Here is a 72,089-nt window from a genome sequence, read left to right as displayed (position 1 = left end):
ATTCAGGAAGCTCCAATTTGTATGCCATTGTACCAATCTTTCGTAAGACCTTGTATGGACCATAATACTTTGGTGATAATTCAATATCCTTATTAGCTTGCTTTAGGGACATTTGTTTGTATGGTTGTAGTCGTAGAAATACCTAGTCACCTACATCAAAACTTCTTTCGCTGCGATGTTGATCTGCCTGTTGTTTCATTCTATTCTGCACCAAAGTGACGTTATCCTTTAAGAGTTTGAGAACTTGTTGTTGATGCTCGATGTGATCTTCCACTGCTTGAACCTTATAATTTTCTTTTAAATGTGATGTGGTGGACGGTGGATGATATCCATAAAGTGCCATAAATGGGGTCATTTTTGTTGCAGTATGGAAGGAAGTGTTACACCACCATTTAGCCAGAGGCAACTACTTGACCCATTGTGTCTGTTTATCATAAAAAAATCCACGAAGATATCCTTCCAAATATTTGTTCACTATCTCAATTTTCCCATCAGATTGAGGATGATAAGATGAGTTATGAGCTAATTGGGTACCCAAATATTCCACCTCTTGTACTCCAAAGAAACATTTGGAGCTTGTTGCATATAATTTTTTCTCCTCCAATAGTTTGGGCACCCTGTCAACATGTTGAACATGATCCTTCCAAGAATTTCTATAGATTAGTATATCATCAAAAAATACTAACACAAATTTTCTAAGGAAGGGTTTGAAAATGGAATTCATCAAACCCTGAAATGTAGAAGGTGCATTGGTAAGGCCAAAAGGCATGACCAAAAATTCATAATGACCCTAATGAGTTCTAAATTTTGTTTTTGGAATGTCTTCAGTCTTCATTCTAATTTGATGATATCCTGAATGAAGATCCAACTTGGTGAAGTAAATTTCTCCATGTAATTCATCCCATAATTCATCAATGACAGGAATGGGAAATTTATCTTTAATCGTAAGCTTGTTGAGATCCCTATAATCCAGACACATGCACCATGATCCATCCTTATTGTGTACCAATACCACTCGAGTAGAGAAATAACTTTGACTTGGTTGAATTATACTAACCTCTAACATTTCTGCAACCATACATTCAATTTCACTCTGTTGGGCATATGGATATCTGTAAGGCCTGATGTTTGGGGGAACACTTCTTGGAATCAAATGAATAACATGATCATGATCATGAATAGGTGGGAGGCCTTTGAGAATCTCAAATACTTTGGAATGATTGTCCAAAACGTTTTGGAGATCTGGAGAAATAGATGATTTCGATGTGGGGCCTCTAGTGAACATAATTGTGTAATTACACCCCGTTGTTATTTCTTTAGAAGCTTTGTCATGCTGTTAGAGCTAATTATCTTTCCATGTTTCCCTACAATACCCCTTAATTCAACTTCCTTTCCTTCCCAAAAAAAATTCAATAAAAGTTTTTGAAAATTAAAAGCTATCGTACCCAAAGATTGTAGCCATTGGACTCTTAGTACAACATGTGCACCACCCATTGAAATGGAAAGCATTGGACTATTCAAGACATATTCTCCCATGGATAGCTTAATATTATGGCACTTTCCAGAGAAATTTATGGTTCCTCCATTTGCAACCATTACTTGACACTTTGGTGGTGGATATAGGAAGAAATTCAATTCCTTGGCTATCTTAGAATGAATAAAATTATGGGTACTACACGAATTAATAAACACTATTACCTTTTTCTTCTTGATATGCCCTTATATCTTGAGAGTTTGAGGAGTAGTAATTCCTGTCAATGCATTACAATATATGGTAAGATTCATTTCTTCTTCCTATGGGATTGGTTCCTGGTCTATATCCTCTTCTTTTGACGTTTCTTGTTCCTTTTCTTGCTCCTCTTCCCCATCTATGTAAATTAATTTCTTCTCAGCACACTTATGACCTTTAGTGTATTTTCTATCACAATTGTAACAAATCCCTTTTGCTCTTTTTTCTTCCAATTGTTGTGGTGTCAACCTTGTAGTGGTGAAAGGCTAGGAGCAACAACACTTTCATCTTTATAGTTATGAGTGGTAGGCTTTCTTGTTGCCATAATTTTTCTTTCCAACCTGTATTCCTTCTCCAATGAATCAGCTTCCCAAAGGCGAACCTCATGTTAGATGTTATCATTTAAAGTCCCTATGAAGACTTCAATCCTATGCTTCTCTAGAATATCATTTACCCTTATATTCAATTTTTGGAATTCCTCAATGTGCTCTGCCATTGAACCCTTTTGTTTGAGATTTATCAATTGGCTAAAGAAGGTGTTGCTCTTTGTATCCTCATAATGTGCTATCATTTCCTCCGTGAAAATTGACCAGGTGACTAGTTGTTTAAGAGAGAAAATCCCTCTATACCATACAAAGTGATTCGGTTCTAAATATAAAGATGCAATACGTACCTTTTGTGGCGGTTGCACATCATGTAGATCAAAATATTGCTCCATCTGTAGTATCCAAGTTACCAGATCCTTGCCATCAAATTTACTCATATATATATTTGGAATATGGTGGGTCTTCAATCCAAAGTTAGAGTCTATGAAATCATGATTAACATTTCTTGTGTTCTCATTTCCTCTACTACCTTTTCAGCATTAGGAAGCCTTTCTTGTAGTGACTTTGTCCCACCTTCCTTCAAACCTTCCATGTATTTCTTCAAATCTTCCAGGTTTCCATTCAATTTTTCTTCTATACCATTTATCTTATTGATCATATCTTCGATCACATTCTTCAAATCATCCCTCCAATTTTGCTTACTAGGTGTTTCTATTTTCTTGATTCGAGTCATTCTTTTTCTTGCTTTTAGCAGCTTGATCTTGAATCTGTTGTATCTCTGAAATTTTGGATCTCCAAGGTCTGAAATTGTGTCTTTCGATAACCCTATGCGTCCTCTTTCTAATTCCACCAATCTGATCGAAATGGGATTCTCCAAGAAAGAGTTATGCCCAACCTCCCAAGATGACCTGATTATATACTTTTTCAGTAGGACAAATTTGTACAAAGTGCCATGTGGCACTGTTTCGACCTTCAGACATGAAAACAATACAAAGAAAAGTAAAGACTGTCCTATTTTTATAACGCCTTACGAAACTTCAATCTGAGGCCAGGGAGAAAGTTATGACGATTTTTCCAAGGTCTCCTATTTGGGATGTAATTTGGGAGCCTACAAAACCATAAATTCCTTGGACTGTATCTTCGAAAATATAGCGAAATAAGATCTTAAATTCGGTCTCGAGCTTTACCAAAATTTATGCTCAAATGGGTTTTAATTTCAGAGTTTGAACCTTAGTAGAAACAAATTTATAGCGAAAATGCCACGATGACCTATTTGAGATGGAATTCTAGAACTTGCAAAAACCCTAAATTCTTTAGATGATATCTCCGAAATATAGTGAGACAAGATCTTAAATTCAAACCCGAGGTTCAGAATGATTTTGGCTCAAATGGTTTTTTTTTTAGTTTCTGAAACTTTGTAGAGAAAAAGTTATAGTGAAAATTACACGATGACTTGTTTGGAGCAGTGAAACCCTAGAATCCAAAGCTCTGATACCAAATGTTGTGAAACCAACTCACAAAAAGATAGAAAATATAGATCAATGACTTCAAAATCAACCTGTTCAAGGGGGAAACCTCCTTTACATTACATAAATGAACAATCCTTGGATGATACAAATGACAAGGTCTCCTTTCTATATATAGGAGTCTAAGGGGTCCCAATACAACCAGAGCCTACATAACAATAATATTGTATGGGCACAACAATAACAATAGTGGGCTTCTATGGGGCATAATAATAACAATATGGGGACTATATGGGCACAATAATACAATAAGGGTGTTGCACTAATAACAACAAGGGGTTACACTAGTAGTATAGGGACCTAACAATAAATATAGTTGATATACACCCATAAGTCCATATCAACAATGACATGCACAACCACATTAGTAAATGCGGTTGAAATAGGCCTTCATGATATAAATTTAATATTAATATTAAAATTCATATTGATAAATATATAACAATAACCATAATAACATTATTAAAAAAACTATTATATTAAAAATTATTATTATTATTATAATAAAAATAATTATATTTTACCATAATACTTATACTTATACTTATACTTATAATTATTACTACACATAATAATTATATTAAATAATATTATAATAACAATTATATTATAACAATAATTATTATTATATTATAAAATATTATTATCATTATAAATACGATAATACTTATTATAAATATGATAATAATTATTATAAATAAAATAAAAATTTATATTAATATGAAAATATCATTCATATTCTTAATATTATAATAAATCCTTATATTATTAACAAACAATTATAATAAATATATAATTAAAATAATAATGCAATAATAATAATAAGTATGACAATTATGATGACAATTTATTATAATATCAATTTATTAATATTATAAACCCAAGACATTGATATAAAAAACCTGAGGGATTAATACTGAAAACCCAAGAGATTAATATTATAAACCCTTGGGATTAATATTATAAACGTAAGGGATTTTTATTATTATAAACCTAAAGGATTAATAAACCAAAGGATTTATATAATAAACCCAATGGATTATAAACCTAAGGGATTTATATTAAACCTTAGGATTAATATTCTAAACCCTATCAATAATATTATACCCTATTAATAATAATCACAATAATAAACTCAATAATAATAATATTATACCCTATCAAAAGTATTAATATTAAACCCAAGACGCTAATAAATCCAAGGGATTAATACTAAAAACCCAAGGGAATAAAATTAAAGCCATGGGATTAATATTCTAAATCCAAGGTATATAAACCCAAAGATAAATATTATAATCCCTAAAACAAACATGATTGACCATAGTTGATTTTCATATTGAGACAATCTTTGTCACAATGCGAGGTTGGACCATGGTTGACCATGATTGGTTTTCATATTGAGAGAATCTTTGTCATAATGGGACGTTGGACCATGGTTGACCATGACTGACCATGGTTGCTTTTCATATTGAGACAATCTTCGTCACAATGTGAAGTTGGACCGTGGTTGACCATATATGACTATTGTTGTCACAATGTGACCATGGTTGACCATAATAGATCATGTTTGACAATGGTTGATTTTCATATAGAGACAATATTAAACCCTAGGATTAATATTATAAAGCCTAATATTACACCCTAGAAATATGAACCTTTAGATTAATAAACCCAAGGGATTAATAATAAAAATCCAAGGGTATATTATTAAACCCAAGGGATTATTATTGTAAACACAAGGTATATAAACCCTAGATAAATATTATAAACCCTAAAATAAACATGGTTGATTTTCATTTTGACACAATCTTTATCACAATGTGATGTTGGACCATGGTTGACCATGATTAATTTTCATATCGAGACAATCTTTGTCACAATGCGACGTTAGACCATGGTTATTTTTCATATTGAGACAATCTTTGTCACAATCTGATGTTGGACCATGGTTGACCATGGGTTTATAATTTATAAAACCAAGGAATTATTCATATTAAAATCCAAACAGATTCAAACCCAAGAGATTAATATTAAAAACCAAAGTGATTAATAAACCCAAGGGATTAATATTACAAACCTAAGGAATTATTAATATTATAAATCTAAGGGATTAAAATTATAAACCCAAGAGATTTATATTAAACCCTATGATTAATATTATAAAACTTGTCAATAATATTATACACTAGGAATATGAACCCTTAGATTATTAAACTCAAGGGATTGATATTATAAACCCAAGAAATTAATAAACCAAAGGGATCAATACTAAAAACCCAAGGGATTAATAATTTAACCCCAAGGTATATAAACCCTAAGATAGATATTATAAACCCTAAAATAAACATGGTTGACCATAGTTGGTTTTCATATTAAGACAATATTTGTCACGTTGGACAATGGCTGACCATGGATGAACATGGTTGATCATGACTAATTTTCATATTGAGAGAATCTTTGTCACAATACGACGTTGGACCATGGTTGATTTTCATATTGAGACAATCTTTGTAAGTGATATATTAAATCATATATCATTTAAACTCTTTTTTGTAAATTATTTTTTCTTTCATGTAAATAATTATTGTTGTTATTATTTCTGTAAACATTTTTAATATTATTATCACCTTTATTTTTTTTGTAAATTATTATTTTTATTTATTTCTTTTATGTAAAATAATATTTCACATTTGATCACAATGCTTTTGTTTCTATGCCGCATTATGGTAACGTTTTCATCTGTATATTTCACCACAGATTTTATAAATCACTTATATTCTTCTATGTATACAATTTATTTATATTTTTCCACAATGTTTTTTTTTTTTGAAAATACTAAAATGTCTACATATATAAATTATTCATTTATCTTTATTTATTTTTTCTACATAATTTATTTACGTATAAACACAATGTTTTGTTTCTCTATCAAATTATGTAAATGTTTTAACTGAAATTTTATATATATATATATATATATATATATATATATATATATAGTAAGCATGGCTAAATTATATTATCTAAGCCAAATTTATAGTATTTATAGTCATGAGTTTCGTCTCTGCCTCAAAGCGAGGAAACTAGAGAGATAAGGCAAGAGTACTTTGCCTCTCAAGGGGGCAACTAGAGCTTACATTTTTTTCAAAAAGATGGAACCATATGAGTTCCATAGGAGGGCAAGGCCTCGAGATGTCTGGACAGTGGACTGATGAAAGATGATAGTTTCAGGTTGAGGCAGAGAAAAAATATCTTCCATCTCCGAATTGACACTCTTAGGCTGAGCTGCAACGGTGTTATCACATTGGAAATTTCCAAAGAAAAAATATCTTTTGCGAGCGAGTTACCAAAAGGAGAAAACAACAGACCTCGAGTTGCTCAGGATGCCGTGAGGTGACGTGAACTGCTATGATGCGAGACAAAAGTCAATTTGGAGTCACCATGTGCCTAAGAGATTCCACGAGCCTGCATCGAACTGGTCTTTGCAATCGTCCACTGGTCACCCGAATATGAAAAATATATAAATATATTTCATTTCATTTCTTCATATAAATTTTGTACATTTTACTTAATATATATATATATATATATATATATATATATATATATATATATATATAAGTAATCTATATCTATATCTATATAGATATAGATATAGATATAGATATAGCTATATATATATATATATATATATATAAATACACGTTTCATTTACAATGTACACAATGACCTACATTTCTTTTATAATTTACATTACATTTTATTTCATTTCACTTTAATATTATTTTACATTTCATTTTTCATATAAATAATGTTCATTTTACTTTAATAAATATATATAAATAATGTACAAATATATATTGTACATTTCATTTATATATAAATATGGATATATATTTCATTTACAATGCACACAATAATCTACATTTCCTTTATAATTTACATTTAATTTCAGTTCAATATTTAATATATGTAAATCATCTACATTTCATTTATATTTATAAATAATGTACATTTTTTAATAAATAGCGAACAAATAAATAATGCACAAATTATAATAAATAATGTAAAAATAAAAATTGTACATTTCACTTTAATGTGCATTTTGGTTTATACAAATCTCTTTTTCAAATAGGGGAGAGATGTCTAATGTTGTGCAGGGACTAGTAAATGATATAGTACTGGTCCCACCAAACCACCAGAAATTGAGACTTTTGCAACCAATATTTAAACAAAGATAAATAACATTAAGTATAAATAAGTATTAATTGATGTCCAAAATTTCCCAGTACATTGACTGGGCCCACAACTGTCCATAAATAGTATCTTAGTACTTAAGAGTGCAAACCATATTGACCCAACTAGAAGACAAATAAAATCATAAATTCTTCCAAAATGGTCTATTCCATAAGTACAAAGTAGCAGTCACTTCAACCCCCACTCATCAGAACTGAAGCTTTGTATCCCAAATAAATATCCATACCTGCACATAATAAAAGTGAATGTATGTCAACCATAACTGTTGTGTTGTTCAACAACTAAACCCCCTATGTTCAATAAATGACACCCAACCCAATAACATTTAAACCCACTTTGTTCAATAAATGACACCCAACCCAATAACTGCAATAAATGACACCCAACTCATTCTATTTCTCATTAAAACAAATCAAAGCACATGGATAAAAAAATAACAAATTCCCAACCATTATATCACATCAAATTAAATCCAGACCACACATGAAGCCATTGCAATCCATGTCCATACATGTCCACCAATTAAATTCAAGTGCCAAAAACTATAAAAGAAGTTCAACCACTGTTGAAGTTGCATGTTATGCTTTCAAACTATTGAGCAACCTTGAAGACAAAACATCACAAAACAGTTGCCAGTATATCCAGGTTATTTATATCAATTACAGGACATTTTTCTTACAATTCTGTTTTCATTTATCAGAGTTCTTGCAGTTTCAGTTCTTACAGATTTAGTTTCACTTTCATGAAAATCAACACACAGCCTACAGTTCGATTTCACAATTCACCTTCTTACAGATTCAGTTTCACTTTCATGAAAATCAACACACAGCATACAATTCTATTTCACAATTCACCTATTTCTATGTTCAGACTTATAGACGTATTGATGTGCCCGACAAGATTTTATTTGCTTGGTGTGCCCGGAAAGAAAATATAGACATCATGCAAAAATATGTAGGAACATGATGATCAACTCAATTGAAATTTGATGGACTAATTCTGTGAGCTACTATCCAAAGATAGATAGGTTAGAAGACTTGCGAATAATGGATCCCTGCCACAATTTAATGCAGTGCTTCAGTAACATCGACTCTGTTCAAACGACCTGCTGTTATATCCTATGTTACTATAACCTGCAGTTACATTCTCTGTTCCTAAAACCTAGAGTTACCAGGGTTTAAGTTAGTGAGTGAAATTCATTAACAGGTAGGTTAATACTGAAATCTACTTTAACATGACCTGTGAACAGGAACCAAAAATGCAACCCATGGACCATCATTTTACAAAAGACTGCAGTTACCGCCATCATCTCAGCTCGCAATTCCACTTAAAAGTCTACCATATGCTAACCCCCAATTAATGGGTCAAAATGTAAGTCTAAAATTTCGTTACAGCCGCCATGAGAACTAATGCCTAAGAGAGATTACTTCAAAAGCATAATCAAATTACTACTACTTAGCGAGATCCCATAAATCTGTCGATCAGGAAAATAAAATTGAAGTTACCAGGCAAATCCCAGGGCTCGTTTCTGTAACCGAAAACCTTGTATGAGGCCAGCAATAAACATCATCAAGACTAATGGTAGCATAAACAAGACCTGCAAAATAAATTGAAGAAAAATTTGAAAGGAGAAAAGGAAAAGGGGGTTTAGATCATTCTTGAAATATGATCAGAAAGTAAACAAAACAATGTAAAAGGAAGAAAATAACATAAACAAATGAACAAGAAGCAGTGGAAGGGCCCTTTTAGAAGGTTGTTGTACACAAGGGGAAACCTATCAGAATGAAGGACCACAAATAAGGCACAACCAGCCTCAAACTATTGCAAATTTGGCAAACTGCACCCTTTTTTTTTTTTTTTTTTTTGAATCAGACTAAGCTATTATATTACAAAAAAGGAAAAATTTACATCATCAGTGTTACAACAGAGCCGTAGCCCTGTGATTCCTGTCGAAGGACTGACAGAATGCTCAGGAATAATCATCTCCAAAATTACATAAGACCGACACTGAACCATATCGACAGTACATGAGACCGACACTGAACATACATGATTAGCCGAAACTGAAACACATAAAGACTGGAACAAATATGGATATCCGTCACTGTAACAGATAAGGACAGAAATACATAAGGACAAAGACCTGACACATATAAGATAGCGGTGAGAGCAGACAGTGAAAAAATTCCTTTCTCAGAGACCTGAGGCGAACTGCAGAGCGAGCTAGTCATCATCAGTGGTGTGCGGATCTTCCTCCGTTTTGCATCTGGATTGCTTGTGGATGTCCGGTTCGGGGAGAGTGTTTCGCTGTGCAGGTTCACTTGGGCCTGCCCCAGGATCTGGGGAGAAGCTTTCTTGGACGGGGCGCAGCATATCTACGGCAGGAACTTGCATGTCTACTGTGGGAGCCGACCCAGGAATCCGCGGAGGGCTGGCCTGTAGAGCATCTTCTTGACCGCCAGGATTGCTGCAATGCTCCACCGAAACCGTAACAAAAAAAGTAGAATTTGACAGAGTACATGGAATACGATATCTCACCATGGGATGCGCAGAGTGCCCACAGTCCATAATTTCTCGGTGTTCCGCTGCTCTACCTCGGCCAACTGCCCGTCCCCTGGAGCGTCTGCGGTCGGAAGAAACCTCGATTGAGGAGGAGGGGGAAGGGGCTTGCCTCTGAGACGAAGCCCGACCTCTGGAGCTTCCGCGCCTACTTATCATCCTTTGGCGCTCACGCTGCATCCCTGAATTGTTCAAAGAGCAGGTATACCCCCTCGCAACCTCCCTCAGAACCAGAGAGTGAGCCAACACAACCTCCGAGCACCCAAACCTTATGCCAGACTGCGGGAGAATGACAGAGATGCCATACATCCCCGAATTGTTCAAAGAGCAGGAATACCCCCTCGCAACCTCCCTCAGAACCAGAGAGTGAGCCACCACAACCTCCCTCAGAACCAGAGCGTGAGCCAACACAAACTGCGGGAGAATGACAGAGATGCCATGGCTTTGTAACGCCATTTTCCCGTTACCAAGAAGAGCAGTAAATGCCGAAAGGACTCGACTGCAATAAACCATCGCCTCCGTTCTTAAATGAATCGCACAGATAAACCATACGTGAATCGTCCTGGCATACGTGGCTCGTCCGGGCTGACACATGCCCTTGTGACGAGCCACTGACCTGTTATGCATTAAAACCACCCGCATCCGGGAAAACTACACCCTCATTACTCCTATTCACTTTATCTAATTTGATATATGAGGTCAATAATTACTCAAAACTTTACAAATTGATCATATGCTTTCCTGAATTAAGAAAAAGGCATGGCCTCTCTTATATATGTAGACAAGATGCAAATAAGAGTTATAGTTGAAATGAATGTTTACATGACTAGAAACTTCAACTGTAAGTGACCTGGGGAAAAAATTACTACTACTTAGCGAGAACCCATAAATCTGTTGATCAGGAAAATAAAATTGAAGTTACCAGGCAAATCCCAGGGCTCATTTCTGTAACCGAAAACCTTGTATGAGGCCAACAATAAACATCATCAAGACTAATGGTAGCATAAACAAGACCTGTAAAATAAATTGAAGAAAAAGTTGAAAGGAGAAAAGGAAAAGGGGGTTTAGATCATTCTTGAAATATGATCAGAAAGTAAACAAAACAATGTAAAAGGAAGAAAATAGCATAAACAAATGAACAAGAAGCAGTGGAAGGGCCCTATTGGAAGGTTGTTGTACACAAGGGGAAACCTATCAGAATGAAGGACCACAAAGAAGGCAAAACTAGCCTCAAACTATTGCAAATATGGCAAAATGCACCCTCATTACGCCTATTCACTTTATCTAATTTGATATATGAGGTCAATAATTACTCAAAACTTTACAAATTGATAATATGATTTCCTGATTTAAGAAAAAGGCATGGCTTCTCTTATATATGTAGACAAGATGCAAATAAGAGTTGTAGTTGAAATGAATGTTTACATGACTAGAAACTTCAACTGTAAGTGACCTGAGGAAAAAATTTGTTATGGTGGTAAAGTTGTGATCAAGAGTGCTTCAGGGGGTCTCAAGTTGGAGCCTTGGTAAAATTAAATACCATGCTTGGTTTGGCCAATGATAACTCCTTAATAGCCAGAGATCCATTTATGGAGAAGTGCATCCTTATAGAAAACAAAAAAACAATATTTTAAGTAGTCAAACCGAACAAGAGCTCTGTTGGGAAATGCATAACAAAACCAATCAATACAATCATGGTATTTTAAGTGTAAAGACAAGTGATCAAAATAACAATCACTGATAATTTTGAAGACATACAACAAAATGATTCTGTATATTTGTTTTTTCAAAGATACTAACATACATGTTGATAATTTCCTGTAATAAAGTAGAAGTATTTTTGCCTTGTACGAAAGCATAATTTACAAATATTCTAATGTCTAAATGCATGCAATAATTTTACAGGTTGTTGCATCTATGGCAAAAGGTAGTTATGTTGCTCGTACAAGGAGAAGTGGCAGGAGAGTGACAAGGGGTGCACAACTACGATGCACATCGTTTGATGAGGACAGGACAGCTGATGTCAATGTCAACAATGCCCCAAGGAACATTGTTGAGGATGACCATGCGACTGAAGCTGATGTTAACACACCATCAGCCACAGAACCACTGTCAACAACAGTCCAAGGGGCAAGTTCAACTAAAAAGATCAGTGCTATAAGAGGATGGACAAAAGAAGAAATGTTAGTTGCAATTGACGACATAGAGTTTAATGGATACTCAGTTCGGGCATCTGCAAAAAAACATGGTATTCCTCCCTCATCAATACATTATTAGATAAATGGACTGACTCATACAAAACGTAGAGGGCCTCTTACAGTTATGACTAAGGAGGAGGAGGCCGAGGTGGTTGAGTGGTGTAAAGAGATGGCCCAATTGGGACATGGGCTAGAGTTGATACAACTCAAATCCACGGTTGCTCAAATCTGTCAAGGGAGGCCAAACCCATTCAAAGATGGGTTTCCTGGTAAATCATGGTGGTTTGGGTTTAAAGAAAGGCATCCAGAACTTGTATTGCGTATTGTTGAGGGCCTTTACAGAGACAGATCATTAAATTTGCGCCCTACAGTTGTGCAAAAGTTCTATGATACACTTTCTAGTGCTTACGATAAACATTCTTATGGAGCAGACCATATATGGAACTGTGATGAAATAGGTTTACAGGCAAGGAGGAATTATGGTATGTGGGTAATTGCCAAGAGAGGGAGCCGAAATGTGCCAAAGATTTTGCCTAAGAGTAGGGAGTGGATAGCTATTTTATGTTGTGTCAATGCAATTGGTACTTCAATCCCAGGATTTTATCTATTCAAAGGTAAAAATCAACTGAAAAACTATATACAGATCTGTGAACCAGGTGCATGCATGGCTGCACATCCCTATGCATGGATGACTAAAGAACTGTTTTTAAGTTGGCTTTTTCACTTCGCTGCATCGGTACCAGGTGGTGTCTCGCCTAATAACAGACACCTATTGATATTAGATGGCCATGGGAGCCACATGGTTGTACAAACAATTGAGGAAGCAAATAATTTAGGCATCAACCTGTTGACATTGCCCGCTCATACCACTCACAGACTGCAACCCCTTGATGTTAGTGTGTTTGGCCCTTTCAAGAACTATTTTAGGTCGGAGCGCGCTGCAAGGATGGCAAAGAATCCAAGGGTTGAGGTGAAAAGGTTCGAGTTAGCAGAGCTTGCAAGTAAAGCTTTTAAAAGGGCTTTGACACCATCAAATATTAGGGCTGGCTTTAGGAGGACAGGAATCTGGCCACTGAACTATGATGCTCTTATGCATGATACTGGTTGTAGCCAAGCGTTTCATGTGGATGGTCAGGAAGAAGGGAATGCCCAAACAGGTGTTGAAGTGCAAGAAGTAGATGACCAAGATGTTGTTGTTGTAGCTGGTAATATGATTTCCCTCTCTCAAGGACACTTATATGATGAAGATGATGAAACTATATGTGAAACACAGTATAACCATGAACAAATTCACAATAACATGGAGATCGTTCCACCAACTCAAGAACATGAAACTCCTGTTGCTGATATTGTTAATGACATTGTTGAACATGCAGTTGACAATGACCAATTGGCATTGCCAAGCCAAGTAACCCCACCTTCATGGCTAGCAGAAGCAATGATTAATATGAATGCACATAGTGTCTCAGCAACCAATGAACAAAGCATGAACATGCCCTCACAACCAGCAGAATTGAACAGTGAAATTATTCATTTTTTTGTGGACAATAGATCAATGGAAGAAGATGAAGCACATAATCAGGCATCAAATGAAGATAATGATATAGTTCAATTAGTTTTGTCAGATACTGAAAGGGAAGTACCAAGCAATGACATGCATGTGGGAGGGGTGGAGAAGATACTTGGCCGGTTCCTAAAGCTACTAGTAGAGAGAGTATCAATGAAAAAAAGCAAGGTGCACTGGGTAGTCTTCGTTTGGGCCGAAGCTCACAGTTACTCACCTCAGAGGACTATATAAACCTGTTAGTTGAGTCTGAAAAAAAAAAAATAAAAAAAATTGAAATGCAAGAATTAAAACAGAAAAAGAAGGATCTAGTCAAGGAGAAGAAGGTAGCAAGGATTGTTGCAATGCAACGTCGAGCAGATGAAAGGATTGAAAGAGATAAAGCAAGGCAAGTTAAGGACCAACAAAAAAAAATGGCAATACAGGAAAAGGAATCAAGAAAGGCACAACAAATGCTTGAAAAGGAACAAGGGATGATCAATACGGTTGACAATGATACAAGAATAGCTGATGAAACCAGGATTATTTCAAACTCATTAGACTCCATTGCAAATAATACACCATTATTCCAAGATCTCATAAACATTCAAGTGCCTCACTATCAAACTGAGGGTTTACCCACTTGCCTTATTTCTACCAGAGTTGGTGTCAATTCTATGTATGCTCATTACACACCTCCACTAAATGCAGGGGTCAGTAGTGCAAATGTGAGGTATGGGTACTCAATACCTCCATGGTTGGAAGCTGCAAATTGAACTCAATCATATGGCAACAATCAACCATTTCCTAATCAACCCTTGACAGGTAGGCCAACCTACCTGGCTGAAGAAGGTAACTCGGGGAGTTTTGGCACTCAAGATTCTTAGGGCCATAAAGAATAGGGGTGTCATATGTTTTTGGTTGTAACCACATTTTGATGTGGATTTTGGATGGATTGTATCTTTTTCTTGTCACAGAAACATTTTGGCTTACAACCTAGGCTGTTTTTATTTCATAATGTGTGCGACATTGTAGCCAAAATCCATTTTAGAAGGAACATCTATAGTCTATTATAATGTAGAAATATTACAAGATTCTCAGGGCCATAAAGAATAGGGGTGTCATATGTTTTTGGTTGTAACCACATTATGATGTGGATTTTGGATGGATTGTATCTTTTTCTTGTCACAGAAACATTTTGGCTTACAACCTAGGTTGTTTTATTGCTTTGAAACACTAACAACATTATGGTTCTATGCATTCACTACATTGAAAAGCCAACAACAGCTTGGTTGGTTGTAAAGCAGTTTTGTTTGCGAGCTAAGCACAAATGTTTATAAAAAATTGATTAATAACACTGAAAGACTATTTATTATAGTGGAAGAAATATAGTTTGTCCTGGTTAAAAATCTAAACAAGGATCAAGTCCTGACCTGCCTATCTATTGCAGTGGAAGAAATATAATTTGGGCTGGTTAAAAAACCAAACAAGGATCAAGTCCTAACCTGCCTTTCATTATTGGACTACTCTCCTACTGAGATACATGGCTTCTTGATCATGCCTGTGCCATGTTCAAGTGTGGATTGACAGTCAAACACCTCCCCTCACTCAATATTCATAGTTAAGATTTAGCTATAAGAAACTCATAGCATGCAACCATGGTTTCCATAACATGAATAAATTTAAAATTCCAAGATCAAGCAAATAATATTCATCTAGTGATGTGCAATAGTACCTAATCACAAATGTTTATAAAAAATTGATTAATAATAATGAAAGACTATTTATTACAATGGAAGAAATATAGTTTTTCCTGGTTAAAAATCTAAACAAGGATCAAGTCCTGACCTGCCTATCTATTGCAGTGGAAGAAATATAATTTGGGCTGGTTAAAAAACCAAACAAGGATCAAGTCCTAACCTGCCTTTCGTTATTGGACTGCTCTCCTATTGAGATACATGGCTTCTTGATCAGGCCTATGCCATGTTCAGGTGTGGATTGACAGTCAAACACCTCCCCTCACTCAATATTCATAGTTAAGATTTAGCTATAAGAAACTCATAGCATGCAACCATGGTTTCCATAACATGAATAAATTTAAAATTCCAAGATCAAGCAAGTAATATTCATCTAGTGATGTGCAATAGTACCTAATCACAAATGTTTATAAAAAATTGATTAATAACACTGAAAGACTATTTATTACAGTGGAAGAAATATAGTTTGTCCTGGTTAAAAATCTAAACAAGGATCAAGTCCTGACCTGCCTATCTATTGCAGTGGAACAAATATAATTTGGGCTGGTTAAAAAACCAAACAAGGATCAAGTCCTAACCTGCCTTTCGTTATTGGACTGCTCTCCTATTGAGATACATGGCTTCTTGATCAGGCCTGTGCCATGTTCAGGTGTGGATTGACAGTCAAACACCTCCCCTCACTCAATATTCATAGTTAAGATTTAGCTATAAGAAACTTTGGCCTATGAACTCTAAATGCAATGGCTACATGGTACTCTCAATATTTTTCTATTCAGTGATCTTAGGCAGGAAAAACAACAACTCAATAATTCACGTGCACAGATTAAAATGGGGAAAACAACAACTTAATGGCAGCTTGGATTCAAAATGATGGATCCTGCATTCTGTAGTACCACATCCCTATTCTAATTTGCATTTCCACCAACCTCTCAGCTTTTCTTAACCTAGAGAATTCAGCCAGATGAGATATAAAGTTTGTCAGCTTGCTTGACAGTGGAGTCTTAATATCAAAGACTTATACTAAATATTAATCCATATAACGCCAATGAAACGTGCTAAGTTGCTAGTTCAAGTCAGTTTTAATATCAAAGAGTTGCACTAATATTAATTCGCATAATGTTAAATAAACTGAGTTTTCCAGGCTACCACCCAATCAGAAGGACTACTGCACTATGAGAAGTATTTATAGCCAAAGTTTCTTCATGAAATTTAGAGCCAGTACTCCTCTACCTCACTATTGATATGATATGGCTAGCTTGTGGGCTGTCCAGACAAACTACAAAACCCACAGGCTACTCACTGTGGATAATGACAAAGAAACTGAGTTTATTATATACTACTACCCTACCAGAAGTACTGCTCCAAAGTACTTATAGCCAAAGTTTCTTCATGAAAGTTAGAGTGAGTACTCCCCTGATATGATATTGCTATCAGCCTGGATTCAAAATGATGGATCCTGCATTCTGTAGTACCACATCCCTATTCTAATTTGCATTTCCACCAACCTCTCAGCTTTTCTTAACCTAGAGAATTCAGCCAGATGAGATATAAAGTTTGTCAGCTTGCTTGACAGTGGAGTCTTAATATCAAAGACTTATACTAAATATTAATCCATATAACGCCAATGAAACGTGCTAAGTTGCTAGTTCAGGAAAAACAACAGCTCAATAATTCACGTGCACAGATTAAAATGGGGAAAACAACAACTTTTGTGGTATCAAAATCAATCATAACCTGCTAGTTTGTGTCTTTGTTAATTTCTGATTCAATCAAACAATATTACAATGACTATCAACCAGTGGTAAACTTGCAGATAAACTTGAAAGAATGAGAAAGGTCTTCCACATCAAAACAATATTTATAAATGATTTAATATTTTACAAAATAGTTTCAACTCCAATGATGTACACATGGAAAGGAAATTATTTATTAAAAAAAACTGACTTTGCAACACATGCACCCCTTGGGATCTAGTGCTACGCAAATGTGTTTGGATGATCCGTAAAGAACATGGAGTAAAAGTGAGACGAGGAAAATTTACCAATTTCTGACATTCTGACATTCAAAGAGGAGGTAAAAAAAGATCTGAAAGAAAAGAAATCAACCATAAACCTTGTTCTCAGAATGCATTACCCTTGAAAGAACTGAAAAATAAATTATTGGCAAAGGAAAATCCATATATATCGAGTACATGAATTAGAAAGGAGAAAAGAAAACTGAACAGGTAGTGTCTAACTTGCAAAACCCTAAACCCTCAAAACCCCTAACCTGCAAAACCCTAAACCTGCCTGAAACTCCAAGTGCAAATTTAACAAAAATTCCAATAGGAAGGTGAGGTGTTGAAAAACACAGTGGCAATGGCTAGTAGGATTTTTCCTACTGGATAGAAGCCATGTCCAAGCGTCTTCCATGTCCAGAGCTCACCAGACCTTCTCCAGAGCTCGCCAGACCTGCAACAAGTTGGAAATTAGCAAATGCAGAAACCAAAAAACCAAAAAAACCAAACAAAAACCAAAAAAACCTGCAATTACCTGTAAATGCAACCTTCGACCTCAAACTGGCTGAAATTGGTATTGGCTCCTCCCCAAACAACAGGTCGTGCGAATGAAACAACCACCAAGGAAACCCTAAACCTCCGGCGGTCCAAAATGAACAACAATTGTAGGCGGAATGAAACAAGAACAACAGAAACCCTATTCCAACCATGGACACGTGCAAGCAAACAATGGCGGACAACAACTCAACAATGGCGGACGATGCGCACAGGTAATGGAGCCGTCCCGCGCCATTGTCGGTGGAAGGCTTCGCCCAAACACCGTGTTAGAGTTGGTCATGTAGCCCTCCATCAGCGATCAAAGCTATTTGCATTTGCATAAGTAGGTGTCTCATCAGTGTCAATTTTTGCATCCCATTAGGCATGCCATAAACCTGATGGAGGAGCTGGTGTCTTTGTCCCCCTCTTGGCATTGCTGGATCAAGTTATTTCAGTCCTTAGTCACTTTTGAGCTTGTCTTGTCTTGTCTTGAGGTCAAATTCCTAGGTCTAGGGTTTTGGTCAAGTTTATTTACAAAGTCATGTCTCTGAAGGTCAATAAGTGCTCAGCAAACCAGAGGGGTCATTTTAAAGGTGTTTCTTCGCAAATTTCTATCTTGTACCGTAATTTTTCACCTTGGATTTAAAAACTCTGTTTTTAAAGCCAAGGTCATTTTTCAAATTTTGTAAAAAGTGATGAAATTTCAAAAACTTCCAGAGACAGGATGTAACCCTGGCTCCCTTGCCAAGATCCCTCAGATGATATCCCTGCAAAAAATATCGAGCAAAAGCATTTAATAAGTCAATTTCAGGACAAAGGAAACCAAGAAAAGTCAATTTTATAAAGTGTCAAAGAAAAACATTATAAAGTGGGTTTGGGCATGAAATTATTTCAAATCAAAGATATAAAGGCCCAATCTCCCTCCATCGACCCTCATTGTGCATCCAAGCTACTTGCAAGAGTGATTGAGTGAAAGTTTGAGCGAATTTGGGAGCTGGACAGGCGCGCGACCCGTCAGACCAGGTGCGCGACCCGTCAGAGGCGCGCGACCCGTCAAGCGCGTTCCGGCAGTGCAATTTTTCAACGGGCGCGACCCGTCAGTGGCGCGCGACCCGTCAGCGCCATCCTTACAAAACCGCCTGCAAATTCATCCAAGGAGCCAACAAATCGCTAAATTGCCTGAGGTAGGCCCTCCAAACTTATAAATTGCTGCTTGTTATGATTAAAGACATCATGAGTTCATTTTTAAAGATCTCCATGTGCAAGAGAAAAGCTCCTTGTTGGTGTAGTTTGAACTTGTAAAAATGCCTAGGGTTTTATGCTGTTTTAAGAGTATTCCCTTGTAATCATTTTTTCCCCATTCCCATTTCTTTTTCCTTGATATTCCATGTAAATTTCCCTTGCTAAATTGTAAAGAAAATCCAAACCCTTCCCTTCTTCCCTAAAGAATTAAAAAATCAAGTCCTAACCCTACCTCTCATTACCCATGTAAACAATGTATATAATGATGCATATGCAATGATTTTTGCAATGTTTTTTCCCTTGAATCCCTGTTTTATATATTTATTCCCATTTTCCCTTTAAAAGTGTCCCTCCCCTAACATTTCCCCCGTGCTCCTTGTCCCCTTGAAACAACATATAAATCAGCATTTTATAAGGCAGAAACAACAGTACATTTGGGCCACTCTGCTCCTTAAACAATGTCAGAAACCGAAACCTATGAGCAGAGTGATGACCAGGCATCGGCTTCATAGATTGAGATACAGAGGAGGCCTCATAAGGGTGGAAAGGGTGGTCACCATAGGCGAGAGGAGCCCACTTCTTTGGCAGATTTACAGGCTTGTCCCATGGCAGTCTCATGTTTCCAGTACATGTCTTGCTATGAGTTTTGTGAGAGGATCTCTCGAATTCAGCACCACAGAGAGTTGGCTCGCCTATTTGTTTTACACTTGCATGATGGACATGTCAACCTTGCCGGGGTGGACTTTACATTGACACCCGAGGTGATTTCATAGGCCACAGGGATACCTAATGTCGGAGAGGTATGGAATAAGCGCAAGGTGCTGGACAGTGTTCATTTTGAGCCTTCCGTTAGACCAGCACTCATGAGACACTTGACAGGAGTGTTTCCCTTCAGATTTCTCAGGAGTGAGTATGCTCCCATGATGAGGCTCATCATGCTCTATTTTACCTGTGAGGGCAGATTTTCACAGGTATATTCATACCATATTCACCTCTTGATGCACTTCACACGGGTACGGATGATGAACATCCCTGTTTTCTTCTATCAGAACATTGAGAGGATGGTGTCCATGATGCAGAGGAAGAGCCCGGCACAACAGTATAGGAGCCTTTACCATTATGGTTTGATTCAGCTTGTAGTATTACATCAGTTGGCTCAGCAGGGCATCTCATGGGAGGAGTTCATTTCTCGCGAGCTTTTCACAGTACCACCACCGCCACATCCTGAGGTTATTCACGAGGAGGGAGGACCATCACAACAGCATGACATCCCCGTCACTAGACATGTCAGCTCCTCACCTTTGGTTAATTATCAGAGAGGCCAGAGGGCCTTATTTGCAGCAGCTCGGTGAGTACTTTCTCCACAGCATGTGGAAGGGGTCTCACCTTCTTTATCGACTCAGCGAGTGTTATCTCCACATCAGGTGGAAGGGGCCTCGCTTTCTTCAGCAGCACAGGTACCAGGGAGGGGCAAAGAGCCCAAGATTGATGAGGGACCATTAGGTGTTCCAGATATAGAGTTTATTGATCTTGATGTCAGTTCTCCTAGCCGAGAGTCAAAGGAGATCATTCAGCACCTTAGAGCTGAAAATGATGCCTTGCAGAGGAGATTAGAGGGGGCACAATGGACAATCTCATACCTGGAGCAGCGCAACAAACAGTTGGAGGATGAACAAGCTCTTGATGAGTTGTGGAGGATTCGTAGTGACCGCAATTTGAACCGGAGAAGACCCGGTGATCTATTGCCCGCTGAGCGAGAGACCATGCTCATCCAGGTAAATGCACACTTGGAGAGGCTGTTGGCTAAGGCCAACCAAGAGAAGAAATTGCTGAGGAACATGAAGAACCATTATTGGGCAAGAATGCATGTGTTTAAGGCAAAGATGAAGATGTTCCAAAGACGGTTGGCCAAGGCACAAAAAAGGAGAAAGAGGCCCGATCCCCTCCATATCTTGGCCGAGGCTTCACTGAAGGAACAAGGCACTAAATAGCCCAGCCACAGCACAAATCCCAAGAAATTTTGAACATTTTGGGTCAATTTTGATTTTTCAGGCAATTTACAGGTTTTTGTCCATTAACGGGTCTCACCCCCCGCGCAACCCTTCATCCTGGCAACTCCATTTTGAAAAAACTCAGCATTTCCAGATTTTTCATGAGAAGTTACATATGCTCATCAATGGACTTGAGATTTTATGAAGTTTTGGGCCTCCAGAAAGTCAAAAAAGGAGTAAAAAATGACTTTCTGCCACATTTTTGAGACACAGAAAGCAGTCTTGGGAGATTGCAATTTTGGAGGGGCAAATGACCACCAAATTCAGAAATTCTGGTTGGGTTGGAAAGTAGACTCACAGACCTTTCCAACAAGCCTACTCTTGCTCAATTTGGACACCTGGAAGTGCCCCAAATGTGGTCCCAAAGACGCGCGACCCGTCAGACAGAGGCGTGCGACCCGTCAGGCAAACTTTTCCAAATTTCACTGTACAGCTCATAGAAACGCAGTTTGACCCTGTTTGACTTTTTGGGATGGATTATTATGCTCTTTGATGTAATTAATGTAATTTTATGACACTTTTACTCTTATGTACCTCTTCTAGAAGATTCATTCATGAAATAGGTGAAAATTAAATGAATGAATTGGTTTCCTAGCTTATAGAGGCAAGTTGTTTTGACTGCCTAGTTTTCAGTGCTTAGTTTAGAAGTGGTTGAAACAGCTCCTAGGATAGTGAGCTCGACCCATGGAGGCAGGGAAAGAGGTTAGATGATCTATATTATGTACTTTCTTGCTCATTTTCATGGTTGGACTCTTGAGGAAAAAGCTATCATTGTATTATTCACTGTATCTCTGCAAATTTTGGCTAAGGAAGACCAGGGTTTTGCAGTCCTTTTTGGGATTCTTGTGGTTACATGTATTGATGGTGTGTTTCTCTATGTACTTGTAAGTGTGTTATGTGAATCATTTCCTTACTTTTCCTTCTGCACATTAAACAAATGAAGTGTTAAAGTAGAATTCATGACTGTCATGCTCTGCTTTTAAGTTTGTTTAATTTCAATGTTTTCTACTGTTTAAGGAGAATTCAAAGTTATTGTTTGCTCTCCTTAGCTCCTCACCTATCTTTCTCATCCATTCACCTCAATCTAAGGCATCAATACTGTATCCTATCTCGCCCCAAAGAACCCCCTGCAGAAACTGTGTCCTATCCCCGCACCCAAAATTGCCACTCCTCAATTTGCCACCAAAAACCCTAAAAATCCCAAATCAAACCTTTGATCAGTTTACTAGCCTAAAATCAGTGTTACCCTATTGGTTATCTCGCCCATTGAAGATCTTTATCGAGATAGACCGGAGAGAGCCCTCTCCCGCCCCGTAGGGCTAGCTACGAGGCTAAGTGGTTTGATGTTGCCTTGAGGTTTACCTTTCTAAGCCTGAGGTGAAATTTCAAGCGCTAACACACCGGACCTGAACAGAAAAACAGGGACTAGAGCACACATCGCGGCAAACAGGTTTTGAAGGGCTGACACGCACCACATCACGTGGCAGTCCACATCGGGCACGTGTCGTACATGCGAATGTGTTGTCCACGTGGGTGTAGGTGAGGTGGAGGGGAGGGCACACAGGTAATGGCGTCCCTCCCCTAATGCACGTCTTACTTTTTACAAATATTTTCATCCATGTACGTCTAATTTTGGCTTTGTTGTCATGGATCACATTTCCAACACACGATAATGTCCATTGTGTAAAATAATTAATAGTTAGACTACATCATTAATTAATCATCAAATATATAATATTAAAATAATTTACTAATTTAATTAATTATCCAATTATAATATTAAAATAATTAAATAATTAGAAAATTTTAATACATTGAAATAATTAAATAATTTAATTAATTATCCAATTATAATATTAAAATAATTATAAAATTTTAATACATTGTTAATGAATGTAACATTTACAAAGTCTTTGATGTGATCGATGTTTGGTATTCCATCGAAATTATCACATGTTCTGAAGTTTCCAAGTCAACTAGTGCAACGAGTGACAGCATGTTCATCCCAAGGTATGTGACAAGCAATCAAAGCAATTATAAAGGCCTCCACATCCTTGATTGCTTCCCACATGATGATTGATAACTATGTCGGAATTGCTCTCACATTGTTGTTTTGCATGGTGGCGAGTAAGGTTTTCAATTTTATTTTTGAACCATATGCAGAGTTGAGAGAATACATGTTTAGGAGTTTATTTATGAATTTATAGTTATTGTTTTGAGCATAGCAATGGTTACCAATTTATTGTAAATAGAATTTGAAGAGAACTAATTTCAAGAATTGAATCCCATCCATGGAAGGACAGAAGAGCTTTCTTCTCCACTTAATTTCTGATTCATTGAACCCACTATTATTAATTCGTTAAATCTATATTCCTTCTCAAATCAAATTTCATTTAACTTCATACATTTATATTCAAAATTTCTCAATCCTCCTTTTAGAATTGAGATATGAATTACTTTTCTAAATTTTTTATTCTCATCATTATATAACTCACAAATATAGGGCTCAAATGATTTTATTCACAATAACATGAGTCCCTTCTAAAACCTAATATCTCCATCCCATAAAGTTAAAATCATTACATGTATATTTCAAAAATAACAACATAACTAAAAAGTTTACCCCTGCCCTACATTCTTGAGCTTCAATCATCTGATGAGGACCCCGACCCTACATTCTTGAGCTTCAAGCATCTTGATGACTCACCCCAAAAGCTGAGGTGGGTGCCTTCGTGGCAACTGGCCCACGTGATCCCTTCCTGCACTCATATGCAACTGGGATTTTTGGTGAGGTTTTAATGGAGCATTAACTCCGCCACCTTTTCGAGGTTGTCTTGGTCACCGTGTTATGGTTCTATGGTGCGGGTTTTGGTTGTAGCTTGGGTTATTGTTGCTGCTGGTTTCGCTCTGCTCCTCTATGCCCTTACTTGGTTCCTTCCGCCCAATGGTAATGGCTCTCTGCCTCCCACTGTCTATTGGTTCCGGCCTCAGCTCTGGTTCTATGTTACTGGGTAATGTTAAGATGTTGTATTGACGAGTTTGGTGGCTGCTTCTTGCATGGTTTTTCGAAACAATGCTGGGCTTTGTGGCCGTCCTGGGTATGCGGTGATTTCTCTGTAATTTTAGTTGGTTTTTTGCACTTTTGGTTTGTCTCTGTTGCGTTTGACTGTGTTTATGGTGCACATTCTTATCAGGTCCTCAGCCCGTCTTCCCTGGCAACAGTTCGGCTCTAACACAAGGTAACCTCTCTTCTCCGATTTCAGGCCCCCTCTTTGCTTTTCTTCTGCTAACAATTCCACTCCTTGTGAGCAGCCGGGGTTTCGTGGCTTTGTGGCCGTGGTTCGAACGTTGTTGGTCTTGGTGGTGGTTGGCCCTCTGGCCGTGGGTTACGTTCTCTTGTGACCAACCCTCATTGCTGGTCCTCTGGTCGTGGGTTGCAGTTTCTGGTGGTTCGGCTCACCTTAAGGGCCGTCACTGTTTGGTGTGTTGTTGGTCCTGGGTTCGACTATGGAACCTGCTCTCCACTTCAGGTAACCTTCAGGGTACTCATCTTTACCCTTCTCTCGGTTTATTCTCCATATAACTGGTTATGTTGCCTCTCTAATCGTTGTCTCTTGACTGTGCAGGTAATTCGCTCCTCTGTGGTGGTGGCAAGGGTTTGGTCCTTGACGGTTACTGTTTCTTCACTCTTCCGTTCCGGTCTCCACTTGAACCGGGTAGGGTCCTTCCTGTTTATCTTATACAGTCCTGTAGGTTGTTTTTGTAGAGACAAAGTCTCATTTTTGTTGGTCCTCAGTTCTGTCTGTCCGTCGAAAGTTCTGGGTCATTAGTTGGTCGTTGGTGACCGTGGCTCTGCTGAGATTTTGGTTGTGAATTTGAATGCAATTTTTGTACAATTCGGCTCTGGTTGTTGAGTGTGGTCCCGTCTCTATTTGTTTAGTTGGTCCTGGGTCACAGGAACCCTTCTTGGTCTGTAATGAAAATATCTGAGCACTGTTTGGCAATTGTATATTTTTTTTGGAAGGCACTATGCCTTATGCTCTAAACCTGTGTTGGGTTACATGATGTTGTCTCTGAACTATATATATTTATAGAAATGATAAATCTTCTACTTGTAAGAATTTCAATGATTTACTTTCGTGAAGTACCTGAATGAATTCTCTTGAAGTGTTTAGTTGCTTCTATGTGATGCACAGTCTCGTAACAGTCCCTCAATCATGTAGTTAATTTCGTGCACAATACCAGATTATAGTCATTCATAATAATCGCTGTTTGATGCCTGAAATGCTTCTCTTTATTGTTTTAAAATATTTTGTCACGGTTTACATTCTCTGGTTTCTATTCTCCTTTGTTGGCAGCAACCCTTTGTTCATCTTTTGATTGTGTATTTAAGCTACTGATAGCCTCATTCAGTTGAGGAACTGCCTACAGTTGCAATTTGCAGTTACATTCCCTTTTGTTGTTATTCAAGTATTAATTTATTAAGACTATTCCCTAATCTATTTACTTTCAAAAAAAAAAAAGTAACGACATTCGCTGTGACAGCCTTCTTGAAAAGAAATAACAATAAAAGTAAACTGAAAAGTACATTTAAAAAAATTCTTAAAACAGCATGTCCAGCTGTCGCCTCCCTAATTGGATGCTCATGCATCAGGCTCCTGGGGTGAATGAAACTCATGGCTCCTATCCATGAGCTCTTCAATCGAATACCCAGCGTGTTGAATCTGTCCGGCATCCAACCAGGAACTGTCCTCAATTGGACGATCCTTCCACTTAACCAAGTACTGCAAGTACTCCTTTCGGCGTGTCTGCCTAGCTACCTGAGTATCCAGTATTTGGTCAATCTCCAAAGGCTTGGTTGGGGGCATCTGTCTGATCCATGTCCCTGTCTCTTCGTCTCCCTGGGTGTCTCGTGTGTGTCCTGTTGAACTGTCCTCTGTATTAGCAGAAATATAAGGGTATAGGTCTGCTACATTGAAAATGGGTGAGATCCCAATACCCGGGGGTAATTGCAGTTCATATGCGTTGGCAGAGAATTTCCGCAGTATCTGGCAAGGCCCTATCTTTTTCAATTTGAGCTTGTTATATTCTCCTCTAGGAAACCTCTCCTTTCGTAGGTGTGCCAGTACCAGGTCTCCTACATTAAATTGCACTTCCCGTCGTTTTAAATCTGCCTTCTACTTATATCTTTGGTTGTTGTTCTGCAATTTAGCTTTCACCTATTTGTGAAGATCGTTAATCATTTTGGCGAAATCTTCTCCGTCAGCACTCCTCCATTCCAACCGACCCAAATCTCGTAACTCGTGCACTCCACAGGGGTGCATGTCATATAGGATCTGGAAAGGGATTCTTCCTGTACTCCTGTTGGGTGAATTGTTATAAGCGAACTCCGCTTGTGTGAGTACGCGATCCCACTGTCGTGAATTCTCTCCAACTAGACTACGTAGAAGATTTCCCAGACTTTGGTTTACTACCTCAGTTTTCCCATCGGTCTGTGGATGAGAAGCTGAGCTGAAGTTCAGTTTAGTATCTAATTTCTTCCACAAAGTCCGCCACAAATGGCCCGTAAACTTCACGTCCCTATCCGAAATAATAGACTTTGGTAAGCCATGCAGTCTAACAATTTTTGTGAAGAATAAATGGGCTACATGCATGGCATCGTTGGTCTTTTTACAAGGAACAAAATGTGCCATCTTAGTAAAGAGATCCACTACTACCATGATTGAATCATATCCTTTCTGTGTCCTCGACAAACCCAAGACAAAGTATAAACTGACTGAGTCCCATGGCCTGTGCGGAACAGGTAGGGGCGTATACAATCCTGTATTTTGACTGTGTCCCTTTGCTAGCTGACACATCTTACATCTAGCCACATACCGTTGTACGTCTCACTGCATCTTTGGCCAATAATAGAAATGACTTACCTGGTCCAAAGTCTTGTCTATGCCAAAATGTCCAGCTAGACCACCACTATGTTTCTCTTGAATTAAGTTCTCCCTCATTGAACATTCTAGAATACACAATTGTCCTCCCATGAACAACAATCCTTCCTGTATGTTATAATCCAACCACAAACTATTGTCTCTCAAAAGCGAATTCTGGCAAGCTTCATATGCTTCTCGAAAATCTGCATCTATCTCATATAGATCTTTGAGATGTTCAAAGCCCAACACCTATTCTCTGCTTTACTGTAAAATCAAACTTCTTCTACTTAACGCATCTGCCACTTTATTGGCTTGTCCACTGATGTGTTTCAACACAAACGTGAAACTCTGGAGATATTCCACCCACTTCGCATGTTTATGATTTAGCTTATGCTGTTGCATGACATATTGCAAAGCAGAATTGTCCAAAAATAGAACAAATTCATTTCCCAGCAAGTAGTGTCTCCAATGTTTCAGTGCTTGCACCACTGCATAGAATTCCTTGTCATAGGACGTATATTTCTGTCTACTCTCATTTAATTTCTCGCTGAAATAGGCCACCGGTTTATCCTCTTGACTTAGTACCGCTCCAATGGTTGTCCCACTGGCATCGCAACGAACTTGAAAAAGTTTGTTGAAATCTGGTAACCTCAAAATGGGTCTTTCGATGATCTTCTTTTTCAACAGCTGAAATCTCTTTTCAACCGACTTAGTCCAATGAAAAGGTTGATTTTCTTTTTTGACGGTGTCCACCATGGGTGCACAAATCCCACTAATTTTTTTTATATACTTCCGGTAAAAATTTGTTAGCCCATGAAAACTCCGTACTTCAAATAAACTTTTTGGGGACGGCCAGCTAACTATGGCTACAACCTTTTTCGGATCCATCTTTAACTCATTCTCTGAAATCACGAATCCCAAATAAACCAACTCCTTAAAAAACGTACATTTCTTCAAATTTAACAACAATTTATTATGTTGTAATTTTTCCAAGACACACATGACGTGTCGGAAATGTTCTTCCCTAGTCTTACTGAAAATAAGGATATCATCCAAATACACAATAACAAACTTCCCGATATATTCTTTCAGCATCTCGTTCATTAAGCGCATGAATGTGCTGGGTGCATTGCTCAATCCAAATGGCATGACCAGCCATTCATACAGGCCCTCATTGGTTTTGAAAGCAGTCTTCCACTCATCTCCTTCTCGAATCCGTATCTGATGATAACCGCTTTTTAAATCAATCTTTGAAAAATACGCTGCTCCACTCAAGCAGTCCATCATATCATCCATTCGTGGTAAAGGGAACCTGTATCTAATGGTAATCTTATTGATTGCTCGAGAGTCGGTACACATCCGCCACTCTCCTCCTTTCTTGGGAGCTAAGACTGTTGGAACTGCACACGGACTTAAACTTTCCCGAATCAGCGCTTTGTCCAACAACTCCTGTACCTGTTTCCTAATCTCCTCATTGTCCTTTGGACGCATTCGGTAAGCAGCTTTGTTGGATAAACTACCTCCTGGGATGAAATCAATATGGTGGCTGATACTCCATTTTGGGGGTAACTTATCTGGCAAATCATCTACTACTATATCGCTGAATTCCTGTAACATATCTTGAATTTCCTCCGGCAAATCCTTAATTTCAGTATGAATTAACACTATCCTCGCCCTCTGCACAATTGCAAACTTTATTTCATCATCTCCAATCTGCTGTAGGAACTCTTTTCCCCTAATAATAATGTCTTTGTCCCACTGCTCTCTGTTGTGTCCTCTTCCTTCATGGGTACCAACGTATGCTTGATCCCATCTTTCGCAAACTTATAACAGTTTTTCTTCCCATCGTGCACTACCTTCCTGTCATATTGCCATGGTCTGCCTAGTAGTATATGGCACACATCCATCAACATAATGTCACATGCCACCTTATCCTTATACTTGCCAATAGAAATTTCACTTCACATTGCTCATAAAAAAACAGTTGATGCCCTTTTTGTAACCAAGACACCCGGTATGGGGTTGGGTGTTTCAGTCTTTTTAAACCCAGTTTCTCTACCATCTCTGTGGCTACCAGGTTATCAGTGCTTCCACTGTCAATAATCAGTTTACAACACTTCCCATGTGACTTACACACAGTCCAGAACAGGGCTTTCCGTTGTGTCTGATCAGCTAACTCTTTAGCTGGCTTCAACAAGACTTTGTTCAACACCAAGGCCTCTCCTGTTTCAGGCATGTTCTCCACTTCTTGAGGTGGGGCCTCAGCTTCCTCTGGTTGAGCAACATATGCTCCTCTTTGTCCTGCTTGATCACTTTCAGGACATTCAAAAGACCGGTGTCCCCATTTGTGACACTTGTAACACTGATAGGCATTCCCTCTGCCTCTGTCGTTACCTCTCCCTCGCTGGTAAGGCCTTCCCCCTCTAGTGTTACCTTCTTTATCAGTTGACCCTGTAGTTTTTGAACTGTTGCCTTCCTCACTGCTGCTGGCAGTTCTGCCTCTGCCAAAGGACTGTCCCCTTCCTCGGTCGGATCCACGTCCTCTCCTGGCATTTTGTTTCCTGGTGATCTTCTCCTCTGCTTTTAAAGCACTTTGATATGCTTCTTCTATAGATTTGGGAGAGAGAATACTGATCTCATCCAGTATCTCCATCCATAATCCATTCACGAACCTTGCTGTCTTTTCTGGGGTATCTTCAACATAACCTGCTCGCAGATTCACTCTATAAAATTCTTATGTATATTCTTTCACAATCATTACTCTTTGTTTCAGGTTTTGTACCTGTCTATATAGAGCAATCTGAGAGTCTTTAGGTAAAAACTTACCTTTCATCTTGGCGATCATTCTAGTCCACTTTTTAATTGGTGGCTTATTTGATCTCCTTCGCTCTGCCTGCACACTGTCCCACCACAGTGTTGCATGCCCCTTCAGTTTTGTAGCTGCAAATTTGACCCTCCTATCCTCACTGATTTCCTCACATTCGAATTATTTATCCAACTCGCTAATCAAGTCTAATAATACTTCAGTGGATAAACTGCCATCATAGTTTGATAGTTCAGGTTTCGGTTTGCTGCTTGCTAATAGAACAGATTTCAACAATTTTATCTCTAACCCTTCCTCATCAGACCCATCTGTCGTAGCTGTAGCTTCTTCTTCACTATTGTCACCACCTTCTGGATCCCTGCGCCTCCCTGCTTCTACTGCTGCTAATCTGGCACTTAGGATCCTGATTTCCTCGCGCAGTCCTTCATTGGCTACCCTCCAAATAGCTCTAACTCTACCCCTTCTTCCTACCTCCATAATTTTTTTTCTTCCCTAAGGAAAGAACTGCTATGATACCAAAATTTGATGACTCACCCCAAAAGCTGAGGTGCGTGCCTTTGTGGCAACTGGCCCACGTGATCTCTTCCCGCGCTTGTATGCAACTGGGATTTTTGGTGAGGTTTTAATGGAGCATTAACTTCGCCACCTTTTCTAGGTTGTCTTGGTCTTCGTGTTATGGTTCTATGGCGCGGGTTTTGGTTGTAGCTTGGGTTATTGTTGCTGCAAGTTTCGCTTGCTCCTCTGTGCCCTTATCTAGTTCCTTCCGCCCGATGGTAATGGCTCTCTGCCTCCCACTCTCTGTTGGTTCCGATCTCGACTCTGGTTCTATGTTACTGGGTAATGTTAAGATGTTTTATCGAAGAGTTTGGTGGCTGCTTCTTGTGTGGTTTTTCAAAACAATGCTAAGCTTTGTGGTCGTCCTGGGTATGCGGTGATTTCTCTGTAATTTTAGTTGGTTTGCTGCACTTCTGGTTTGTCTCTGCTGCGTTTGACTATGTTTATGGTGCGCATTCTTGTCAGGTCCTCAACCCGACTTCCTTGGCGATAGTTCGGCTCTAACACAAGGTAACCTCTCTGCTCCGATTTCAGGCTCCCTCTTTGCTTTTCTTCTGCTAACAATTCCGCTCCTTGTGAGCAGTTGGGGTTTCGTGGCTTTGTGGTCGTGGCTCGAATGTTGTTGGTCTTGGTGGTGGTTGGCCCTCTGGTTGTGGGTTACGTTCTCTTGTGACCAACCCTCGTTGTTGGTCCTCTGGTCGTGGGTTGTAGTTTCTGGTGGTTCGGCTCACCTTAAGGGTTGTCGTTGTTTGGTGTGCTGTTGGTCCTGGGTTCGACTATGGAACCTACTCTCCACTTCAGGTAACCTTCAGGGTACTCATCTTTACCCTTCTCTCAGTTTATTCTCCATATAACTGGTTATGCTACCTCTCTAATCATTGTCTCTTGACTGTGCAGGTAATTCGCTCCTCTGTGGTGGTGGCAAGGGTTTGGTCCTTGACGATTACTGTTTCTTCGCTCTTCCGTTCCGGTCTCCACTTGAACCGGGTAGGGTCCTTCCTGTTTATCTTATACAGTCATGTAGGTTGTTTTTGTAGAGACAAAGTCTCGTTTTTGTTGGTCCTCAATTCTGTCTGTCCATCAAAAGTTCTGGGTCGTTAGTTGGTCGTTGGTGACCGTGGCTCTGCTGAGATTTTGGTTGTGAATTTGAATGCAATTTTTGTACAGTTCGGCTCTGGTTGTTGAGCGTGGTCCCGTCTTTGTTTGTTTAGTTGGTCCTGGGTCACAGGAACCCTTCTTGGTTTGTAATGAAAATATCTGAGGACTGTTTGGCAATTGTATATTTTTTTTGGAAGGCACTATGCCTTATGCTCTGAACTTGTGTTGGGTTACAGGATGTTGTCTCTGAACTATAACAAATATTTATGCAATGTATGTATATATATTTATAGAAATGATAAATCTTCTACTTGTAAGAATTTCAATGATTTGCTTTCGTGAAGTACCTGAATGAATTCTCTTGCAGTGTTTAGTTGCTTCGATGTGATGCACAGTCTCGTTAACAGTCCCTCAATCATGTAGTTAATTTCGTGCACAGTACCAGATTATAGTCATTCATAATAACAACTGTTTGATACCTGAAATGCTTCTCTTTACTGTTTTAAAATATTCTGTCAGAGTTTACATTCTTTGGTTTCTATTCTCCTTTGTTGGCAACAACCCTTTGTTCATCTTTTGATTGTGTATTTAAGCTGCTGGTAGCCTCATTCAGTTGAGGAACTACCTGCAATTGCAATTTGCAGTTACATTCCCTTTTGCTGTTATTCAAGTATTAATTTATTTAAGACTATTCTCTAATCTATTTACTCTCAAAAAATAAAAAGTAACAACATTGGCTGTGACAGCCTTCTTGAAAAGAAATAACAATAAAAGTAAACTGAAAAGTAAATTTAAAAAAATTCTTAAAACAGCATGTCCAGCTGTCGCCTCCCTAATTGGATGCTCCTGCATCACATCTGATGAGGCTTTATTGCCATGCATAAATAAAAACACAGGCTCAATGACAGTTGTCATGACCAAATTCTTTGTTTCATAGTTCGCAACGTTGAAGCCATCTCGGTATTTGTAGAGATGGTAGAAAGCTCTCAGAATGTCAAATGCATGTTTCTTGGAAGTGAGGAACATTGCTATTAGGGCTCAGATATTCCCAATTTAGTTCCTTGAGTAATTTGTTGACCATGGAGTTGATATGATTAATCGCATCTTCCTCTGTTGACTCGGGATTCTCTTCCATATAACATGATATACACGAAGATTTTTCTCCACGGCTCCTCTCAGCCTGCACTTTCCGTGCCAGTAAATCGTTTATCCAACTCTAAATTAGAACCAATCATGAAATGCAAAGAAAAACTAACCAATCATGCAATCCAAAAAACAATTCCTTCCATTGGATTTAATAGAGAGGGTCACAGGAGATACCTGGTAGGTATGAATGTCACCTTTTAGTCGGAGAATGGAACATGCCACATCATTGAGCCTGGAAGGAAAGTCTATTTCTTGTAGGATGTGTTGAGGAAAGGGAATGCCTAACGTCAGAATGGGTTGCAATGTGCCAATGCGATAACCGAAACTAACTTTCCCATTATCCAGGTACTCCTCAAATGTTGGCAAAAAACCACTCAAAATCCACTTCGCTTCTTTCATATAAGCATCAATATAAGCCTCCAACTGCATAGGCAACAGCACAAACAAAGCAAATGAACTAATAATCACATTACGTTCTCACAAAGAAATAGTTGTGTATGTATGCTTTATTACTGTACATACAGCCTTTCGGGCATAGTTGAGCGTGTCTCGGCCTTGAGACTTTTCTGCTTCTCCTGCCATTTCGTTAACGGTTTCGTAAAGCACCATATATACTCCTTTCATATATTCTGGAAGCCACTCCGTCGCAGACGGATGCCATCTGATCATATAAACACAAATTTTGGTCAAGTAAATTAGCTCCTAAAGATTAATGGAGTGATGAAGCTTACATTCTTCTAAAATTCTTTGAATTGGTATCGCCAGACCACCTCTTAACTGCCGTTGTGAAGAGTTCAAGCTCGTCCATTGTTCCAAAGGTGTCGTAAATATCGTCAAGAATGTTGGGAATTTTTTGGTAAAATTCCAAAAACAAAATAACTGAACACAGAGACAATGCTCGGTTTCTGCCACAGGATCTTTTAACACAGGGACGCTGTTTTTGACTCAGAGAAACAAAGTTTTTCTACACCCCAAAAAAAAACTTTGCATTCATCAATATGACTGCCTGTTACAAAACAAAATTCTTCCTCTCAACAGAGGGATTACAAAACTGCTGTTACAAAAGAGTCTTCCCTTAACAGAGGGATTCACCAGAGATTATGCTGAAGAGCATCTTCCTCTTGACAAAGGGATTCACCAAAAGACTGTGCTGAAAAGCACCTTCCTCTTTAACGGAGGGATTACAACCAGACACTGCTTTAGATGCAGTGCCAAAACAACAAAAATTATTAATCTGTCTCCTCCTGAGATTTTACACTGTTGTGTGTAAAAATCTCATTTACATTTACTGCCGTAAAAACAAAGTCTTACATTTACTGCTGTAAAGAAAAATAATTTCATCATACGCTCATGCGTATTACAAAAAACCTCCAACACAAAAACAAAGGATTACATGCTCTGTAAAACCTCTAGCATAAAAAAAATTTACATACACTGTTCTTGTTTCATTTCGCACATTTTCTTGGCACTACTGTGCATTCTCCATTTGCTTTCAAAAACAAAATTTCACGCTGCTTCACACATTACACATTCGCACTGCTGTGGATAAATTTTTCTTCACGCTGCTGCGTCTCATGCCATCTCACATTACTCTGTTCTGGTTTTTCATTTCACACTGCTGTGCCCTTACCCTCACTCATTACACTGCTCTGTTCTGGTTTTTTTTTTGATCCGCACTGCTGTGCGTTTCATTGCCAATACATATGCAATGAACAACCCTCATTTCCTTATGCACTGCTGTGCATGCCTCCTTTCTTTTTTTGGTTCACAGTGCTGCGCTCCTCTTGAATTTCTCCATGGCCAACACCACAAAAACAGGGCAATAGTATCTTACTTGCCATACTCCCATAGACAAATACAAAACATTAAAATTAAATCTTCACCAACCATTTACGAATGCCATTTAATTCTTAGCATGGCGGTCAATTAATTTAGTCAGCCTTGCATACAGTTTTAACTGTGATACAGAGGTCAAACAAGGAACTTTCACTTCACGCAAGTCATGGTGCAGACCTGTACGCAGCCCTGGTTCAATCGGACGGTGGACAACACTCATCTCAATCGAACGGTTGCAATCAATATCGGGCGGACTTTTCTGACTGACCTTTATGCTCCGATGAAGCGTTGTTTTGGAACAGTAGCTCCGGGCACGTGTCAGCAGCTGATTGTATCGGAGGCATTTGTACGAAAACCACAATTGCAAGAAAGGTGGTCCAATGGAATCATGACAGTTTTCCAGAACGAAATCCTGTTTGCAGTCGCCGTTTTGATGGCGGATTCCGGCAGATGACCGGGCTGCCGTTGCTGTCCCTGCACGGCAGTTGGAATTAATATTCCAACACTCCCCTTTAATTTCAACTGCTGGGCGTTCAGTCATACCCAAACACTTCATAAAAATTCAAAGCTTTTCTGCCTATTCATATCAGCTTTCCTTTCATCGCTTGATTAGGCACTCCAATCATGTAATATCCTCTTTCTCTCTGCCTTAGGCAAGATTTCCAATCTTTGCATCTCCAATCTATCCTGCAACCTTTTCTTCTCTGCTCTTATGGCAGATTTAATTCCGTATCTTTCCCTTATAAGAAGATCTTCAAGGGACTTCAATTCCTTTCTCCCATTCATGGGAAGAATGACTGTTAATATAGTTCAGCAATAATGATCAAGAATTACAGGCTCCCCCTAAGTGTATGCATTGTCTCCTTTTGGCAAAGTCTTCTCAAAAGAAACTTAGATTGGCTGGGGAGCTCAAAGGACTTTCGGACTGTATTTCCTTCCTTCTCCATACTTGTGTAACTTTCTTCTTTTGCATGGGTCTAGCTTGTGTAAGAGCCCATGTTAAGTTACAATCACGTGCCATATGCCCAATGTTATGACACTTGAAACATTCTACATTGTTCATGAATAAGATTTCATGATTTCTTCTTGTAAAATTGTTTCTTGGAGGTTGTCGGAAACCATAACATTTATCTCTATGAAATGCTCTACAGTCTTTTGCCATATGGCCAAAGTTTGAACAAGAATAACAATAACCAAAAAATGAACTTTGGTACCTGGGAGATGGTGATTTCCTTGATGTACTTCTGAAGCCTTTCTGCCTTGAGATCCTTTGATGATAACCATTTAATCTTGCCTCTTTGACATCATCAACATTTCTTCTTGGAGCTGGTTTTCTACTTGGAGTAGAATTTCTTCTATTGTAGCCTTGATTTTTCTCCTTGCCTTTGCTAGAACTAGTAGCATCACAATTTCTTTCTGCCTTCTTCACATATCCTTTGCTTAAAACATTTTCATTCTTGTTTGAGGGTTCACCTACATACCCAAGTCCTGATTTATCAGATGGAGATCTGTGATAGCTAAACATGTCATCCAAGGCTTGAGAGCTCTTCATGATTTTTTTCATCCCTTCAACCTTTTTCCTGAGGAGGACAATCTCTTCTTCCAATATTTCACACTCATTATTCTTCTTTGCAAGTTGTTCCTCAGTTTCTTCCTTGCTACGAGTAGCTTCAGCTCCTACTATTTTAAGGGAGATGATATCTGACTTCATTTTGGAGATTTCTTCATTCTTTGCTTGACTGCTTTCCAGTTTCTTCTCAGCTCCTTGTGCCTGCTTCCTGGCTTCTTGTAGTTCAGACTTAAGGGAGGATACCTCTACCTTGTAGTGTCCAATCTCTTCTACAAGTTTGTTCACTCTCTTGTGCCTTTGTTCAAGTTGACTTGACAAGGTATCTTCCTACTTCTTTGCTTTATTCAATTGATTTGTCATGGATATGACTTCTTCATGATGCTTCCTTTTGCTTTGATCAAGTTCCTTCTTAAGCTTGGCGAGCTCTTCATCCCTTTCTTGTACTTGAAGCTTGATGAGGTCAACCTTCTCATTTTCAGCTTCTATGATGGGTTCAGAATTTCCTTCTTCACTGAGAGTCATGGTCAGTGTTCCCTTTGCGTGAAGGTCATGAAGTCTGTCCCATACATCCTTTGCTGATGAATATTTTCCTAGATTCTTCTCTACAGAATTAGGTAGTCCATCCAAGATTGTCTTTGTTGCTTTTGCATTGTACTCCTTGGATTCTCTATCCATCTTGCTATCATCAATCACTGATTCCCAAATTTCAATCCCTTGATACTTTAAGAAAGTCCTCATTTTTATTTCCCATATATAAAAGTTCCCATTGAACCTTGGAGCCTCAAATAGAATGCTTTAAATTGATTATTTTCTATTTTAGTAGTAGAGGGAGACACATCCTTAGGAGGATTAGAGACTTTCTTCTTTGACCTTGCCATTCTTAACTATGCTTCAAATATTGGATTGTGTATTTAAAATACTGATTGTTTCTTCAACAGTAACAAAAAAAACTTTGAGGAATACCTGGATTCTTTTGCGTGAGACTTCACTTTGCTGGAGAGGGCTTACTGATGCAACAAAAGACTCCTCCCTTCAGCTTCTTTAACACCTTTAAAGAGCCTAAACCTGCTCTGATACCACTGTTGGGAATTTTTCTGGTAAAATTCCAAAAACAAAATAACTGAACACAGAGACAATGCTCTGTTTCTGCCACAGGATCTTTTAACACAGGGACGCTGTTTTTGACTCAGAGAAACAAAGTTTTTCTACACCCCAAAAAAAAACTTTGCATTCATCAATATGACTGCCTGTTACAAAAAAAAGATTCTTCCTCTCAATGGAGGGATTAGAAAACTGCTGTTACAAAAGAGTCTTCCTCTTAACAGAGGGATTCACCAGAGATTATGCTGAAGAGCATCTTCCTCTTGACAGAGGGATTCACCAGTATATGCTGAAAAGCATCTTCCTCTTGACAGAGGGATTCACCAAAAGGCTGTGCTGAAAAGCACCTTCCTCTTTAACAGAGGGATTACAACCAGACACTGCTTTAGATGCAGTGCCAAAACAACAAAAAATATTAATCTGTCTCCTCCTGAGATTTTACACTGCTGTGTGTAAAAATCTCATTTACATTTACTGCTGTAAAAACAAAGTCTTACATTTACTGCTGTAAAGAAAAATAATTTCATCATACGCTCATGCGTATTACAAAAAACCTCCAACACAAAAACAAAGGATTACATGCTCTGTAAAACCTCCAGCATAAAAAATATTTACATACACTATTCTTGTTTCATTTCGCACATTTTCTTGGCACTACTGTGCATTCTCCATTTGCCTTGAAAAACAAAATTTCAAGCTACTTCACACATTACACATTCACACTGCTGTGGATAAATTTTTCTTCACGCTGCTGCGTCTCATGCCATCTCACATTACTCTGTTCTGGTTTTTCATTTCACACTGCTGTGCCCTTACCCTCACTCATTACACTGCTCTGTTCTGGTTTTTTTTTGATCTGCACTGCTGTGCATTTCATTGCCAATACATATGCAATGAACAACCCTCATTTCCTTATGCACTGCTGTGCATGCCTCCTTTCTTTTTTTGGTTCACAGTGCTGCGCTCCTCTTGAATTTCTCCATGGCCAACACCACAAAAACAGGGCAATACTATCTTACTTGCCATACTCCCGTAGACAAATACAAAACATTAAAATTAAATCTTCACCAACCATTTACGAATGCCATTTAATTCTCAGCATGGCGGTCAATTAATTTAGTCAGCCTTGCATACGGTTTTAACTATGATACAAAGGTCAAACAAGGAACTTTCACTTCACGCAAGTCATGATGCAGACCTATACGCAGCCCTGGTTCAATCGGACGGTGGACAAAACTCATCTTAATCGAATGGTTGCAATCAATATCGGGCGGACTTTTCTGACTGACCTTTATGCTCCGATGAAGCGCTGTTTTGGAATAGTAGCTCCGGGCACGTGTCAGCAGTTGATTGTATCGGAGGCATTTGTACGAAAACCACAATTGCAAGAAAGGTGGTCCAATGGACTCATGACAGTTTTCCGGAACGAAATCCTGTTTGCAGTCGCCGTTTTGATGGCGGATTCCGGCAGATGACCGGGCTGCCGTTGCTGTCCCTGCACAGCAGTTGGAATTAATATTCCAACACTCCCCTTTAATTTCAACTGCTGGGCGTTCAGTCATACCCAAACACTTCATAAAAATTCAAAGCTTTTCTACCTATTCATATCAGCTTTCCTTTCATCGCTTTCACTGCTGTGCTCAGGCACTCCAATCATGTAATATCCTCTTTCTCTCTGCCTTAGGCAAGATTTCCAATCTTTGCATCTCCAAGCTATCCTGCAACCTTTTCTTCTCTGCTCTTATGGCAGATTTAATTCCATATCTTTCCCTTATAAGAAGATCTTCAAGGGACTTCAATTCCTTTCTCCCATTCATGGGAAGAATGACTGTTAATATAGTTCAACAATAATGATCAAGAATTATAGGCTCCCCCTAAGTGTATGCATTGTCTCCTTTTGGCAAAGTCTTCTCAAAAGAAACTTAGATTGGCTGGGGAGCTCAAAGGACTTTCGGACTGTATTTCCTTCCTTCTCCATACTTGTGTAACTTTCTTCTTTTGCATGGGTCTAGCTTGTGTAAGAGCCCATGTTAAGTTACAATCACGTGCCATATGCCCAGTGTTATGACACTTGAAACGTTCTACATTGTTCATGAATAAGATTTCATGATTTCTTCTTGTAAAATTGTTTCTTGGAGGTTGTCGGAAACCATAACATTTATCTCTATGAAATGCTCTATAGTCTTTTGCCATATGACCAAAGTTTGAACAAGAATAACAATAACCAAAAAATGAACTTTGGTACCTGGGAGATGGTGATTTCCTTGATGTACTTCTGAAGCCTTTCTGCCTTGAGATCCTTTGATGATAACCATTGCATCTTGCCTCTTTGACATCATCAACATTTCTTCTTGGAGCTGGTTTTCTACTTGGAGTAGAATTTCTTCTATTGTAGCCTTGATTTTTCTCCTTGCCTTTGTTGGAACTAGGAGCATCACAATTTCTTTCTGCCTTCTTCATATCTCCTTTGCTTAAAGCATTTTCATTCTTGTTTGAGGGTTCACCTACATACCCGAGTCCTGATTTATCAGATGGAGATCTGTGATAGCTAAGCATGTCATCCAAGGCTTGAGAGCTCTTCATGATTTTTTTCATCCCTTCAACCTTTTTCCTGAGGAGGACAATCTCTTCTTCCAATCTTTCACACTCATTATTCTTCTTTGCAAGTTGTTCCTCAGTTTATTCCTTGCTACGAGTAGCTTCAGCTGCTACTATTTTAAGGGAGATGATATCTGACTTCATTTTGGAGATTTCTTCATTCTTTGCTTGACTGCTTTCCAGTTTCTTCTCAGCTCCTTGTGCCTGCTTCCCGGCTTCTTGTAGTTCAGACTTAAGGGAGGATACCTCTACCTTGTAGTGTCCAATCTCTTCTACAAGTTTTTTCACTCTCTTGTGCCTTTGTTCAAGTTGACTTGACAAGGTATCTTCCTGCTTCTTTGCTTTATTCAATTGATTTGTCATGGATATGACTTCTTCATGATGCTTCCTTTTGCTTTGATCAAGTTCCTTCTTAAGCTTGGCGAGCTCTTCATCCCTTTCTTGTACTTGAAGCTTGATGAGGTCAACCTTCTCATTTTCAGCTTCTATGATGGGTTCAGAATTTCCTTCTTGACTGATAGTCATGGTCAGTGTTCCCTTTGCGTGAAGGTCATGAAGTCTGTCCCACACATCCTTTGCTGATGAATATTTTCCTAGATTCTTCTTTACAGAATCAGGCAGTCCATCCAAGATTGTCTTTGCTGCTTTTGCATTGTACTCCTTGGATTCTCTATCCATCTTGCTATCATCAATCACTGATTCCCAAATTTCAATCCCTTGAGACTTTAAGAAAGTCCTCATTTTTATTTCCCATATATAAAAGTTCCCATTGAACCTTGGAGCCTCAAATAGAATGCTTTCAAATTGATTATTTTCTATTTTAGTAGTAGAGGGAGACACATCCTTAGGAGGATTGGAGACTTTCTTCTTTGACCTTGCCATTCTTAACTATGCTTCAAATATTGGACTGTGTATTTAAAATACTGATTGTTTCTTCAGCAGTAACAAAAAAAACTTTGAGGAATACCTGGATTATTTTGCCTGAGACTTCACTTTGTTGGAGAGGGCTTACTGATGCAACAAAAGACTCCTCCCTTCAGCTTCTTTAACACCTTTAAAGAGCCTAAACCTGCTCTGATACCACTGTTGGGAATTTTTCTGGTAAAATTCCAAAAACAAAATAACTGAACACAGAGACAATGCTTTGTTTCTGCCACAAGATCTTTTAACACAGGGACGCTGTTTTTGACTCAGAGAAACAGAGATTTTCTACACCCCAAAAAAAACTTTGCATTCATCAATATGACTGCCTGTTACAAAAAAAAGATTCTTCCTCTCAACAGAGGGATTACAAAACTGCTGTTACAAAAGAGTCTTCCTCTTAACAGAGGGATTCACCAGAGATTATGTTGAAGAGCATCTTCCTCTTGACAGAGGGATTCACCAGTATATGCTGAAAAGCATCTTCCTTTTGACAGAGGGATTCACCAAAAGACTGTGCTGAAAAGCACCTTCCTCTTTAACAGAGGGATTACAACCAGACACTGCTTTAGATGCAGTGCCAAAACTAAAAAAAATATTACTCTGTCTCCTCCTGAGATTTTACACTGCTGTGTGTAAAAATCTCATTTACATTTACTGCCGTAAAAACAAAGTCTTACATTTACTGCTGTAAAGAAAAATAATTTCATCATACGCTCATGCGTATTACAAAAAACATCCAACACAAAAACAAAGGATTACATGCTCTGTAAAACCTCTAGCATAAAAAAAATTTACATACACTGTTCTTGTTTCATTTCGCACATTTTCTTGGCACTACTGTGCATTCTCCATTTGCCTTGAAAAACAAAATTTCACGCTGCTTCACACATTACACATTCGCATTGCTGTGGATAAATTTTTCTTCACGTTGCTGTGTCTCATGCCATCTCACATTACTCTGTTCTGGTTTTTCATTTCACACTGCTGTGCCCTTACCTTCACTCATTACACTGCTTTGTTTTGGTTTTTTTTTTGATCCTCACTGTTGTGCATTTCATTGCCAATACATATGCAATGAACAACCCTCATTTCCTTATGCACTGCTGTGCATGCCTCCTTTCTTTTTTTGGTTCATAGTGCTGCGCTCCTCTTGAATTTCTCCATGGCCAACACCACAAAAACAAGGCAATACTGTCTTACTTGCCATACTCCCGTAGACAAATACAAAACATTAAAATTAAATCTTCACCAACCATTTACGAATGCCATTTAATTCTTAGCATGGCGGTCAATTAATTTAGTCAGCCTTGCATACGATTTTAACTGTGATACGGAGGTCAAACAAGGAACTTTCACTTCACGCAAGTCATGGTGCAGACCTGTACGCAGCCCTGGTTCAATCGGACGGTGGACAACACTCATCTCCATTGAACGGTTTCAATCAATATCGAGCGGACTTTTCTGACTGACCTTTATGCTCCGATGAAGCGCTGTTTTGGAATAGTAGCTCTGGGCACGTGTCAGCAGCTGATTGTATCAGAGGCGTTTGTACGAAAACCACAATTGCAAGAAAGGCGGTCCGATGGACTCATGACAATTTTCCGGAACGAAATCCTGTTTGCAGTCGCCGTTTTGATGGCGGATTCCGGCAGATGACCGGGCTGCCGTTGCTGTCCCTGCACGGCAGTTGGAATTAATATTCCAACAAAGAACCGTGCCAAGATGACTTATTTTAGCAAATCCAAGTCTGAACAAAGAATGAAGAATGTTGTGGTTCACTATCAATGCAACATGCCAAAGTGTAATATTCCACGTGACGATGTCGAGGGAAGGTCATTTGAGAGAAACCCGAATCTTTCCACCATCTACACACAAAGTTCATTGATTTCACGTTATTTTACAGTAGACCACTCAAATCCTAGTTTGTCTGCTAAACAGATATTATCCGATGACATAATTCATCACATCACCTGGAGAGAAGTTTTAGCTCTTGCTGTTGTAAAGAGTGAAACATATTGAACTCCAACTTTGCAAGTTCTAGAAGTTTTTGGGTCTTCATATTTGGCGTCCTGGAAACAAACAAATGTAACGAACATTAATTGAAAATTTGACAGGAAATCTAAATTGTTAACACAGATTTTTTGTGAAAAGCAACAATGTCCCTTGGCTTAATGGACAAAACAACATCAAATGGCCTAACTGTATCTGTTTATATATCAAAGAACATATATCCATCTTCATCCAGATTTAATAAGGCTTTGGATTTCTCTCAACATAAGTGGATCCATGTAACTTTGCGAATAAAAAATGTTGTTACACGATGAAATCATGGACCTACAAATAAATGGGGTCCTGTCCAAATACGTCGATGGACCATATTCCAGAACGTACGATATCTGCCAACAACAAAATTTAAATTGTAAAATACAGATCACAACATATGTGTAAATTAGGCTATGTCATGTTATGATGATAGTATGACCCCCTCACCTCTCGTGAAAGACCGCAGACCGGAAGCTTTAGTATGGCTTCTTTTAAATATATTGTAGAGAAGATTTCTGCCTCTTCCATAACTTTCTCTCCCGGAAAGGCAATTTGGGAAGCCCGAAATAAGTTGAGAACACTTCTTATCTCTCCCTCTGTTTGAATGGCCGAACATGCAAACTGCCCTTTTTGTTCTTTGAAGTGTTCTAACACATCTGATTTTAACGTATAATGTATTAGCAATAAATGTCTGCCAGTAGATGGAAGTTCAGAGCTATCATAAAAGAACTTCAAGGATTAATAGATTTTTATGTATACCTGAAGACACCGGGTATCCGTGTAGTCGAAGAGTTCGAAGCCCCAAGGCAGTTGAGTTGAGATCGGCAACAACACTATCTCTTCCACACCCAATGCCTTTTTCGTTCCAATAACTATAGAAAATGGTCAACAGTAAGAGGATTTCAATATTTCTTTTAAAAGCTAATTTTTCAGATTCCTCGAAATTGAAACGAGGATAGATTTTATGTGCCCTCGAATTTCTAAATTAGGATTACATTTTTTACAGGAAGAGAAAAAATTCTGAAGTATTGGCAAGGATTCAATGTACATTTATATAGAGATCTGCAAGAATTCATAACTCATAAAAAGAAATGAATGAAAGTCAAGCAGAAGGTTATGGATACACTTAAAGATCATTGATTCCTCACCTGTTTGAGAAAAAAACAACAATAGAAATGTTACGGAACCAATTCAGAATAATTGGATTCAGTCACAGATTACCTTGTTATGCTCACATTGTAAATGTGTTAGAAAACCTGCACAGATGAATCTAGCTAGTAAAGGTTGAACACACAGCTTTGCAGAGCAAAAACACTAAAAGAAAATCGAAAGAACAAAAAAATGATTCATTAGAAAATAAGTTACAATGCTCATGATATAGCATTATTGGGTGAAGATCCCAAGGTAATGCACCATAATGGTGATCAATGAGAAGACTCAACACCTACAACAAGTTCCGGAGAGAATTAGCCAGTTGCGGATTGAAAGAAGGAGCAAATCAGGGAGTAAATCATGTAGAAGAAATAACCAATTGCGGAGTTAAAGAAGGAGCAAACCAGGGAGTAAATCATGCATAAGAACTAACCAGTTGCGGAGTTAAAGAAGGAGAAAATCAAGGAGTAAATCATACAGAAGGAATCTTGCATGTAGTCCCATGCTCTAACTAAGAGTCTGCATGTAGGTGTGTAGTATTTCCAACACCCCCCCTGAACACCACTATGGGGAAAAATAGAAAATGGGTCCTGGCAACTAAGGTCAAAGGTCACCCAAAATACAGTGCAACTTGTACTAAAATTGAGGAAAGAGGGAAAACCTCATGGGAAAAAACCCCCCCTCAAAATACAATGTAATCAAAAGAAAAGAGAAAGAAAAGACAGTTGCTAAGCAACTGTGTCCTTCACTCCAAGACGATCACGTAGAGAGCGAAACTTCTGCTCAGTGAATGTCTTGGTGAAGATGTCTGCAGTCTGTTCTGCTGAAGGACAAAACTGCAAATCAATGACCCGATCATTTACTAAGTCTCTGATGTAATGCATATGGATCTCTATGTGCTTCGTCCATTGCCGCTGTACTGGATCCCTGCAAAATTTGAGAGTGCTCTAGTTGTCACACCAGATGAAAATTAGCTAGTGGAACTGGACGCCCAACTCAACGAGGAAGTGCTGTAGCCACAGAGCTTGAATGGTGATGTTGACTACTCCTATGTACTCGGCCTCAACTGAAGAGAGAGCAATAGCAGTCTGCTTCTTGCTCGACCAACAGATAGGGCCAGATCCTAGACTGAGTGAATATCTGGAGGTGGACTTGTGATCAATGTTGTCTCCCGCCCAATCAGAATCTGTGAAGCCAAGGAGATTCAATGCAGTGCCTGCTGCATAGTGAATCCCGAAGGTGATGGTGCCCTGCACATATCGGATGATGCGCTTGGCAGCATTCCAGTGTAGCTCATGCGGATCCTGCATGTATCTGGAAACTGCCCCTACTGCATATGAGAGATCTAGTCTGGAGTGGGTGAGGTACAATAAGCTCCCCACCAGCTTTCGGTAGAGAGTGTTGTCAACTAATGGAGTGTCACCTCCATCCTCAAGGCGGACCCCAGACAAAAGGAGTCGGTGCTCGCTTGCAGTCAGTCATGCGAAATCTCTCGAGGAGATCCCGTGCATACTTAGCCTGAGAGAGTTTGATGCCTGTGGCATCCTGGCTGATCTCAAGACCAAGAAAGAAGTGTAATGGACCCATGTCCGTCATCAAGAACCTATCATGCAAAGCCCTCTTGATTGTAGCAATGGTTGAAGCCGAGCTGCCAGTGATTAGGAGATCATCCACATATAAAATTAAGATAAGAAGAGAATCATGTGTCCTGAGCATGTAAACATTCGGATCAGACTTACATCTTTCAAAGTTTTGTGATAAGAGAAAAGAATCCATCTTCGCATACCAAGCTCTCGGGGCCTGCTTAAGGCCGTAGAGATATTTCTTCAGTCTGCAGACCAAAGATGAATCCTGAATGAAACCATGTGGCTGCTCCATGTAGATCTCCTCAGATAGGTCTCCGTGAAGAAAGGCATTCTTCACATCTCTCTGATGTACTTCCCACCCCTGGGCAGCCGCAATGGCAAGTGTAAGGCATATGGAATCCATCTTTGCTACTGGAGCAAAGGTCTCGTCATAATCAATGCCATGCACTTGTTGGAAGCCTTTGGCTACTAGCCTTGCTTTCCGTCTGGTGATTTGCCCATTTGCAGCACTCTTGGTCTTGTAGACCCATTTGCATCGGACAAGTTTCCTTCCTGAAGGAAGGGGGACCAGATCCCAGGTCTGTTCTCAAGGAGGGAGTTATACTCCTCCTCCATGGCGGACTCCCAAGATGGATGCCCAGCAGCCTCAGCATAAGACTGTGGATCAGAAGAATGAACCAAATGACAATGCCAGGATGGCGATGGTTCAGTGGCAGTGAGGGCAAGAGGAGGCTCAATAAACTCTGAGCTAGTCCTCTGCAGATTAGAATTATCCCCCACAAGACCATTTCTAGCAGCTGGGTGGTCTTGTGCATATATCTCACGTAAGCTCTGTTACACAGTAATTTGTCACTGCCTTCCTGTCAGTCACCCTGCTATGTCAATCACTAAGCTTCATGCCTTCTGAACTAGCCCAGAAACCCATTTTTCTAAAGTTTTATGCATCAGCGCGTCTGTTTGAAAAATATCCGCGATTACTGGCGCTCCATAGTGTATTCAATGCGCTGAAAGCTCGGAAGGACATCACTTTTCCGCACTGGTCGCCAGCGCGCCTTTCCCATGTGCTTCCGCGCTGACATGACTGTCCCAGTTATGTAGACGCGGCGACATCGCGCCAGTTTCCTCATTATCCGCGCTGATCCAGTTTGGGCGAATTTGTTCAAACAACCAGCCTTCCAGATAACTCCAGGCTTGGTTGTTAGCTTTGTGAATGTCGACTCCCTTCTATGGCATGACTGTTCGACCCTTTGCAACCGTTTCCCTCAAGGATAAGCTCATCCTTCCACCCTTTTAGGAGACTCCTTCTCCTATATAAACTTCCACCATTACCATGAGCAGCTAGTTAGACTTAGCTTGGAATAGCTTGGATTGTACAGAGCTTGTAGTGCTCAGATTGCTGCTATAGGTTTGGTGTGCTAGGTGTGGAAGTGATTGATTGCTTAGGGAAGGTTGTTTTGTGCTATTTGTGTGAGAGAGAGAGTTGTTTGTCTTGGGAGAATCATCCTCAAAGGTGAATGCTTGAGATACATGCTGACTGGCCCCTCCTGAGAAGGTTACCGACGTCAGAACATTTGGTTGTACTCTTCTCTATTCTGATTAATAATAGATGACTGCTATTATTGTTCCATTCTCATTTGTCTATGCAATGGTTAAATGTGAATTACATCTTTTCTGACTGATGTATGGTTACTTTTACTAGATTTCACGCTTGTGTTTGTTTCCTCTTCGTGTGTGTAGGTATCTATTCGCGGAGATCGCGGAGGATTGTGACCAGCCGAAGCGGAGGAGCGAAGGCAACATCTCTTCGTCAAACGACAGCGCAGGAATCCAAGTAGGTGCTTTTTACCTCTTGTTTAATTGTAATTAGGAACATGCGTAGCAGCATTGTGTGATTGTTGCTAGACCCCTGCTGGGCTAGTAGGGATCGCCTCTATCCGTAGAGGGGATTTACCTCTCCAACAAGCTCCTTGTTCTCTGATTTATGACAAGGGAATATGATTCACTGCTGGAAGCCCGATCTGGGCTTGGATGTGGATCATCTTATGCATGCACTAGATTTGTATCTAAAGACTCCGTCTCTACATCTGCATGCTCTACCTCGGCATCTGCATGCTCTATATCTACATCTGAGTGTGCTGAGTCATCATCTCGGACATGAGGTAGATAAAAGGTGTCTGCATGCGGCAATTGAGGTGCATGGGAGAGACTTTCCTCAAATTTGACACTTTGCTCAATGATGAGCTTGTCCGTAGAGGAAATCAGGAGCCGGTATCCCTTCACACCATCAGGGTATCCAACAAAGATGCACTCAATGCTCTGTGGATCAAGAGCTTTTCTCTTTTCAGAGGGGATCTTGGCCCATGCTCGGGAGCCGAAAACATGGAAGTGGGTGACCTATGGTTTAGTGTCGCTCCAAGCCTCAAAAGGGGTCTGATCCTTGACAGACCTATGAGGAGATATGTTCTGGATGTAGTTAACACAATTAAGTGCTTCAGCCCATAGCTTATGAGGCAGTGACTTAGCATGCAACATGCAGGAAGCCATCTCTTTGAGAGATCGGTTCTTTCTCTCAGCAACTCCGTTCTGCTGCGGAGTGTATGGAACTGTGTACTGCAACTGTATGCCGGACTGAAGGAAAAGGTTCTGAAGTGCTGTGTTAACATATTCCCTCCCATTGTCTGTATGGAGGGCTTTGATCTTTCTCTCTGACTGTGTCTCAACTAGTGCTTTGAAATCTTCAAAGTGCGCAAAAACTTCAGATTTGGCCCTGAGAAGATACACCCAAGTATACCGTGAGAAATCATCAATAAATGTAAGAACATACCTTTCTTTGTTGATGGAAGGATGAGGAAAAGTCCCAATGAGATCACTATGGATTAGATCTAGAGGAGAGGATGCTCTGTGAGTCTTGCCGGTGTCAAACGTTTCTCTAGGATGTTTGCCAAGGACACACCCTTCACAAACTTCTTTGGAGAAACTGATATTTTGCAAGCCTTCCACCATCTCATTCTTGTTTAGCTGCTGCATATACCTGTAATTTAAGTGACCAAACCTCTCGTGCCAAAGCCTACTACTATCATCAGCATGTGTAAGCAATAGGGAGGATTCAGATTCAATAAATTCAGAAAATGTATATAGTCTGGCTCCATTTTTTTCCTCACCGGTTGCAATTTTGGAGTTGCTATGTAGGTCATATATGTTCACTGCATTTGGAGTGAATTCCACTCTCTTTCCGCTGCCGGAATGAGTGATTTGATAAACTGAAAGCAAGTTTACCGAAAGTTTTGGAACATGAAGCACATCTTCAAAGCTTCCGTGTAAAAGTTCCACTCTACCTTTTCCGGTGACTTCAATAGGTGAGTCATCTCCCATGAGGATGGGAGGTCTTTTGCATGCATCCAAAGAGGAATAGACTTCCTTTGCAGCAGCCATATGATGTGATGCACTAGAATCTATAATCCATGCATAAGGAGAAGAATTAATTGCAACTAAAGCATGAAAATTGTTACCTTTCTCGTGTGGCGGATCCTCAGTTTTCTTCTTGGCGTCCTGAGGGATGTGGTCCCCAAGGTTGTGCTTCTAAAGGATACCATTTGGTCAATTTGTTTCTTCATGCAAGAAGATTCTGGATGGAATCCTCTTTGACAGTAGGTGCATCTGTTTCCTTTCTTCCCTTTCTCATTTTTCGAGCCGGAGGAGTCATTGAAGGGCTTGGTGTACCCTTCCTTCTTTGGATGGGAATGCGCTTTTCCCTTGTCTTTTTGCTGCTGATTTTTCTGATTTGAATCAGATCTATGATTTTTATTGTGGCTGCCATCATGCATATCAAGTGCATGCGCTTTTGGAGGTTTGATTTTCCCCATGCCAATGAGTTTATCTTGCTCAAAAATAAGGAACTCCATATATTCTTTGAGAGAAGGCATAGTGTAGGATTTACCTGTTGCAAGCCTTACTGAATGAAATGTAGACACAAAAATGGAGTATTCCGGTCCGAGCTTTGACATAATAGAGAGAACTTGGCGACTCTCCTCCTTGGATTTGTCAATTCCACAACCCTTGAGTTGCAGCAATAGATCATTATATTTGGTGAAGAAGTCTTGAATTCTGTCATAGTTCCGTGGATCCAATGATAGCAGCTCCACTTCGAGCAAATGTCCTTTCATCTCATCCTGTTTCCCGTAGAGTTCTTCAACCTTTTTCCAAATCTCATTGGGAGTATTGCAAGCAGATAGATGAAACTGCAACTCTGGAGAAATGCACATGCATATGGATCCGTGGGCCTCATCCATACGGTTGAGGTACTTGGATTTCTCTATGGCTGAAGTGGGTTCCACTTCTATAGCCATGGTAATCCTGTACAACCTTTTATGACGAAGGTATCGAGCCATTTGGTCCTTCCATTCGTGATAGTTGTACGATATTAGGATCGATGCTTTGGGAAACTCCATTTTTCTGTCGATCTTCGATCTCCAAGCTGCAATACCTGCAAAATAAAGTACTGGTGCGCCTTTTATCTAGCAACCTGTAAGCTCTGATACCATGTAAATGTGTTAGAAAACCTGCACAGATGAATCTAGCTAGTAAAGGTTGAACACACAACTTTGCAGAGCAAAAACACTAAAAGAAAATCGAAAGAACAAAAGAATGATTCATTAGAAAATAGGTTACAATGCTCATGATATAGCATTACTGGGTGAAGATCCCAAGGTAATGCACCATAGTGGTGATCAATGAGAAGACTCAACACCTACAACAAGTTATGGAGAGAATTAGCCAGGTGCGAAGTGAAAGAAGGAGCAAATCAGGGAGTAAATCATGTAGAAGAACTAACCAGTTGCGGAGTTAAAGAAGGAGCAAATCAGGGAGTAAATCATGCAGAAGAACTAACCAGTTGCGGAGTTAAAGAAGGAGCAAATCAAAGAGTAAATCATGCAAAATGAATCTTGCATGTAGTCCTATGCTCTAACTAAGAGTCCGCATGTAGGTGTGTAGTAGTTCCAACACACATAGATTAGTGATCAACTTGCTGCAGTTGAGGAAAAGATTACAGATGCAGATCATGGCACTGACTGAATTTCCAACTTCATGTCAAAGTTATTTGTGCTTGTAAGAATCTTCATAATGTGAGAATATATTTACAAGAAGTATTGAATGGAGTTAAAAAGATAACCAGAAGGGTCGTGATCAAAACATAACAAACAAATAAGGGTCCAGGTAAACTACCTAATAAAGATAAGGACAATAATAATGAGTCAACCTCATATTGAAGGAAAAAGAAGTTCAATAAAAGCAACTGCTAAAATTAAATCAATAAATTTGTTTGGGAAGAATATAGAAATAAATTTATATTTGCAGCCTTTTGTATGGACTCAAGTAAGGCAACTAAAACATGACATGGTATCTTGTATACGGTTAACAGAAATAATTGTTCAATTTAAGATGGAGGATATTATTATCTTATATATATGAATAAGCATGAGTATGAGGATTCGTATTCTTACTGATTAGCCGAGGATCTGCAGTGTATCTAGTTGTTTTGAGACATATTTTTGTGGGATGGACATATTAGAAGAAAAGCTATGTAAATGAAAACTTTCCTTTTAATGAAAACGAAGGTTTTTTTTTTTTTTGAAAAACAAAAAAGAGAATAAGTATGAGGATTGCAGTGGAACAAATATTGTAGAAAATATATGAAGATGGGAAGGTGGAAAATACTGGAAAAATATATGAGGATATGGAAAGGGTATATATATAAAAGAGAATGGATGGATAGAAAAAAATATAAGACAAGTTTATTGAGTTGGAAGAATTGTTCGGATGACTATTTTAGGTTGAATTGTCAGGATGATTATTTTATGTCGAATTGTATGGATGACTATTTTTGGTTGGAATTTGGGCAAATAATGTTGCGCAAGGAATGTTTAAATCATGGTTTTGAAAGTAAAAATAGATTCAGCACCATCAAAAACCTCTAGAGCACCCAAAATATTGAAGTTTAACAACTATAACTTAGATTTACAAAAATCTCTACCTGAATTTATCAAAATATTACAATTTTTTTTAGATTTTGAAAGCAAATATGACATAGAACATCAGTTTATTCGTTGAACAAAGGAAATATACAATTGAGATACTTGGAAAAAAGACCTGAGGGAAATTTATAAAGTATAAATAAATAATGATGACAACGCTGCGATGACTTACCTGTAAACATAATCCAGAGCTGATTTTATTTCACTTTTGAAATGCCTATCGATTCCCAAACGTTCAATGCTATCGACTACAGAGAGGCGCATAAGGAGATCATTGCAGGGAGTGATTAATTCTCCATCTTTAACCGAGATTGAATTGATCATCTCTTTTACTTCTCCAATAAGTTTCTGAGCACGTTCATGGTACGAAGTTGCCTGACCCACCCATATACATTCAGTAATGTTTCAATTGTGAGTGAAGAAGGAATACACGAAAGAAAAACTTCAAAGATGAAAATTACCCCATAAGGCGTTGAGAGGGACTGTATGAAATTATGGTCCCAGAGGTTGGAATGATGATTGGCTATGCGTCTCTGTACACCATCATCGGATATAGAGATTGTCCGACACATGCGGATCGAAGTTGAGATCGTTCTGCTGACGCCCTTAACCTCACTAGGACTCACCAACGATTTGTGCACGCGCCATCTGGGAGCCAGCGATGCGATAGAAACCAGAGCCATTCCTACTCGATATGATATGATATACTAAAAAGTGAGGCAGCTCAAAATAATGAACTGAAATTCTCCGAGATCCACCTTACCTGGTTTACTTATTTATAGGCAAATATCCAGCTGTGAGCAAATTATTGGTATATATGATCAAATATTAAGCATTATGTAAGTGAGTCAATTATTGGTATATATGTATATATGCAAATGAGCCAATGATTTATTGTCTTTTTTATCATATCCATTGGATATCTCAAAATGCAAAAACAGTAAACCTATCATATCCATTGGATATCTCATATTTGCAAAAACAGTAAACAGAAAATCAAGAACATTGCAAACGTAACAGGATGTACAGATTTCTGTAATTTTACCATGACGTGATGTCTAAGCTAAAAAATGTAATCTCTTTACACACAAGGTCCAAAATGTTAGTAGTTTCAAAAAATATATATATTGGGGTGGTGGCCCATGGCGGCAAAGCTTAGTTCCAAATCTATTGATCCATTAATGCTTTCCCTTACAGTGTTACAGTAAGTCTTTATGGGCAGATCATCATGTATGGGCATGAGCATGGGCAAGCAATATTGAGCATTCAATACACCCTATGTGACATTGCAGAGATATCATACATATCATGGCATATGATAATTACTGTTTCCGGCAGCTCCTCTCGTGGGATTTCCGGTCAGTCGGTTGCCTCCGCCTTGACTGCCACCACCAGACCGTACACTCATTTGAATTTGGAAACCCGCCGAAACAAGAACTTGAACCCGGCCATTCATTATTCTAAATTGGTTTGAAATTTGAAATTGAAACCGCGGCATCTCGAAGAATTCGGCGGTACATTTTCATTCAAGAAAGTTGAAGCTTCAGTCCAAAGACACCTTCGTCGAACACATCAGGGGCCTGCTGAGCATTGTCATGCAGGACGTGTAGTTGAAGCTTTTTTTCTCCTCGGCTCCCGACATGGTACTGCAAAATATACACGTTGAAGCTGCCAAACCAAGGTTTTGGATGAATTCTGCACCGCCAAATTGGGGGATCTTTACGCCTAAGAAGACAAAGACATCATCGTTGAGATTTTAAAATCTCAGCCATCAAATATCATTGAGCAAAAATTCTGTACCGTTATCAGCTGTAATGGGCACGACATCTTTTGTACTTGGCAGTTTTCATCTTCATCTTGATGTTCTTGAAGTTTTGATTGTGCATCTCTGTTTCTTACATTTTATGGTTTTGTGTGTTCTGAAAATCGTATAGCTTTCTAATACCTTGCTATAACGGAATTTCGTCGTGCAGGCCTTGCAGGAAGGATACCAACACCAACGAGGGGAGATGTTCTCAGGAGGCAGCCAATTATCCGATTGGAGTTTGCTTGTTCTGTATCTGTTAGGTGTCATGCTCATTCTCTTTCCCTTTCCTGTGATTATTCTCGTATGCTTTTACCTCAAGGAGTCCATGCGTGGGCCCCTTTCTGAAGGTCGAGAAAGAAACACATCACAGGATGTTAGCAATGAAGACAGGGTGAACCAGAGCACGGAGGATATCTCAAAACATTCTGATGAACATTACGACATGAGAGTGACTATGACTATGGCCAGCGATGAGAGGCCAACCTTCCTCGGTAAACCCAATTCTATGGCCGCAGCCGTAGTTAATTAAAATCCCTTCTACCCCTCATTGCCTTGAGGTTTTTATTCATTCTTGATTTTAATAATGTAGATATGTCAGCTCAGGTAAGATATTTGTGTGTATATGTTTCATATTTTGTTGGAAACTCAAATATAGTCATCTTACTCTAATAAATTTAGAGTAAAAAATGAAATAAGAGAAAGTTATACCTCATCTGTTTTCTTTATAGGTTTTATGTTGCGGAAAATTCTTCAATGGTATCATGCCTATACTGGCCTCAATGCCTAGGTTCTGGATTATGTTATTTTTGTATACTTAAAAGACAGTAGAGTGATGAATGTTGTTGAAAATGTAATTTGCAACTACAACGTCATTACTCCAGAAAACCACCAGTTTCCCATCGGACCACTTTTGCTGAGGCAGTGGTATTCTCTCAAACGCCCCCGATACAATCAAAATTTGACGCGTGTGCCCTGTACGTTTTGCAAAACAGCTTTTCATCGGGACATATTGTTCGTTTAGTTTGGCCGAGCGATATCTGTTGGATTGGAAGGAAAGCTGTCCACCGTTGATTAAAGTCAAAACTGCGTACAGGCCTGCACATGAACATTACATGAAGTTTTGGGTTTGACCGCCGTTTATTGCGGTAAAGTAATTAATGGTATTTACGTTGGTTCGTAGATTGTAGGTGAAATGTTTCAATTTTAATGTTTTTTTTATGCACGGAAGTATGGCAAATTAAAAGATAGGTATGGTCATTTTTATTTAAAAAAAAACATACGCAATGTAATATGTAAAAAATAGAAAAGCTCGTGTGTCAATTTTTTTTGTTGTTTGTTGACTTTGTATTAAAAACATACTGTGAAACACACAGCAGTGCGAACATAGAAGAACAGGTGGAGCATGTAATGCAGAAAATGGAAGCACGCATCAGTGCAATCATGAAATCTTTCACATAGCAGTGAAAAGGGTAATGTAAATTTTTGTTGTTGAAGAAACGAATTGTAATGGGCAGCAACACATGTAAAAGAAATTTTTCTTTACAGCAGTAAATGTAAGATTTTGTTTTTACAACAGTGAATGTAAAAGAGATTTTTACACACAGCAGTGTAAAATCTCAGGAGGAGACAGAGTAATTTTTTGTTGAAATGTTCTTGGTGTAATCCCTCAGGCAGAGGAAGATGGTTTTGTAACAACAATTTTTTAATGAATACAAGTTTGTTTTATGGGTGTGAATCTCTGTTCTCAGAAAACATTTTAGCTTCCCTGTGTTATGATCCTGTGGCAGAACAGAGCGTTGTCTCTGTGTTCAGTTTATTTGTTTTGGAATTTATCAGAAAATTCCAACATGGTATCAGAGTTTGTCCAGGCTCTTTGAAGGTGTCAAAGAAGCTGAAGGAAGGTTCTTTTGCTGCAACAGCTTCTCCAGCAGAGTGAAGACTCAGTCAAGAAAGGATCCAGGTATTTTTCAAAGTTTTTTGTGTAGCTATTCAAGACAGTCAATGTTTTTTAAATACACAGTCAAATATTTGAAGCATAGTTAAAGTGCAAGAATGGCTGGCTCCAGCACCAGCACTAGCATAGGTATGTTTAACACTCAGATCCCACAGTTTAATGGGAAAAACTATGACTATTGGGCAATAACCATGAGAGCCCTGTTTGCTTCTCAAGATTTATGGGAATTAGTTGAAGATGGATTTGAAGAACCAGCAGATGAAGAAGAGTTTAATAACTTGACACAGGCAGAGAAAGATCTGTTGAAGAGTTATAAGAAGAAGGACTCAAAATCCCTCATATTTTTATATCAAGCAGTGCATGAGAGTGTGTTTCCAAGGATAGCAGCAGCCAAGACATCCAAAGAAGCATGGCAAACTCTCAAGACAGCCTATCATGGCATGGAGAAAGTGAAGACAACAAAACTACAGTTGCTGAGGAGAGATTTTGAGAACCTGTGCATGAAGGAGTCAGATAATATTGACTCATTCTTCACACATGTGATTGGTCTGGTCACACAAATAAGATCTCATGGAGAAACTCTTGAAGAAAGGAGGATTGTGGAGAAACTGTTGAGGGTCCTACCCTCAAAGTTCCATGTGATTGTCACCACCATAAAAGAGACAAAGGATCTCTCAAACTTTTCAGTTGATGAACTTCATGCATCACTGATAACACATGAGCAGAGGTTGAGTAGAAATGAAAACTCATCTCTAGAACAAGCCTTCAAGACCCAGATGTCCTTTGGAAGAGGAAGAGGTCAAGGCAGAGGAAACAAGAGAGGAAGAGGCAGAAGCCAAAACAGAGGTGGAAGGAACAGTCCAACAAATGCTCAAGGAAGAAGCAACAATCCAAATCAAAACCAAGGCCAAGACAACAGCCAACAAAGTGGACAACATCATGCTCATGGACAAAAGTATGAAAAATCCAATGTCCAATGTTATTATTGTAAAAAATATGGGCATTATGCAAATGAATGTAGGAAGAAACAACATGATATGAATAATAGATCAAATGCAAATATCACTAGATAAAATATCAGCCAAGATAATGTGTTGTTATCTTGTAATATGGCTGAAGCAAAGAGTGATGATATATGGTTTCTAGACTCCGGTTGCAGCAACCATATGACAGGAAACATAGCCCTGTTTTCTGCTTTAGATAAAAATGTGAAATCACAAGTCACACTTGGGACTGATAGTAAAATTTTTGTTATGGGAAAAGGAGAAGTAAAAATATTTACAAAGAAAGGTGAAAAAAACCATAGCAGATGTCTATTATGTTCCTGGAATGAAGTGTAACCTCTTAAGTATTGGACAACTTGTTCAAAATGGGTACAATGTTTTCTTTGAGAATGATGTATGCACCATCATGGATAGAAAACCCAGCAAACTATGTATTGCTGAAGTGAAAATGACAAGGAAAAGGATGTTCCCTCTCAGGATAAAAGCAGTTTTGAAAGATGGAGTTGAAATTGCAGCAGTGACACAAGAGGCTTTCCAAAGCGTACCAAAGGATGAAAATTGGTTGTGGCACTTGAGATTTGGACATCTCAACTTTGGAGGTCTTAACTTGTTGAGTAGAAAAGGAATGGTAAGAGGATTACCATTGATAGAGAAACCGGACAGCCTTTGTGAAGGTTGTATCTTGGGGAAACAACACAGAGAAAGTTTTCCATCAGGGAAAAGCATAAGGGCAAAGACACCCTTAGAGATTGTCCACTCAGACTTATGTGGACCGATGCAAACTCCATCACTAGCAGGCAGCCAATATTTTCTAACATTCATTGATGATTTTACTAGAAAAACTTGGGTTTATTTCCTGAAGAACAAAAGTGAAGTGTTTGAAAAATTTCGAAATTTCAAGGCACTTGTAGAAAACCAAAGCGGACTGCATATCAAAGTTCTGAGAACTGATAGAGGAGGTGAGAATATCTCCAAGGAATTTCTATGGTTTTGTAGAGAAAATGGAATTCATAAGCAGTTTACAGCTAGGTACACTCCGCAGCAAAATGGAGTAGCTGAAAGGAAGAATAGGACCATCATGGATATGGCGAGGAGCATGTTAAAGGCAAAGCATTTGCCAAATGATTATTGGGCTGAAGCTGTACACTGTGTAGTATATATTTTGAATAGATGCCCAACAAAAGCAGTCATGAACAGAGTGCTGGAAGAAGCATGGAGTGGGAGAAAGCAAGGAGTCACCCACATGAAAGTTTTTGGATGTGTGGCTTATGCACACATTCTAGATCAGCTAAGGAAGAAGTTGGACAACAAAGGGGAGAAATGTATTTTCATTGGATATAGTGAGGAATCCAAAGCTTACAGGTTGTATATCCCATCTACCAAGAAGTTTTTTGTGAGCAGAGATGTTCAATTCATTGAGGAGGAAGCATAGAGAAAACAGTGAATGTTAAAAACTGTTTGTCTCATGATGAAGATGATGAAGAGATGGCTGAAATACATCCCCAAACAACAACGCCAACACAAGGACAGCAAGAGACACCCTTGAGGAGAAATGAAAGTGCTTCTCCAAGCACACCACAAGGAGGAAATTCAAGTGCTTCTTCAAGCACTTGTACACCAAATGAAAGAGGTAAGAAATTCAGAAATTTAAGTGACATTTATGATGAAGGTATGAATTCTTTGTTTGCATTATATTGTCATGTTGATGACCCTATTCATTTCGAAGATGCAATTAAAGATAAGAAATGGATAGAAGCTATGGATGAGGAGATCAATGCCATAGAAAGAAACAAGACATGGGATTTGGTTGAACTACCAAAAGGAAAAGAAGTCATTGGAGTCAAATGGGTCTACAAGACCAAGAGTAATGCTGAAGGCAAAATAGAAAGACACAAGGCAAGATTGGTTGTCAAAGGATATAAGCAGCAGTATGGGAGAGACTATGAGGAAACTTTCGCACCGGTTGCTAGAATGGAAACCGTGAGAGCAGTGTTGTCCATAGCAGCACAAAACAAGTGGAAAGTTTACCAAATGGACGTGAAGTCAGCATTCCTAAATGGAGTGTTAAAGGAAGAGGTCTACATTGAACAACCTCTAGGCTATGAAAAGAAAGGGCAAGAACACAAAGTGTGCAGATTGAAGAAAGCTCTTTATGGGCTGAAGCAAGCACCAAGAGCATGGTACAGTAGGATAGATTCCTATCTACTGGAAAATGGATTTGAAAAGTGTGAGGGAGAACCCACCCTCTACATCGAAGAAAAGGATGGTAAATTACTAATTGTTGTGTTATATGTTGTTGATGTAATTTTCACAGGTAATGATAATCATCTTATTGAAAACTTCAAAACAGTCATGAAAGAAGAATTTGAAATGACTACCATGGGTTTGCTGAGATACTTCTTAGGAATAGAAGTAGATCAAAATGAAAATGGAATTTTTATTTCACAAGCAAAATATGTTAATGAAGTGTTGGAGAGATTCAATGTGCAGGACAACAAGGCAGTAATCGCTCCCACAGTGATGGGATTAAAACTCAGCAAAGAGGACAGCAGCAAGGATTTTGATCCTAGTTTGTACAAGAGCATAGTTGGCAGACTTATGTATTTAACTGCAACTAGGCCAGATATAATGTTTGTTGTTAATTTAATTTCCAGATTCATGGAGAGGCCAAAAGAAGCACATTGGCAGGCAGCAAAAAGAATTATGAGGTATGTTAAAGGTACTAAAAGGTTTGGCATTTTATATACTGTCTCAGAATGTTCAGATTTAATTGGATACACTGATAGTGATTGGGCTGGAAGTGTAGATGATTGGAAAAGCACATCCGGTTATGTTTTTCACATGGGTTCAAGAGCCATTTCATGGGCTTCTAAGAAACAACCTATTGTAGCGTTGTCTACAGCAGAGGCTGAATATGTGGCAACTACAGTAGCAGCATGTCAAGCAGTTTGGATGAGAAGAATTTTAAGAAGCTTAGGCCAAAAGCAGGCAAAAGGAACTGTGATTTTTTGTGACAATAGCTCAACTATTGCATTATCCAAGAATTCGGTGTTTCATAAGAGAACGGAACACATTGACACAAGGTTTCATTACATCAGGGAATTGGTAAACAATGGAGAAATTGTCTTAGAACATTGCAAAACTCAAGAGCAGGTTGCAGACATTCTGACAAAGCCATTGGACCAGAAAAGATTTGAATTTTTGAGGAAGTGTTTGGGTATGACTGATAACCCAGCAGCTGAAATTAAAGGGGAGTGTTGAAAATGTAATTTGCAACTACCGCGTCATTATTCTAGAAATCCACCGGTTTCCCATCGGACCGCTTTTGCTGAGGCAGTGGTATTCTCTCAAATGCCCCCGATACAATCAAAATTTGACGCGTGTGCCCTGTACGTTTTGCAAAACAACTTTTCATCGGGACGTATTGTTCGTTTAGTTTGGCCGAGCAATATCCATTGGATTGGAAGGAAGGCTGTCCACCGTTGATTAAATTCAAAGCTGCGTACAGGCCTGCACATGAACATTACGTGAAGTTTTGGGTTTGACCGCCGTTTACTGCAGTAAAGTAATTAATGGTATTTATGTTGGTTTGTAGATTGTAGGTGAAATGTTTCTATTTTAATGTTTTTTTTTATGCATGGAAGTATAGCAAATTAAAAGATAGGTATGGTCATTTAAAAAAAAAAAAACATACGCAATGTAATATGTAAAAAATAGAAAAGCTCATGTGTCAATTTTTTTTTGTTTGTTCATTGACTTTGTATTAAAAACATATTGTGAAACACACAGCAGTGCGAACATAGAAGAACAGGGGAGCATGTAATGCAGAAAATGGAAGCACGCATCAGTGCAATCATGAAATCTTTCACACAGCAGTGAAAAGGGTAATGTAATTTTTTTTCGTTGAAGAAACGAATTGTAATGGGCAGCAGCACATGTAAAAGAAAATTTTCTTTACAGCAGTAAATGTAAGATTTTGTTTTTACAACAGTGAATGTAAAAGAGATTTTTACACACAGCAGTGTAAAATCTTAGGAGGAGATAGAATAATTTTTTGTTGAAATGTTCTTGGTGTAATCCCTCAGGCAGAGGAAGATGGTTTTGTAACAGCAACTTTTTAATGAATACAAAGTTTGTTTTATGGGTGTGAATCTCTGTTCTCAGAAAACATTTTAGCTTCCCTGTGTTATGATCCTGTGGCAGAACAGAGCATTGTCTCTGTGTTCAGTTTATTTGTTTTGGAATTTATTAGAAAATTCCAACAAATGTGAACATCAGGGTTTAAGTTTTTGTGAGCTTGTCATGTTGAATGGATTTCTAAATCTAATTTGAAGTTAAATGTTTACTTTCAGCAAGAAATTATAATCAAGTGTATTCGTTGGAGAAAGCAGTAGCTCGGTTAAAGAAGAAAATTGTTTATAGTTATCTTAAAACAAGGAAGAGTTTATATGATATGTTTTTCTATTTGAATTACTTGATTTTTTTAGAAAATTAATATAAATATTTAGTGTCTAGTTTATTTTCAAATCTAAAAAAACATTGGGTTTTCTGAAGGTTTAGGGGTAAGAGTGAAGGTCAAAATTTAATGTGAAGGAGTAATAACAACCATTTTGCTCAACAGCTCAACATAACTTCAATATATATATATATCTCCAGAATAATTGTCAATTGAGTCAGTCAATTGATATATATATATATATATATATATATATATATATATATATATATAATGTTTATATCTCTAGAGGAATTGGCAATTGACATGAGGTCAATTCCAACTCCTACTACTTATAAACTCTAATTTTGTAAATTGTCTATTTGGGAATTTCATCACTGAATATCCTCACACATAATGCTTCATCTATATGACCATAACTAACTGAAAGTCTTAAAATTGTAAATTATTATTATTGAAATAAAAAACATTTTAAAATTTATATTTAGTAAATGATATTTAAAGTAAATATTGTCAAATTGTAATATGTTCCCTTAAGTCAGTGATAGCCTGGCTTCATTTTTCTGAAGTTGAAACAGATTAATTTAAGCAGATTAAAACACAATTAATATATGTATATAATTGTGAATTGTTTTTCTTTGAAATAATAGTTATACGTCCAAGCTCATCCTAACATTATTTATTAACATTAGATTTTTCCAATACCTTTTATACGAATTAGCTATGATTAAAGAACTGTCTCCACCTTTAGCTTTTCCCGAAATATCTTCTTGTTTAGCTTTTCCCGAAATCTTCATTTTAGAAACGCTCTATCCATAGTATTTTGGAATATCTTGGTTAGCTTTTTCTTTGATTACTTTTTGTTTATGAAAATCTTCGTTTCCTACCAGGTTCATTTTTTATATTTTATTATATGCATGGTAGAATCCATCTCCTTTCTTCCTACCCTCTTTCTAGGTCTTTTCAATGTCTGCAACAATTTAACAACATGTTTAATAAAGTAATTTTGGTACGAAAGGCCGTGGAGGACCAGTTACAATACCAATGAAAGATGATACTAGCACAGGAAGCAGCCTATTACCACAATGGAACTTCCAAGTTCCCTTTTTGCGGGATGGAACAGTTTCGACCCTTTTTCTCTTAGCCATCGCTTTCATCAATTCCGAGTGGTTGTGATTGTGACAGGGATGGTAGAACAACCATGATACACAGGTATATATATATATATATATATATATTTTGTTTTGTTATTCATTTATTTACAAAAAAAATTAGTTGAATTTAGATGTAACTATTTCTAATTTTAGAAATTTATAATACAATTATATAGTTGAACTTAGATTTAACTATTTCTAACTTTAGAGATAGGAGTTGCAAAAATATCTCAACCACCTCTTACAAATTTCAAATTGAGCATGGAAGTCATGGAAGCATTATTTCCAAGTCTCTTCCTTAATACTTACATGACAAACATTGAAAACACACATTACAACAATAGGAATAATTTATGTCTCACTGGTTTTCATTAGCACCCACATCTACTCTGTAATGTTGCAAACACTGCTCTTTCTTCACCACCACATCTTGGAACTATCAATTGACCTCAATTTCAAACATAGCCAATCTTGTACAATTGATGATTCTTGACTACCCCAAACAATAGACTAGATATTGAATATCTCTATAGACATGCTTCCATCCTAGTAGTATGCATCAAAATGCATACTTCGAGTTATATAGGTAAGTTGTTTCCGTACTTAGCTTATCTAGTAATCAACTCTACAACTGACTTTTTTGACATATACACTTACATACATGTGAAGAAATACATGTAACTAATGTTCTTGAAGCACCAAATAACTACAAAACACATTAGCATATTACATGCTCAACATAATCAAGTCAATGATATGTTCTCTAGACATAGAAGAACATTGAAAACCATTAACTTAAGAATCTTTGTTCTGCATTATAAAACTTTACAAAACAAAATAACAACAAATCCCACCCATCACAAAACCCAACCAAAAAAAACTAAGAATGTCGAGCTAGAATCGCCTATAAATCTTATGGGCATGAACCTTCTTGCCCTCTCTAAACTTTCAGATATCGATGCAGAACTATAAGAGACAACTGTAGTTGTTGGAGCTCATGGGAATGCTTCTATTGTCGACTAAAGTCAAAACCTGATTCACTAAGTTCTCTCCCACCGTATTGGCTCCCTCGCAGTTTGCACTTTGCACTTCAACACACTTGCAGTAGTGATCACCGTGCGGGGTTGGCAGACCATTGTATTTGTGATGAGCATTGTGCGAGATCCTCAGATGTCCACTGTATTTTAGTGATAAATGTACACACCCTGAAAGAGGAGATAGTGAATCCAGAGCTCTCCTTGTGCACAGATTTCTAGAACCCACATAATTTGTTTATCCATACGCAGGTTCATATGAAGTCTCCTTATACGAAGATCAATAGAAAGGTATGGATTTGAAGTTTGAACCAAGTTATGCAATGGCCATTGCATCCAACGTCACCAACACGATATATTAAATAAAGGAGTAACCAACATTGAGCGTTTAGGTGGTTCTCACCTTGTATATCCATCTGGTTTGCACTCAGCTCAAAGAGAAAAAAATATAGTGATATAACAGATGTGGCGATCCTCTGAACAATAATTATTTACACAACAGATCCAACCCTCCAGAACACTGCCTCCAGGAGGGGATTCAACTTGGTGGCTTTGTTTTCACCCAATAAAAATAATAAAAAAATTTAACACGATAGCCAAGGGATGCATCTCTAGCAGAGAGGAGATCATTCTGAGCCTTGCAAAGGGAGCGCAATCGACAACGACATTCCAATAGCAGAGGCTCGATAACACTGCACACACATCAGCTGTCTGCAAGCCGATGAGAATTCAAACCAAACACATAGGGATAGAGAAAAATAAGCCTCGCAAAAACACTCCAACTTTACACAGATGGAAACTAAACACCCTCATACACTATCTTATTTATTTATAAAATTTCACATCTCTTCCATCTCCCTGGGCCCTCTCTAGAGGGAATCAGGCCCATATGGACTCTGATATCAAATTAAAAAGGGGAAGAGAAGCCATGATACACATAAATACATACAAAAAATGTATTTTTTATTACTCGTATTCATTCATTTAAAATATAATTATATACTATTTCTAACTTTAAAGATAAGAGCTGAGAAAATATCTCAACTACCTCTTACAAATCTCAAACCAATTTCAAAGTCATCATGGAAGCATTACTTCCAGATATCTTGCTATAAAAGGCTGTGGAAGACCAGTTACAATACCAATGAAAAATGGTACTAGCACATGAAGTAGCCTATCCACAATGTAACTTCCAAGTTCCCTTTCTGCGGGATGGAACTTGTTCCACCCTTTTTCTCTTAGAATCGCTATCATCAATTCTGCATGGTCCTGTTTTAAAAGTTTGTCCGTGGGTGTCATCGTGAGCATCGAGAGACTAATGTCTACGGAAAGGCTTAGATGTCAGAACATTCAGATGATATGGACAACATGGGAGTGGTTGTGATTGTGCCAGGGATGAGAAGCCGACCTTCATTGCTAAACCAAAGCCAATGGATGTTGCATCTCTTTGAAACTCTCTATTTAGATTAAATATTCCATTCATAAAAGATCGCTTTATCTAACTGACACAACAAAATCAACATCACTAAATGAACTTCAGTAGCTACTGCACCTATTGTTGTTCCCTTTCACCTTGTCAATCCTGAAAGGTCCGAACCATAGGGTATCAAATTTTCCATGTGTTCCTTTAGATTTCCTACTGACATCTCATCTGAGTACTAAATCTCTAGGCTGCAAATATCTATCTTTTTCCTTTCTGTCAGATAGGGGCTTCATCTTTTCTTGATAACTGATCAAATTTTGATTCACCTTTCTCTGCTCTCTTGAAGTTCCACCAACGGATTTATCCTTCTAGTCAAAACATTTGGCTCTTCCTCAATATCTTGCAATATTCTACCTATTGGCATAGCAAGTTGTACGGGGAAGATTGTAGCCTTTCAATAAACCAACTCAAGATGGGATTTCCTAGTGACTCTCTTGGTGGTAACCTTATTGGCCCATAAGGTAAATTTTAGCTGTAAGTCTCAGTTCCTCTAATTTTCTGATATTGTTTTCTTTAGAATCCTTACCAAGATTTTATTTGAGGATTCAACCAATCCATTTCCTTGTGGGTAAGAGGTGGTGGAGTGGCCTACCACAATGTTGTATTTTTCGAAAAAATATATAAATTTGGCTGACTTAAACACTTGAGCATTTTCAGTGACAACCTTCTTGGGACAAGCAAACCTGGTGAGGATGTTTTCCTTGATGAACTTAATAACTACAACATCAGTTGCATTCCTCGCTCGGGTTGCTTCTACCCACTTAGTAAAGTAATAAGTAGCTTTGAGTATCCACTTGTGCTGACCACTAGAGGGTGGGTGTATTTCCCCAATGAAGTCTAACCCCCATTGTCTAAAAGGTTCTTCAACAAAAATAGGGATTAGAGGAAAAAGTGCTAATTTCCATTTTTTAACAAACATTTGGCACTTCTCATAGGCCCCCATGCATAAGTATGCACCTCGCCAAATAGTTTGGCCCAACAAAATCCCGCTTTAAGGATTTTTTGTGTCGTAGCCCTCCAACTATAATGTCCTCCACAGACAAAACTATGAAATTCATCCATCACTTTGTGGATTTCTTCTTCAACCAAACATAAAAGAAAAATCCCCACCATGTCTTTCCATCACAATTAGCCATTTCATATTTCAAATTTCAAGTTTTTGGACTTGCAGCTCAGAGCTTTGTATTTAATTTTATCAAAATTTACTAGGCATGTCAGAAAAAGTAGATAATGAAAAATATTTTTATATCAGTGAGACACAACATACCTCATTTGGATTTTCTGGGTTAACAGATCCTACCACCTTCTGTAGGATGTAGTCCATTTTAGGTAGAGGGTAATTATCCTTTAATGAGGCCTTGTTCAGATTCCCGAAGTCCACACATAACCTTATTTCTCTGTTATTTTTTCTAACAGGGACTAGATTTGCTACCCAGTCTGAATATCTCAAAGTTACAATGATTTTGTCTTGGAGCAACTTCCTTACTTCATTTTCAATAAATGGGAGTAACAGAGGGTTGATTTGCCTAAGCTTCTATTTATATGGCTCACCCTTCTCTTCAAAGGGATCTTATGTTGAATAATATTAGCATCAAATGTTTTTAAATCATCATAAGACAAAGCAAACACATCCATATAATTTTTGAAAAGTTCTAGGTACCTTTTCTTGTACTTATGAGGAACCCCTTTTGCCAACTTGATTATTCGGGGAACTTGATCTAAACCAATGTTGTAGTATTCCACCCATTGTTTGAGTTCTTGCTTAGTTGTCTTGACAACCACATCATTTGGGTTCAATAATATTTCCAAGGGAACCAGACCCCTAGGGATAGTATTACCTTTCAACTGTAAAATATTGTGCCCTACAATGGTTTCTTCTCAACTGGCGTGCTGCTCATTTATCACTCTCTCTTCCTCTTAGTCAATTACTAAATTTGAAAATTCTCCTATAACTTCCATGAAGTGTTTAATTTTTCCTCATCCTCGAACACTAGCCAATGTTTTATATTGTCATGTACTTAAGGTCAATACCTGACCTCAACTTCATATCTGAGCAGTGGGTTTTGACTCTTTGCTGACTGAATTGACAAACTCTTCCCTGGACATAGGTTTCTTGTAAAACTTCAACCTATGACCATTGACAAGTAAGGGAATCACTTCCTCATAAATTGTTTTGATTTGGATAAACCCATTTTCATGACACTTCTCTACTAGATAGGGACCCAGCTTTTTTTTCATTAACTTCCCCTTCAAATCCTTGAATTTTGAATCATACAACAGGGCCCAATATCATTCTTGAAAAGTCCTTTCTCTAATGTTCTTATCATGCCAAATATTCCTTTGTAGGTGGATTACCTCAGTGTGTAGGAGAGGTTGCATTCTAAATTCATCTAGACCATTGAGTTGGAGCATCCTTTCTTGTTGTACTGTAGTGAGATCCAATTCTAACTGCGCTTCCATCTTCAAGGTGTTGTCCTCAAATTCAATAGAAAACATGGTCTTCTTCCCATAAACTAGCTCAAATGAGGTGAATCCATTGGTGGTCTTCCAATTGGTGTTGTAGGCCCAAGTGGCCTCCACAAGTATGCTCTCTCAATCATTTTTGTTACTGCTAACAACCTTGCTAAGAATTTTCTCCAATGCTTTGTTTCTGACTTCCACCTACCCATTTTCTTCAAGGTGATAGCTAGTAGATGTCCTACGCTTGATGTGGTGCTGCTTCATAAGATATTCAATCAAAATTGATGTAATTTGTGCTCCTTGATTAGTGACTAATTCCCTTGGAAAATAAAATTGGTAGAATATGTTCTCTCTCAAAAATTCAGCCACCTTCTGCTCAGTTGTTGCCTTTACTGCTTTTGTGTCAGCCAATTTGGTCAAGTAATCAGTGCATAAAATGATATACCTTTTCTTTCTTGATGGGGGTTCAATAGGTCCAATGAAATCCATGCCGCACTTTTCAAATGTCTCTAGAGTAACTTGAGGTGGTAACGACATTTCATCCTTGGGTGTTGGCTTACTCATTCTTTGGCACTGATCACACCTACTGGTGTACCTCTTTCCATCCTGATGTAAAGTGGGCCAATAGTAACCTGATTTTATAACTTTGAAGGTTGTCCTATTAGTAGAAACATATCCCCCACAGTGTCCACTATGGCATGCTAAGAGGATGTCAAAGACCTATTCTTCCCTCACACATCTTCTCACCCCAATCTGAAAATATTGCACCCAATCCAGGTGAATGGGGCACTCTTCGTGACAATATTTATTTTCTCCTTCGAGGATAGGTTAGGATGGAACCTCCCAATAACCAAATAGTTCACTATATTAGCAAACCAATGAGAAAGAACCAATATGGCAAAAGAGATATTATTTTGGAGGTCAATCATCTATCATTTTTTCCTTTCATGCAGGCAGGGTTAATGTTGACAGGAAATCTGCAACCACATTCTCTTTTCCTGGTTTATCAACAATAGTCAAATCAAATTGCTGCAATAATAACAAGCATGTAATTATCTTAACATTGAAATCCATTTTAATCATTAGATGCTTAATGGTTGCATGATCAGTGTGAACCAAAGTTTCACAATCAGTGATAAAGTGCCTAAAACTGTTCAAAAAATGCACCAGAACCAAGAGTTCATTTTCAGTGACATTATAATTTAATGCATATTTAGAAATATTCCTACTGAAGAAATAGATAACATAAGGAAATTTGTCTTCTACTTGTCCTAAGGAAATCCCTACAACTTTGTCTGAGTTATTTGTGTGTATATGGAAAGGTAATGCCCAGTTGGGACCCTTAAGGATGGGTGTAGTGGTTAAGTTTTCTCTTAGTATTTCAAAGGCTTCTTGACAGTTGTTTGTCCAACAAAAATATGAATCTTTAGCCATCATTCCAAACAAGGGTGAATCCAATTTGCTAAAATCTCTAATGAAGCTTCTATAATACCCAAGTAATCCAAGGAAACTCCTGACATATCTTTTCTTTTGAGGGACAACGACCCTTTTGGTGATGGAAATATTGTTTGGGTCAACCTGCATCCCTTCCTTAGATATTGTTAAACAAACACATGGCAGCAACAAATATGAAAGATAAAACATGAGAGTGCATTTTTTATTAACAAAACATATACATTTATAGTACATGGTTTGACCGTTGGGTTCCACATCCCAAGGTCTCTTGGAATTCCTTAGTCTATTTTGCTTCCACACTAACCCATAAAGGATTAGGTGTCCAACATTCCCCCCCTTAATCTGAAGGGTTATGTATGAGTCCAAGAAGAGAGTTGTAATACAAAATGTGCAAAAAATGCATGGCAACACTAGGCTAAATGTGCTCTCTGAAATGTTGGTATAAAGGGCGGTGGTTTAAGGATGACCACCAACACTGGAACACTTAGTGCAGTTACCGGAACTCTTCCAAAACTGGCAAGAACCTGAAGTCTTCTGCTAGAGGAAGTGCTCCTATTGTTTTGAAGAGGGAAACCTTCAACCATGAAAGGGAGGTATCACCCCACATAAAAGGGAGAAATTCAACCTTAAAAGGGAAGTCTCAACCTGTGATGGTTTAAGGATGACCAACAAATATGGAATGCTTAATGAAATTCCTGGAACTCTTCCAAAACTGGCAAGAAGTCGAAGTCTTCTTCTAGAGGAAGTTTCCCCAATTTTATTCCTGGAATTCTTCTGAAACTGGCAAGAAGCTGAAGTCTTCTGCTAGAGGAAGTGTCCCAGATTACCAACTGAAGGCATGTTCAGGGGCATCTTTTTCTATGGCTACAACTCTGAAACTAGTGTGGCAGGTTGTGGCTCAGGCTTGCTTGATGTGGCTTTGAAGCTTGTAGATGACCATCATTTCCCCCCCTGTCAGATACAAGGTGAGATGATGGAGAAAACTCAACTGCAAGACTGTTCAATACTCATGAACAAGTTCTGACATGTGACTGAAATATCTTCTTGGTTATTGATGCCCATTGCCAAGAAGCGATCCATCCAAGATGAATCTTTGTTCTTGCAGGAGGTTTGTTTCTGAAGCATCTGTTTGAAGAATGACTGGTTTTATGACAATGCTTAGATGGATGAAGATTAAAACAGTGATCTTTCAGATGGCCAACTCGGTCACAGTGTTGGAATTTCACAATCTATTGTTGTTGCTGTGGAAGAGGAGAAGAATCTAGAACAGCTGGAGGTGAAGTGTCATGATTGAATCTAGCACTCTAAAACTTAATGGGCTTTGAGTAATCTGGAATATGAAAGGACACGGAGCCAGAATCTGGAACAGCTAGAGGTGAAGTTTCATGAATGAATCCAGCACTCTGAAACTTAATGGGCTTTGAGCAATTTGGAATATGAAAGGACACGTCCTTGTCATATCCAAGACTAGTTCTGTGCTTGTTGTGGACAAGCTCTTCCCAAGGTCTGATGATGGGCTTGGAAAGTGCAGACTGAACTTCTGCATCTGCATGTACAACTGCCGCTTTATTGGGTACTAAATCTGAATGAATTGTAACATTATTGACTTGCTGTTGATGGGTGGTTGTCTCAATGTTCTGAACAAAAACAGGTTCAGAATGATGTCTATTTTGATGTAGCTCTTCTTGCTGTAGCTATGATTCAAGCTGCAAAAAATCGATCTTTTCATGTGCATTATGCAGGCAGGTCTGAATGTCACAGAGAGTGTCTTTGTTGATGTTTACCATTCCATCGTCATTGGACTGTATCAAAGTATTTAATAAATCTAATACATCATAAATTAAAGCCATTTTGACAAAAGAGTACTGAAGCAACTCTGATTTTTTTGTAAGCTAGAGAAAAATGGAAATTAATAGAGTGACTTGGATATAGGTCTTCTAAAAATATGCAGCGATGAGGCGATGTCTCTATAAAGAGACCAAACCGTTATACAACTTGTCTGCAATTTTCTTCAACACATAGCTACACATATATGTAAAAGGTCTTGCTTATCACAATACATCCTACCACATATATATGCCACCTCCAACCATAAACACTTTCATATCATTAAAAAGACTTTGATATTCAATGCACCATGTCAAATTTGAACTTCACTGTTAATATAGATGGTCTCTATGCTCAAAACATTGAAGCAAGTTAGTATCAAATTTGGTTACATAAACCTCGGTCCAGCATCATGGTGAGGATAAAAAAATTTGTGCAAAATCGATACAGCCCAACTTTCTCCTCACGGCGTACTGTGGCATTCAAATAGTTGAATAAACATTTTCTCATACCTTTTCAACTTCTCATGGCATTGACTTGCTCCTAATGGAATAGCAAGGGTGTAATGCATTCAAGAGTTGAGCTCATTGCAGCACGTTTCGTGGCCCTTCAATGCATACTTCCAAATTTTTCAACATAGAGAGCAAAGAACTCTACCAAGATTTTGTGAATCGATTTCTGGAGCAGAGAAAGACTAGCTCTTCATGAAACATTCCCTGATGAAATTAAAAAAGGAAAAGTAGCCCTGGAATGCATTTCCAGTTTTATGGATTGCAGTCATCTCGAGTCGGCGTTGCCCATGTATTGCAGGAGAACCAATCCGAGGAGCTTCAAGACCATAAAGCCATACTCATCAACGCACTGATCATATAGTGAAGGGGTTTCACACTCAAGATTTCGCGTAGGTGACAACTCAAATTTGAACAGGAACTAAGCGGACTTAGACGTTGTCAAGATAAAAGGAGGCATACACTTATGAACAAAACCAGTGCGATGATATTTTTCCTGAAGACAGGAATACTATGTTTTCCATTTCATCGGTCCACTGCATGACCTGGATGGCCACACAATCTTACAATATCGACAAACAAGTGTATATCCACCCTCAACTTGTTGTTCTCCGCTGTGATTACTGTCTGCACGATATGTGAACAACCCAAGGCATTAGCAAGGGATGTTACTTCGACCTCCCAACCTTCATGCGAGAATATCGTGGCCATGATTATTTGCAATGGTCCCCTAAACATCACGATCCCTCCTTACAGTATCTTGCAGACACGAGGTTTGCCAAAAAATGTTCTTTGGTATGCACACAACCCAGGAAAGTTGTCGCAACGTCTCTACA

At 38.5% G+C, this 72,089-nt stretch overlaps 1 pseudogene; it reads right to left on the bottom strand.

Moving 5' to 3' along the window:
* Positions 1–32,660: 32,660 nt before the first annotated feature.
* Positions 32,661–52,896, bottom strand: LOC149255803 ((R)-linalool synthase 1, chloroplastic-like; annotated as a pseudogene).
* Positions 52,897–72,089: the final 19,193 nt, after the last annotated feature.

Source organism: Pinus tabuliformis, chromosome 7 (genome assembly GCF_031772625.1).
Source record: "Pinus tabuliformis cultivar Carrire ecotype Pingquan chromosome 7, CPIR1, whole genome shotgun sequence".
Taxonomy (NCBI): domain Eukaryota; kingdom Viridiplantae; phylum Streptophyta; class Pinopsida; order Pinales; family Pinaceae; genus Pinus; species Pinus tabuliformis.
The sequence above is the reverse complement of the archived record's forward strand: the minus strand, read 5'-3'. Positions and strand labels throughout refer to the sequence as shown.